The sequence below is a fragment of the Ixodes scapularis genome, unplaced genomic scaffold (assembly GCF_016920785.2).
Source record: "Ixodes scapularis isolate PalLabHiFi unplaced genomic scaffold, ASM1692078v2 PGA_scaffold12__126_contigs__length_90152505, whole genome shotgun sequence".
NCBI lineage: Eukaryota > Metazoa > Arthropoda > Arachnida > Ixodida > Ixodidae > Ixodes > Ixodes scapularis.
In genome coordinates, this window is record NW_024609838.1 from 9,610,183 (window position 1) to 9,682,271 (window position 72,089).

Below are 72,089 nucleotides of genomic sequence, written 5' to 3' on the forward strand. Positions count from 1 at the left end.
TCTCGGTTTGGTCGGAGTGGCTTTAAACTAAAAAAAAAATGGTAGCATATTTAAACTAGGAAAATACTGTATGCCCAAACATGCCATCATATTCGATGCAGAGGTCGTCGCACTCGTGAGGGGTATTGAGTATTTGTGAGGGACAGATGAGCAGCGAGATTATGATGTGTTTACAGATAACCAGTCAGCCTTTCAAGCACTCTCAAGTACAATGAACTTAGATCCATTATATTTAAATTGAAACAAGATATCAACCATTTAAATTAAAAATGTAAAGTCAATTTTCACTTTGTAAATGGACATACTGGAATACTGGGAAATGAATTGGCGGATCAGTTTGCTTCGGACGACCGTCGCCAGGGGGCATACATGACAATGGGAAATTCAAATAATTACGTTAAGGAAGAGCTCATAAAAAGGCAAGAGACATTTGGAATGTAAGTTGGTCCATGGATGGACAAAAATATATAATTATATCAATGGATACCATCATTTTTAAAATAACATCCTTCCTCCCTTCCACTTACTTACTCAACTTCTAACTGGACATGGGAGATTTCCATTTTATTTTCAGTGATTTAAAAAAAAAGTAGCCAATGTTTTTGTAACATGTTATGTCAATCAAAAGATCATTACCTCACAACTTGTCCAGACGCTAATAGCTATCGAAATAGGCTCGGTATAGTATCGAGTACTACTATAGAAAACAAAAGTTAATTTATTCTAAGGGTAAAGTTGATATCTTGAAAGAGATGATTCAATTTATCAATATTACAAGACTGAATGAGAGAGGGAAAATATAAAGGGGGAATAAACATATATGTTTTGTTCAAAACAAATTGGGGTGGCATATTTGGCAGATGGGCTCTTATCACTCATGCGTAAAATATAACACAACTCTCCCTTATTTAATAAAAACAAATCATGAAATAAAAAAACTCATGCAGTCATCAACAATGGTACGTTATTTTATTTAATAACAGCATATCACGAAAACAAAAAGAAATCCATGCGGTCATTAACAATGAGTACGTTGTCAATACAAGGCTAAAAGGATTACTATACACCAACTCATGTTTACAAACAAACCGGAGCGCCCGGAGCGCCCCTAGCGGACGCCACCGGTGCCGCGCATGCGCGATGGGGGTGTGGGCAAAAAGCTCGCCGTCGCCCAGAAACAAACCATTGAAATGCGATGTTGTCGGCGTCAGTGTGAGTCCCCCTGCCCTTTTTCGCGTTCGCATTGTTGGTTCTACGTCTTCCTGGCGATGTCTGACTATCTTGAGCGGCGTTAGCGAAATTACCGAGGCTCGTTACACCGTAAAACTTCGCGTGAATAATGTGACATGCGGCGATTCATTCCGCGTTGACGCCGCAGATTGTACGCTAAAGCCTGGTTCGCATGATGAGATTTCGCTCGGAATTTTCAGTCGCGACGCCGCTCGGGCTGCAAAAGCGTGAACCGTAGCTGAGATGGTCGACGACGATACCGAAAATCGCAAGCAGAATCGGACCAACTGAATTAGGCATAACAACAAGTCGGTGTTGGTCACTGGTAACAATGACCAACATCTCCTTGTATCTACTGTTTACATCGAGCCTGCTTACCAACCTTCAAATTTAAGCCTTTTGAGGCCTGCACTCACTTCTTATCGCAAGTACCGGGCCAACATTTGGTCTACGGACCGGCGTCGTCTAAGAGAGCAGACGACAAGCAGAAACTTTTGAAAGAGCAGACGACAATTTGAACAATCAGGCGGTCGTTTGAACTTGAAGACGCACTGAACGTAGTCCACAGGTGGTCCGCACAACTTGACAGTTTTCTGGCGTTCATGTTGAAACAAAGCAAATAAATCTGATGACCGCAAGTATCCGTGAATTCAACCCAAAGTGCTTCCCGTCCAAGCAATCGTTGTCCGACGGCGTCTGCTTTTCCCTTTTCACGGCACATATCCAGATTCTCGGACGAACCGAGCACGTGAAAACTGACCTTCAAACCTTTCTCGACACTTTTGGTACGGCCGCAGTCGCGGCGTTTTGACGAGAAGGCAGGTTTTCGTCTGGTTCCTTTCAAAACAACGCAGGAATACACGTCTGGCATGGGGACTTCTGCCCACAGCCCCAGACCGGAAGTGCGACCGACGCGCCACCACCGCGCCGTGACGTCACAGAGATGAGTTCGTGTATACCTATTATAAAGTGCCCATGAACAAATTATAAAACAACTATGAAAAAAAAAAAGACATACAAAACGTCATCTCACTTTGACTTGCACGACGTAACCCACAAAATTTCAATAAAAATGCGCATCTGTAAGATCTTAGATTTTTGATAGGAAGGCACGGACCAGTTTTGGGGCCTTAGGCTTTCTATTATTCTCCACAAAAGCATGCAACAGAGAACCCAAAACAACACCTAGGAGGAAAAAGATTAGTTCTGTATACTGGGGCCTCTGACATGGGCGTACCAACCGGGAGGGCAAGGGGGCGCTAGCCCCCTCCCCCCCCCCCCCCCAAGCTGTCAGAGGGGGGGGGGGCAAGGTATGTGTTTTGCCCCCCCCCCCCCCCCTGAAACAGCCGCCACTGCCTTGGGAGGGGGGGGGGTCTCGTTTGCCCCCCCCCCCCCCCCCCCCACACTCAAAAACAAGTTGGTACGCCACTGGCTTCTGAGTAGGTATTAGACAAGGCAAAACCAAAATTTAAGAAAGCCTCTTTTATTTCTGATTGGAAGCTCAATTTAATTGGGCAAGTACCAGGATAAAAAAAAAAGAAAATGGGAGCCCGGAAGCCGATAACAAACTCAGAATAAAGCGAATAGTCAGTAAATTATATAAATATTACTTGTCTTGTTCAAAACAGATAATATCATCATTTCGAAAACACAGTAAAAATAGAATAAGTAATATACAAAAAGTAACAATTGAAGACGAATAAAGAGGTAAACTAAACAATAAACGAGAGGAAGGGACGGGGAAGAGAAGAAACATTTAGTTTTTTAGAAAATAAGAACATATTTTGCTATGTAATATAATTTAAAATAATACATATAAAAAATTTTAACATTGTCAAGCTCTGTATTGCTGAGCTCAACTTTGTTGAATCGGCATTGTTGTGTTCGGCGAGGGGGGCGAGGCGAACTGACTTATTGCAATCCATAACAATGAAAAAAGAAAACACAATCACGATAGCACCGCTTTAAACTCTCTTTATAAAACACCAATAAACGAGCGATTGATAACATTGCTTTAACCTATCTTGTTTAACACCAATATAAGTGTCTTCTAGACTTTACATAACCCTATTTGCTAAATTTTGAAACCTTTATCAGAAGTCAGATCACGAAAACAGTACTCGTATACATACACTACCTGAGATTGGCCAGGCTCACATATTCTGAATCTGAGTTCAAATATCAGTTTTTCTTGTTGTTGTTGTTGTTGTTTTTGCTGATAATATAGCAATACATCCATCCCCAGTTACGGAAAAAACTTAAACATAATAAAATATAATAAATAGAAAATAGAAGCAGTTAAATACACCTGGAATTCGTACGCATCTCGGTGGGTATTGAGGTGCTCGGCCCTCCTAATTTTAATAAGCTACAAAAATTACGCAAATACATAGTTCACATATTAATAATAAGCACGTTAAAATATGATATGCATATAATGATGAGTAATTTCTAGCTCCATATTATTTTTTCCTAAAGAGGACATTTTCAAGAAAAAACATGAATCCTCAAAAAGTAAGGGCGCAAACGAGCTGGTGTACATTGCACATGGTTTTAGAGACTTTTTAGTGTTTTGTCGTTTACCCGCAGTCTCGGGTTTTTTTCAACCATATGAATCCTCGTCGTCGTTCTCTTCCAAGATTACAGAAGGGCACGGACCAAGAAGGACAGAAAATCAATATATAAAGCAATAGACTTCAAAACAGCGACAATTTAAATAATTTATAATACATGGCCAACTGAGCTTTTCGGCCCGTTTCTGATCCCGTGGTTTTGACGCCCACAGTTTTTCATTATAATTGCCTTCCCATAGGGTCCAATGACCTTTCTGGTCATTGGACCCTATTTATTTATTTTTCATTGGTTTAGACCTGTTATGGCCATTTGGCGGTGCAGATTAAAAGACACATTTGTTTTTTATGCTTTCACTTAAAATCTCTAAGTTGGTAGTAGAAACGTTACAGGGCGAGCTAGCGCAGGTACCCATACCGGCTCCGCGGTTCTGTGTTCGCTACGCAATTAGGCTCACGACGTTTCTGACGACCTTCCTGTCGGTCATGCACGGTGTCGAAGGCTTTCAGTGGTTCACGCGACTGCCTTAGTGGGTGCAAAAGCTATAATTTCGGTCGATCAGGGGGGGTGGAGGGGGGGGGGGGTTTCGATGTTCAACGGGCAAAGGCGAACAAGGCAGCTCAGCGACGAGCTTTGGCGCCCCGAATAATAAACGAACACTTACCCGAACCAAAACACCGGAGCGAAGCGCGTTAAGATTGCTAGTCAATTATTTCCATGCATGGCGGATTCATGTGACTGATGTAAGCCTTACCTTTCTTTGTTGATTTGTCTACTGTAACGCCAGGACTACAGTGCCGATGCCTCACCAGCGACAGATGCCATCTTGTTTAGAAGGCCACTGACGTAACGTCGCCGTTGCATTGCGATTGGTTGCCGCTTCGCGGTTTGCAAATGCAGCTGGGGGAAATCGGTTCCAAAGCGGTTGGCGAAAACGCGCCCCAACCGCTCGATCCCAGCCGCTTTGTGGTTGAGAAAGCGCAAATTCGCTTCGCGGTTACGGACCTGCTTCGCGGTTACAGACCCGCTTCGCGGTTGCGGACCCGCTTCCAGTGTGGACGAGCCATTACACATCCAACACAATTTCACGCGCGTTTGACGATGAAAACGAGCTTCGATTCGCTCCGCTGTTGCGATTCGAAAGCTAGTGTGAATGCACCTTAAAACGCTGGTTCTTGTAAAGCAGAAGCGCCGCATGAAAATTACCCGAAATAATAAGAATAATAAAAAATAAAAAATAAACGCAGGAGAAAATGCGGAAGTTATCAGTTTTTAACCTGGATCCTTCGGGTTGGTAATACGATGCTGAACCCACTAAACCAACCGCTTTTTGTTTTCCTTTTATTTATTAAACCATACGAAGAGTGGCACAAAGCAACGAGCGAGATCTCGTGCATGGTGGGACAGTGTGCAGAAGGTGAACAGGTGGGGGTTCAGAGTGGGGAGGCAAGGCATGTGCTTTGCCCCCCCCCCCCCCCCCCCCCCCCCCCCCCTTAACAGCCGCCACCGGGCAGGGCAAACACTGGCCGGCGGCGCCCAAGGGAGACGGGCACTGCCTCCCGGCCTGGGGGTTTGGGGAGGGGTTGGTTTGCTTCCCCCACTCAAAACCAAGTTGATACGCAACTGCATGTCACTATAGTAGATCTGCACAGTGTTGCCTATAACTTGCGTGAGCATCGCCACCAGCACGTCTAACCTGCTTTTATCTGGACGAAAATAGTACTGTCTTCTGGTCCTGTATATACTTCTCCGGAATGCAAAAAGATGAAAAACTAATAAATTAAGTTTCCCTTACTGCAAAGAAAGCAGACGCCATTTGAACAGAGTCTGAACTTTCAGACTTCTTTGTTTTACTGTTGACAGTTTAAAACGTTTGTCGAGTCCTTCGTTTTACGATGCACAATTATACCCGTCTACATTTTTCAGTTTACAGTTGGGGCCCCGACTGCGATTAAACCAATAAAGAACGCAAAAAAAAAAGTCAGTTCTTGGTAGTCTACGTGTGCGGGCATGAACCGAGCGAATGCAAGAATATATTTTACTTTCTACTTGAAGTCAACTAAAATTTATGTATTCTTTATTGCTGCTTATTGCCAATGCCGAATTGCCTATAGAACGAAAGAAAGGTCGTTTCTTATAGATTATAGCCCCCAAAGTACGACCACAACAATCATGAAAAGTACAGCTGCTGCCGCCTTTATCGCCTTGTCTGCTCTTTCAGAAATGTCTTTATACGGAAACTAAAAACTCAAGAACCATCACGAATAAATGCCATAAAGAAAAACGGTTGCTCCGTTGCTCTTTTCACTTCGTTGAAACACGAGCAAACCATTCAATGAACAAAACAAACAACCAATCACAGCTCGGCTCAGGGCAGCTTTTCGACTCCTCTGTTTAGCAGGACTATACTTTGATCTTGGGAGTTTGGACAAGTGACGTCACAATCCATTGAGGAACGCTACCGATCGTAGTGCTCCTGCTAGTAATACGGTGGTGGACATGAACGCGTGGCAGGCGCCAGCTGTGCTGCGGCATAGCACTGCAGCGGCCGGACGAAGAAAATGCTACTGTCTGCTACGCCCGTTCGTCTGCTATGCAGGCGTTTCTGCGACCAGCCGCCAGGATCGCGGAAACCGGCAGCGTTTCCTAGAGGCTCTCTAAAGCGTTTCCTCCAAGCTGTGACGTATGTTGTTGACGTCTTCTTGAATACTCTTATGAAGTAGCGATAAAGGATGCTAAACACACCAGCCATTGACGCGTTCCAGGCACTATACGGTAAAGGCAGTTCTCCTGCTACGCATTAGTAAAGAACTGCTGGACCGGTGATAGTCTCTTCCTATTTTCACGATGAACGGTGCCTCAGTTTGGGCTGTTTCTATCCTGGCCATCTGCGGGGCACAGTTTATAATCCAGCAGGAAACTTGTACTGGTGAGCCATGTTTTCTTTTTATTCGCTCTTCTTTGGTTTACTGTTCGGAGACATTTCTGTGCGAGTTATTTAAATAAATTGCAAAATTGAGTTACGTCGTTAGTTCGCCAAAAAGTAACGCACTCTTGAAATTCGTTACCGTCTTCTACACGTAACGAAATAACGTAAAAATTACAATAAGTAGCCCACGTTACTTTTGTATTACGTTAGATTACAATGTTCGACAGCGGTAAGTCGATGTTATGAACTTCGAGATCGATTACAGAAATAAGGGCTTTGGCGCAGGCTAGCCGCTGAAAGTTCAACGTTGTGTTTGTCCCTTCCTTTTACCGTCTCGATTTTTTTTTTTTTTTTTAGTATGAGATTATTTATATTTTGACTACGTGATTTCCTACTGTTTATTTAGTTGTATCAAAATCGTCGAATGTGTGTATATATATATATATATATTGTTTTTTTTTTATGGAGATCCCTCTATATTAATAATCGACGCCGGATCGGTATGCCTTCCGCCCGTCACCCAGGGAGTTATACACTGCAACGAGAAGACAGCGAATGGGTTTACTGTACCTCTCGGTTGCCCGTCGTCGAGAGCCGGTAGTCCGGGCCCGACGACCCTTGTTGTCGCCCGTCGATCAGAGCTCACAGTCGGGGTCCGTGTCCAGGCCTGCGGATCGCCTTTCCCACGCCAGCGCTGCGTAGGCTGTCCCGGGCTACCAATGCCCGAGTCTCGCTGCGGAACCACCCCGGGATCGTCGTAGCACAGGTCATATGGCCCGGGCTCGCCGTTTCCACCGGTCTTGCTCCAGACTTCGCTGGTGGACCGCTCCGGGGTTCGTTATGGGCCAGGCTAGGGAGCCTGGCTTCAACTAGTGCCACTAAATAAGCTACGCTTCAGAGTAACGGCACTTGGCCATATTGTGGCTTAAAATCATGGCTGCCAGTTATCTGAAGCTTTATCTGAAATCACAGGAAACGCTCTTGCGGCCTCCACAAATGTTTAAACAGTTCGCGACAGAGCAAAGCAAGATTACATGAGCTTCCTAACACCGAATCTAATGCGGAAGAAGTCTCTTTTTTGAATCATGACGATCGGCAGGGTCGTCTGTTCTGCACAAGCCCCAAAATGGCGGCGCCCACAACAATGTCGAGGAACGGAGTGCCGATACTCTAAGCGCAGCTCATTTAGTGGCTCTAGCTTCAACGTTCCTTGTCCAGCTACCAGCCTCACTCAGCACGCACTTCTCGGCCGGCCAACTGTCACGTGCAATCTGCCTCGTAGTTCACCCTCGGCTCCCACAATATATATATATATATAAAACTGAGAAGAAAAGTTTTATACCCACGCCTTCGGCCTCCCGCCACCATGCCCGTTATATATATATATATATATATATATATATATATATATATATATATATATAGATATAGATATATATATATATATATATATATATATATCAAGCTATTATTACTCAAGTGTAAGAAGGAGTGTAATTTGATAAAGCGCTCTGAAGAACAGAACTCGCTTAATTCGCGCTGATTTGGAAAACGTGCTTCTCCGAAGCAAGAGTTCTCGTATACTTTTACCAACTGAAAAAACAGTAAATGGCTAAACATTTTTTATCAACTCGACGTATTTGAAAGGTAAATCATTCCTTCTTGGCCATCTCAAAGTGTGGAATCAATTGGTTTTGATTATTGCCATTGCTGCTACCAGAATGTAATATGAAATTCGTGCGTAACCATTGGCAATAGACAATGGATGGACGAATGGATGAGGTTGAACCCTTTGAACCGGGCGGCGACCTCACCACATCTTTTTTTTTTTTTTTGCGGGGGGAGGGGGTTATTTAGCTTTTATTTAACATAGACATTATATATATATATATATATATATATATATATATATATATATATATATATATATATATATATATATATATATATATATATATATAAATTTATTCATAAGAGCTACGATCCGTACGACAAAAGCGCCTCTATGCAACCAAGTGCACAGACCTTCCGCCGTACGGGTCGCCCAAAGAGGAGAAGAAGATATTCATTCTTCCCTCGACCTATGCAACCAGTCAGATCTTCTTGGTTATCTCCACCTTCCCCATGTCTATTTTCCCTCCCTAAATCCCTGTGCAAATTAGTCGCCTCTTCAGGTGCAACAGGGCTAAGCCCCTGACAGTAAAAAGTGCTCAGCCGTACCAAGAGTTCCCGCTAGAATTCTCAAAGATAGGTTCCTTAGCAATGCCCTCCTTAAACGATCTGTAAATTGCCAAGGCCGATTTAGTCTGCATGCCTGCTTCCCATATTTCCCTCTCAGTTCCTTTAACTCTCTTCTTAACCTTTATTTTCTCATCCGCGTCCCTGCTCTTGCCCATATATCTAGATCTAAGTTTTCTGGTCCGCTTTCTCGATTTTGTACCGACGATTCCCACGTGTAATTAGCTAAGAACTTTTCGTGTCCTTTATCCTGCATCTATTTACCTACTACGTCCGTGTCACTTCTTTGTCTGGTCTTCGTCTTTCCGCGCTGTTTTTAATTCCGATGCATCTATTTCTCTCGGTCTGATCTCAAATTCCATCTTACTGCTAGCTTCCCTGCCCTCGAATGAGAACCGTCCCATGTCAAATCAAATCAAATCAAGATAATTTTCTAGAAATTCTGTAAACCTTAGTTCCCTGTTTTACCGTGTGCTCCCAGATCCCATCTCCCTTCTCCGCGTTACTTTATTTCAAGCCTTGTCTGGACGTCCAGCTTTTATGCGCAAAACTGCATTTGCAAAAGTCAGGCACGAACCATAACTCCTTTTCAGATCTCCCTCACCACTTCATACCTGTCGTAGTTCCACAGGCCTCAGCTGCATCCGTATCGCCCTTACCAGTCACACATTTTGCATGTCCATTGAGGTATTCCGTACCCTATAGTTAATCCATGCTCCCAGATACTTGTATTTATTGACTCGCTCGACCTCTAATCCTTGTGTCTTTAGCTCTGCAGATCCGTCGTCATTGAACACCACGACCGCTGATTTGTCGCTATTGAATTCTAAGCCTAACCTGTGGCTCTCTGCGCCACATATATTCATAAGGGACTGCAGCTCTATTTTGCTGTCGGCCACTAGCACTATCACGTCATCTAGTTGCTGCTGCATAGACTACCCGAGTCTGCCATTGTTTGGGCCTATACTCTCAGCATGTACTGAGATCCAATCACACGATTCGTTCCTTATAAAAAATGGCGACCGCCAATGTTGCTCGGTGTACTTCTGAAGATTATGTCATTATTTCTTGCATTTTTTTTCCAAGTAGAATATAGTATTTTGATTTGAAGCATTTTGTATTGTTGTTTCTTTTTCAGATATTTGTCGGGTTGGAATAACCCCGAACGATTCCACCATGGACTGTCGTAAGGACTCGTTACAATTTTTTTGCGATGTTTGCTCATCTAGTCGATTCAAACCGTGCAGTGGCCGCCTCAAAAGCGTTTTCAGCGTGTCGATTAGCATTTTTCGACGAAATCTCTCTTTCTCTCTCTCAAGTTATGGCATTTCGTGTGTGAAATAAAAATTTATACTGTATCTTGGTGGCGTTGCAAGCGCGAGATGCTTGGGCTCTGGCGTCCCGGCCGAAGAAACGCCATTCCCAAAATCTCTTCCGTATAGCGTGCGCTAATGCAAGCGCTCAATATGGCGTAAGTTATTCTAATACCCCATTCACACGGTCAACATAAAGGTACCAGGTCTCTTTGCTATCGGCGAATCAGCCCGTGCCCTTGGGTCGCGAGCACACGCCACGAGCGGAAGATCGTTGATTGATTGGCCGCAGAGAATAAAGGTCCCTCAGCTAAAGGTAGCTTTACAGTGGTGTGAATGGGGTATAAGGCTCTCTAGTAAAGATGCTTTTGGCGCTTGAAACGTGTACCCCTTTTAGGACTTCCCTCGCTTCTGCCTTCCTCGAAGTAACACACAACACACTCGTTGAACAACACGTAGTCAGTTATTGCCTGTTCACGCCGCGTGCTCCGGCCCAAAAGGGCACCCGCGCAAAACAACAGCAATGTGCTGCTTGTATGTTTAAACATTAGTACGCCTCAACGGGTGTCTTGTCTCTTAAAGGTCGCGGAAGGAATCACGAGATACGATATAGCATACGGGGCAACCTGGATGTACGCTGCGGACCAGCCGGTTGCCCACGGTCTTGTTGATAAAATAATATAAAGTTAATCTAAGAAGCGCAAATATCTTAACTTTCCGCAGGAAGGGGCAAATGCGTACGAGTATGAAGGACAAGGCCTGTGCATGACGTAATGGTTAGTGGACCACCAATCCGGCCCAAGCAGCAAGCATGCTACGAGAGCCGCCTTAGAAGCGGCACATATGCGATATATTGACGGTTTTTATGCGATATATTGACATGGTTTTATTCCCATAAAATAAACAACTTCTCAGTTTTTTTTTGTTTTTTTTACACGTTTTACTACAGCGGGTAGATAAAGGCCTTTTTGTTTCGCCACTATGTCCTAAAATCAGGGCTAGGCGCCGTGGCGTCACTGCACCTCTCAGACAAGCTTCCTCGCAAAGTAAAGAATCTCAAGTTAGCCGATAACCGTACGAAGCAGGCGCAATGGCGCCGGCGCGCGGAGTATCGACTGTCATTATCTTAGTTATCGGATATCAGGGCCGGCTTGCTAGAACAGCGTCTCAGCTGCGACTGGGGGAAAGAAAGCACTCCCTAAGCCTTCTATATACTGACAGAGCCTGGCAGGTCTTCACGTAACGCGGCCGCCAAAAGTGAAAAGGATAGAGCGGCAGGCAAGAGGCGTGTAACGGGCGCCCCGCTGCGGCGAGACGCCGAAACACACATCGCCCGAGCGATGGAATGTCCGCTCCTGCTTTTCGCGTTCCTCGGGCTACCGCTTCGTCTCTCGTCGGGTTTGAAAAGCATGTTTTGGGTCCTCGCCGCTGCAAAAGCTGTGCGCTGACTATAGGCTCCCCGAGAAATGCTCTGTGCTACCAGATCCTCGCGCTCCAAATCTGCGACCGGGCGCTCTGTGGCTCTGTCGTCAAACTGCCAGGCTTTGTGAGTGTAGAGGAAGCTATGACACTGGCAACGCGCGAGCATCTTGACAAGCGGTTTGAGCCCCGCTCAGCTCGTACGCTGGCTCTGGCAGTGCTTTCTTTTACAAAGTTTAGGTTGATCGTGAATACCACTAGCAGATGTTGAGCGCTCCAAAGCGCTTCTTTTGGAAAAAGCATCTTCCGCTGGTAGATCCGGCTCCAATTGGTCATCTTCCACTCGTAGATTTGCCAGCGCCTGCCCCGTGGAGCGCCTTCGAACCCCGCCGAACTTGATCCACGGGATATCAGAGATCTTGGCGGAAGTTGACAGAAACGTGCGATGTCATTTCCTTAACTCAGCGGTCCGCATGTGCGACGAGGACGCCGGACCGGCCGGGTCGTGGAATTGGATCTGTTCGGATTCGTCGGTTGCTTATGCGAGATTGTGACGGCTAGAATTCGCTTCTACCTCGCGTAGATCGGGGAAGCAAAGCCGGGACTGGAGCGTGGCAGTCGTGAGCACTAACATCTGCCACTGATTGTTTACCTCTTTACACTGCATGTTACCGTCGTTTTCTCGTGCAATGAAGCAAGAACAAATTAGGCAACCACCATGCAAGTGATGGTTTGCTACCTCTTTGTGTTTATAAAGTCTTACCAGCAATATGAACTCCACCGATGTCGACTGCTGTGCGTGCTCCGCCGCTTCGGGGCGGCCGAAAGGGGTCCATATCGTTTCGTCGAAACTCGTTTCGTAGAATTACGTTTCGTGGATAACTTTTCATGGACACACGTTTCGTCGACACGAACGTTTCATCGACACTCATTACGCGAATGGGACATGTCGTCACGCTTTTATCACTGGAGTGTGCGTTAGTCACCCCCCTGCCCCTCGCCTGCGTTTACGCCGCTTCACGACGACTGTTTGCGGCGGCTCATTACACAACTTTTAAGCCACCTGGCCGGCCCGTACACGCCGCTTCGCGCCGACAGCCTCATGCAGCTTACTACAGAAAAAAAAAAGAGCTAACCTCAGCTGTCGATGAAACGATTTGTCGATGAAACAATCTGTCGATGAAACGTTGCGTGTCTGTGAAACGTCGTTCGATGAACTCATTGTCACCACCGGGCCAAAAGGCAGACGTGACGGTGGCGAACGCGGGCGTCTCCCTCGTTATACGTGACATGGGCTCCCTGGTACGGAGATTTTCACCCGGTCCGTGTCGCGCGTTATTCCTGCACCTAAACAGTGACAGTTGTGACCGCGGTTGTGAGAAAGCTCAGTCGGCCAAGGCGTTGGTCGGCTTGTCAAGTTCGAGCAGCGGCTATTTTGAACGCTCGACCGTCGCGGGCGGGTCCGTCCGGCGAGTCGCTCCAAAAATGCGAGTCCTTCTTCCGCTCGTCCCACGGAGCGAAATTTTGCCTCCCTCGCGGATTTCGGAAAGCGCTCCGGAACTGCTAGTGGAATTCACCGTGAGATACCGTTTCTATAGCTAAAAACCGGCCCAGAACGATCTACTAAAACTCTGTCCTTGTCCCTGTGTGCGCAACTGTCACTATGTTCAACTACTAAAACTCCTAATGTCACACTAGCGTAGATGCACAAATAGTATACAGCCGCCGTTACGCTCCTGATACATCGTATACAAAAGCCAGTCTGCAGACACTAGGGAGTTTTAGGGAACCGTTCTTGCACATCCGGTATACGGTACGGGCACTCCGGTCTACGAACTGCGCATGCGCGGGTCTTCTGTGGCAGCGCATGCGCAGTTCGTATCGGAGGGCCCATTGTACCGTATCGGATGTGCAAGAACGGTTCCCGAAACCTCCCTATACTGCCTGAGGGGTGTCTCTTCTTTGCACACCTTTACATTCGTCATACAAACACTGTACACACTGTATCGTGTCTGCGGCGAACACCGCGTGTCTTTTGTATGGTGTATTAGCAGAAGGGTTACGTTTGAATGATCGTTTGCAACAACTGAACGAAGAACTCGCATCTTCGGGGTAGCCGCCTCGCAACCGAAACTAAGGCAATACAAAAAAGTATAGAGTTATTTACATGTTTCGCAGGGAATCAACTCTGGGAGCACAGGAAGCTTATCAATCTTACAATCACTCCATGTGACAGCGACCCCTGCATTTACCAGAAGAATGCCACGTACGTGATCTCATTCTACGCGGTTGCTAGTAAGTATTTATCCACGCTCAGTTTTGCCTCACGTGCAATGTATACCCAGACCATGAGTTATTAGATCAACTTGGTTGTGGGACTTCGTCTTCCCTCGTACCCGTCACCCGTAAGGCTTTAACCGCCCGTATGTTTGAAGCGCCATCTAAAGGACGCTTTGCAAAGCTGTATTCTTCGGAGAGGGTATACGGTTAAACACGGGTCCATATCACATGAGCGAATGACATTTTAGCGAACAGCGACATTTGAGCGAATGGACGTTTTAGCGAATAACGGGGGCGCGCGTTAACCCATCCGCCGCGCTGCGCTTTACGCCGCTTCGCGGCGACAGTCTGCGGCGGCTCATTCCAAAAATGTGAACCCATTTGGCCCCCCCCGAAAACGCCGCTTTGCGGCGTCCGACTATTCGCTAAAGTGTCATTCGGTGAAACGTGGGCGTTCGGTAAAACGTCATTCGATCAAGTGAGTGCCTCCCGGTTAAACACCATCTAGACTGTTTGCTTCAAAGCCATACCAGCCGTCCCCCAAGAAAACGATGACGCGTCTAACGACGAGAGGTAGGGAGAAGGGGCGAGGGCCCTCCAAACCAAAAACGGAAAGCGGGAAGCCTGCACTTTTAGCGGAGATTTTTCACGAAGCGTTGCGCTTCCTCTCGTTTTGTAGCGTGATCTACACTGGTCCAGGTTTAGCAGTTTCGCGTGGCTCCTGGAGAGCCGTGCTGCGCATGCGCGAGGAGCAGTGACCTCACACGGCGCACAGCTGGCGCGCCTCGCCGGTCTGCGCATTCTAGAGGAGTGACGTCATAGCCGCGGCGGACGCAGTGGCGCCGCCGCGTGCCCAGCTGTGCGCCTCCGATGCGCAGTAGCCAAGTCTGACGCTGCACCAGAGCCGCTTGATAGCGCCTTTCATTTTGTGCGCATGCGCGGAGGTATCAGTGGGGGTATACATATAACGGGGCGTTTGCCAGTGTGGTATAGCCATGGAGAAGGAGAGCGAAATTGCTGCTCAGCGGCGCAGAAGAGCAGAGAAGCTTAACTCATCGGATACCGAAGTAGTTGCCTGGAAATTAGCGGTTGGGAGTAGGAAGAACGAATAGAAGAAGGCTAAACGGGCTGCGGAGACACCGGAGCAAAGGGAGGAACGTCTAGCAAAGCGGCGTCGCCAGGAGGCTGAGCGACGTGCCCGACCATCTCAGCAGCAGCAACAACAAGACGCCGTCGATGACGTCAAGGCTCGCCGATTGACTGACTATACGGTGAAACTTAGAGAAGGCGCCAGTGCGACTCGAACCTTCGAGACGGACTTCGTAAACAATCCGTTTGGATATGTGTGCGACGTGTGTGAAAGACTGTGGCACATGAATGACTTGCCGCCGGTAAGTAGTGCCATGTGTTAAACGTAGAGTTTAGCGGCGCCGCCCGAGTGGGGTGAAACCGTGGCGCGGGTTGATACAATGCGCAAGAAATTTTTCGTTAAGCAGAAGATTCCAGTCTTTAGCGTTACCAATAGGTATCGTTACCCGCACATGCCACCAAATCTACCGATTCTAAACGATGTGGCCGAACGTTTACTTTCGCCCCGGATTCGCTTCGTTCAGATCCGTCGTCTAATGAACTGAAAAATGGTCAGTTTGGCATTAAGGGACCCGTGATGAACGTGCCGGTAGACACGGACGAGATGCTAAAGCAGTTGCCTCGCAGCTTGGAAGATGATAAGTGCCTAGTGGTCAACATAAAGAGGAGAATGTTTGCCAAGACTACCTATCTATCGAACATGGTTTCTCGCGATGTGCTTGGACCATGGGTTGAGGTACTGAGAGACTCGCTGCTGTTTAAACACTACGGCATAAACATTGACGACGGACGTTTAGAGAGGCTGTATCGGGAAGCCGTCGCGCCAGACGAAGGCGTTAACGTGGAGGCTTGTCACGCCACGTATATCCTGGCATAGCTGAGCTAAACCACTGTAATTTTTTTTTTTTTTTGATGGGGGGCATTTGTGTTGGGGCCAGGGAAGGGAGAGGAACAGGCTAAGCAGGCCCGAAGCAGCGAACCGCAGCTTGGACCCGAAGCAAGGAAGAAAGAGGCCAAGAAAGGTGAGGTACGCGAAGGAGCAGGTGGACAGACACATTCTCATTGGTCGGCCATGAGTGACATCTGTCTGACGACTAGGGTGACCACCTTTCTACAAGCGAAATGCGGGACCACCTTTCTACAAGCGAAATGCGGGACCACCTTTCTACAAGCGAAATGCGGGACACGAGGGGCGGGAGGGGGGGGAGGGGGGTAGAGAAAATGTATTAACACGCACACAACGAACCGAGGCTGTGTTAGCACACTCATTATCTTGTACTGTTTATACACCTGATAATTTCATTGCACCAATTAAGCTCGAATAATTTCCACTCCCAGTGATATATTTTTTTTATGCCAAACACTTTATTAATGTGTCAAAGTTGAAAACAAAAGATTCAACTGTAGCAGAACTCTATGCATCAGATGGAAATAAGAAACAGTAAATCTTTTTCGGGTTATTGTTTCCTGTCAACGCTTATTTCATCAACATGGTCATACACAAATTTTTAACATTATGTTTTTTTTCGACCTTTGCTATCGTAAGTGTCTTCACAAAAAAAAAAACTCACAGCAACCCTTTCCCATTGACACAGCAATTTGAAAATAAGTATAATATGTTATATAAGCCCTTTTGGCGAGCAATTTTTTTTTTTTTTTCACATTTTGCCACCAAAGGGAGAGGCACAACGGCGCATGCGCATCAATTCTTCTGCAAGAACGACGGTCACTTCCCACAACGCTTGGATAAAAAATGGCGTACCATTTCGATTCATACGATTACCAGCAACATCCGCGCTTCCCCGTGCCCCGTTGTTCGGCAACACCATGAGTTGCGGAGGTAGTTTTAGGACAATGTGAAATGCGGGACATTTTTTGAAAATTTTGAAATTTCTCACGGGACGCGGGACACGAGCTCTCAATGCGGAACAGTCCCGCGGGTCGCGGGTCGCGAGGTCACCCTACTGACGACTGGTTCAATATTTCTCCCCGATGAATCCCTCTTGCTCCGACAAAACCCATATCCAAACCAAACAGCGAAACGAAGTGTTCCCGCTTCCCGCTAAAAGTGTCACGCTTCCCGCTTTCCGCTTTTGGTTTGAAGACCTTTTGACTGAGAGTTGATCTAATAACGTTCACCTAGACATTGTCCAATTTTCGGCGCTTTCGTGACTACCTCGTGACCACTGGCAGTTTAAGAAAACGCGGGCGGTGGCGAGCTGCGAGTGTCTTATTGTCGTTTCACCTGCAATCAGAGCAGGGTATTCGCCGAGAAGAACGCCCAAGAACGAATCTTTATGCAAGAAGCTCACTTTCCTGCAAAACACGGACGAGAGAGCCAATCACGGCGAACGGTAGGATCCCACCGAAGAACAAAACTCAGAATACCATCCGAATCGCACAGGCATCAGGATACTTTAGATCATTCATACCTTGTATATTACTGACTGCAATCGTCTACCCCCCGTCCATTGCCACAAATCCAAATCCTCTTAAAAAAAAAAAAAAATCTGCAACCGGACTACTAGGTCATACCGGTTTCTTGATTTTCTTGTTTTATTTTTTTTTTTATACATTAAAAAACCAGCCCCCTCTGTAACGCATTTTTTGCCCTTAATGATTACACAGACATTTGTCCTTAATCTCTGTGTAATTTTGTCAGTGTAGGACAAAACACTCAATAGCAGTATTTAAGTTAAGTTACTAATTACGTGCTTCATAAAGTATTTAAAATACTGCTCAAGTCACTTTCACGGTAAAGTATCTTGAATAGAATACGAATACCTAGAAATGTAATTCAATTACCTTTGGAGCTACTTCCACATTGCGTAATTTGTATCGATGTCAGTGACCAACAGAATTATACAGTTGTGCAAATCTGGTTTACCAGAATGGTTTATTAGCACGCAACAGCACAAAACGAAGAAAACACATAAAAATATGTTAGGGCTATTCTATGCAGTCCAACCATAAAGAGCAGGATATCACTGATGCAACTTATAAAACATTTCCGGGACAGACCTGCGGCGCAACTTGGGCATATCGTTTAAATAGAATCCATATTTCCCGTATGGTGAGTTGAATACAAACGAACTTGAATACAAAAATGAGTGAATAGATGACAATGAGAGCCCATATGATAGCCCCGGCACTTCTCGCCCCTTCTTAAAGTAGTTGCGTTCAGAAAGGCACTCAACGTTATAGGACGGTTTGTTGGCACTTTGAGAGGCCATCCTGCTCGTAGTTCGTTTCCTGCCCTGTTCTATGCTTAACAATACTCCCCTACAGACAGTTATCGCGAGAAAAAAAGGGTGCCGGACTGACGACACAAAAAAAAGAAACAATACAAAAAAAAAATCGAAATTTTTGCAGTAGCGCTGTCAAATAAATATACAAGCAAAAAAAAAAAAAAAAGACTTGTTTTTCTGTTTACTTTTTTTTATTTTTTTTTATTTTTTTTACTCTCAAGTCTGCATTGTTGTCGTGGATCTTTTCCTGTTCTGCGTACCACCTCAGTGTGGCAATCTTTATTTCCGTAAAACCACCCCTTTTGTTTTAGGATTTTTCGGGGGAAACTCTGGGGGGAAAAAAGGCGCCTATGAAAAGGCGAGGAAAAAACCTTCATTGTACGAAATTTGGGCTGAAATATGAGTCCCGATCGGCACAAAAGCGATGTTTTCACAAGCTCACTCAAAGTCACCGTAGCTTATCGGAGCTAGCGACAGGATTTGGTTACTCGAAAGAATGTTTCTGTTTTCTCGTGCCACGCCCACGCCGCCTCATACCAAAAAGCTCGGAAAATGGCGAAATGCCAAAAATGGTATCTGAGATAAAGAGTACAAGATACTCAACAATGTAATTAAAATGAAGTATCGAATCCTCACGATCAAAAGTATTTGCATGATACCGAGATACTTCAAAAAGTATTTGAAAATACAGTATCTTGATTAGAGTATTTAAAAGCACAAGTCTGAATTATGTACATGTTGCTGCGAACACGAACTGACAGTGCACCACACAAAAGGCGTTAGGGTGTTTGTGGGCAGTAAAGAAAAATAAAACATCATCATCATCATCGTCATCATCGAACACAAATAAATGAAATTAAGTTCACGCCTCCTGGTTCGTGATTCGGCATTTGGCGTTGGGCTAATGCCGTAATTCCATTGTTGAGATGCTTGGTACTTTGTCATACGGGAGCATGGACTTTATCGTGAATACCAAATAACATACCACGACTATTGTCCAAAAAAAAAAAAACATTCCGATTTTTTTTTTTTAATGATGTTGAGTGCAAAGTCAATAGTCCCTTTTCAAAAGTGCACGCCATCCGATAACCAGTACGCCAATTATCCGATTGGCTGCTTCAGCGTGTGGTAGGGTTGCCTTGCTGCATGCCCATCCGGGAGGAAGAACACGAAGCCGGGGTTTCACAAAACGAGAAACTACATTTATTAAAGTGACATCAAAGGGTTGCTAGTAATAAAGTATAATAATGCCGGGCATTCGACCTACGCGTCTCCGTGTCGCTGGTCCGTCCCTCCCCTTTCTGTGGGCGTGTGCCCTCTTTGCGCTATTGCGCGCCTCGGCTGTTGTCCAGCTTGGGTGGTCAGTAGCGGCCTCTGGTGGTGGTGGCCGGCCCTCGCTCCCACAAGCGTTAGGGGAGAACTCAGATTCAATCACGTATGCTGCACGCCCAAGGAGTGGCGATCGCTATGCTGCCTGGTGAACCTTAAAAAAAGGCTCTTATGTTGCGATCAACGCATCGACACGTCTGGCTGTCAACACATGCCTGTTCGAATAATTGTCGTAATATTTTTTTTTTTGTATCCCTCTGTTTGCCATAGATTATTCGCAGAAGTTCTGGCCTTGGTGGTCAAAAGGCAGTAAGTATGAACCTCCACCCTTTCGCTGACTAATATAACGTTGCGCTACAAATAAATTACATCCGTCTATGGGGCGGCTTCTGTAAATCTTACGATGCACTCTAACAATTGTCTGCGCGTCTTCTTGCCCGCTAAACACTCAAAGAGTCAATCATTGCGATATAGAGAATCAGCTCAGCGAATGGTGAGGCGGAACATCCGTTTAAATATAAAAATGAAGTCAGCGCTGTGGCATTACGCAATGCAAAGCGTCATGCTTGCGTTGCGTAATGTCACAGCGAAGTCTTCATTTTGATGTCTAAACAGATGTACCGCCTCATCACTCGCTGAGCTGATTTCGTACATTTGAGAGATTGGCTCTTTGAGTGTTTTGCGGATGAGTAGACGCGCAGGAATTTTTTAGAATGTGTAAAACGATAAAGAAAAATCAGCACCTGCACATAGAAAGCTCGAAACTTCACCACACGTCCATTAAGATGGTTAGTTTTTCCTTGTAAAGTTTCAAAACGTAACCCTTTTCGTATTAAAAAAAAACAAAAAACAAGAAAACATAGGCCAAGAACTTTGCAAAATCCAACGTTTTACGTGCTCGCAGATGATCAAGTTGGTAGTAGTAAATACTTCTATTGAAAAGAAAAGGTGATTATGTCGTTGCCTCTCGGTTGATACCATCTGCTGCAGGAAGGGATGAAGTAGGAATGTGGGGGGGGGGGGGGGGGGGAATGGGAATCAAATTGGGGGGGGGGGGGGGGGGTAGGGGATAAAGGCCTGAAGAGCGAATAAAACTGAGCAGCGATGAGAGCATTTGTTCTCTGTAAGCGTTCTTGATGCTTGGGAGGGTTCACTCTGTGTAGCTCGAGGGCCTTGCTTCTGGCGGTAATTCTGCGATGGATTCTAGTCTTCGCATCTTTCTGTCCTTACAGTTCCAGACCAAATTCGTACACGTGGCTTGTTGGCCACACACTTTGCAAGATGGGTTAGGACCGACGTGTTCGGGCGACTTTGGTTTGTGAAATATTCCTTGCCACACCGGAGTGATGGCCGTTGTAGTTTCAAGCCTTCGTACACACACCCTCTCCTCCCTCGAGAAACTAGATAGAATAGGGAAATCGTCCGGAGATAAGAGCGAGGCTAGCCTTAGTTTTATGGCTCTTCCCTCCTGCTCTTGAACTTCACCGAGGTCTGGTGCCAAGTGTTGACCTCTTTCGAAGGAACTGAGGTAGCCTTGTGAAGGTAAAAATATATGTAGTTTTACGCTCGCGGCATCGTCAGCTCTCTCATTCCCGGGTATTCCACAGTAACCCAAAATTTTCGCCGTTTTTTTTTTTTTTTTTTTTTGGGGGGGGGGAGGTATTTGTTTTCAAGGGAGCATTACCACATCAGATACACCAATCTCTTGTTGAAAAAGACACAAAAAGGAATTTCAGAACGAATTAAACGATTAGCAAAAAGCACCTGACGGATGTCGCTAACGCCACGTTTGTAATGCCCGTCTAGGAACCTTGACAGGTAGTGACGGAGGTTGTCTCGCCTCCGACCACGGGGAAAGAGGAGCTGAAGGATGAATTCCCCTCTCCGCGAGACTTTCTTTTTTGTGTGTCCCAGAAGTCGCTATTGTCTCTCTACAAGATTATAAAAGATTAACCTGTCACGCAAAATTCGTACGAAGATAGCTTTGGATTTACTTGCAGTGGCCCGATCGCAGGTGTGCTTCGGCTGCTTTAAGCGGATGCTACCAGCCATCGGGGCCTATCCAAGACCTTGCGACTGTCACGTGACCTTAGAGAGGGCGCACAGCGACGCCCGGAAAGCGTATCACGGACTACTTCCACAGAGCGGGATTGGCTGGGATAGCTTGCAGGCGTCCGCTGCGTTTGGACGTCAGGTCCCGAAACAATCTGCGTCACGATTGCGGCGGCTCTGACGTGTTTTCCGTACGCTGGCTGATCTCCGAGCGTTTGCCAGAGTGGGCCGTTTAGAACGAAAAATACAGCCATCAGGGTCAAAAACAAACGTCCGCATTCGCCACCGTCACGTATGCCTTTCGGCCCGGTGACAGTCAGTTCATCGAACAACGTTTAATCGACACGCGACGTTTCATCGACAGATTGTTTCATCGACAAATTGTTTCATCGACAACTCAAAATTTCTTATTTTCTCTTTTCTTTTTCTTTTTTAATAAGCTGCATGGTATTTTCGGCACGAAGCAGCGTGTGTCATTTACGCATATTGTGGATCATATTCAGCCTATTTCTGAACACGACGGGTATATTTCAACTTTTGTTGAAGTATCCCTTTAAAGGAGCGGTGCAACGATATTCAATTGGAATGTTTTTCTCTCTACACGAGCTTACTGGCACACCTGGGATTCAAGGATATTCACCCGCAACGCCATTGGCCAAGAAACTCCTTTGTTGCGGTGTAATTTCAAGGACAAAAGCGATCATTTTCATTCAATCTCTCCTTTGCAAAATTTGATGACGTAACTCGGGGATCGCAGTACACCCAAGTGACGATATTTGAATGCGGTTCATAGATTGGACCCGAGCATTGCGTGGGCACTCGACTTGGGCTCGTGACAATTGCTAGCTCGAGAAGCATTCGGGTTGTGACCCGTGTCCAATCGCTGCAACGACGACAACAGCCGAGCCATAACAATGTCTGGAACTCAGCGCGTGTTCTGCGCCTTGCCAACCCCAGCGCGTGGCTATGATCTACATTGGCGGCATATAATCGGCTCCAGATCACGTGGCCGCTTGTTCTGGCTGCGAGTTGAGGGGGTGAACGCTGCTCGTTTTTCTTAAATTTTTTTCTGGGACTTCTATTGCGTGGGGTGAAAAACGAACGCGTGTTTCATAGGTCATTAACGTTAGGGATCCGTTTTAAGCGGTATTTGTGCACAGTACAAAAATTGTTGCATCGCTCCTTTAAGTCTCCGCCTTGAAGTCGAAACTCCTTGGCTCGAGACTTCACTTGCTGCACCGTTCGATTCTTACTGTTGCCTCGAGGTACGCGTTCACTGCTGGTTTTAAATCGGGGAAAATGTGCGCGTGGTCTTCGGAGTTCCTGGGTGTTTTATTCTACAGCCTAGCCCTAAAGGATTGCTGAAGTTCTGCCGTCCACTGAGGGTGTACTGTACGTTCTTGCTTCAGGGCCCTCGGGAGTTTTTGGTGCGCACGGCGATGGCGGTTTTTCCTTCCTTGTCTCTAGCGGCGTCGGTGTAGATTATCATTGCATTTTCTTGCTTCTTGAGGTGCTCAATGAGCTCCAAATGTTTCTTGATCACAAGTCCCCTACGGCCGGCTAGTTCAGTCCCTCGATTCTTTGGAACTGGCTTGAAATCCACCACTGCTTCATTTTCCCATGGGGGTGGCGGGGGTTCCTTGCCGGTCGCTTGCAATGTTCTTTCTCCTAGCTCTCGTGGACTAGGGGGCTATGTTGCGCTTTTTTCACTCCCAGGAGACTATGGAGACGGAAGTGACTTCAACAACGCAGCAAATGCAAATTGGATGTTGATTTTGTTTTCTTCTGTCAACATCCAATCTGCGTTTGCTCTAGTCGTTGACGTCATTTCCTTCTTCCAAGTCTTCTGGGAGTGCAAAAAGCGCAACATAGCACCCCTGTCCATGCCATGTCAGGTTTTCTCTAGCCTGGTTCTTTGGTTCATTTGCACATCCGCTGTTATTTCTGATATCAGGTTGATCTGCGCTGCCTGGCGAAGGTCTTCTATCGGCGTTATTTTTCGGAAGGCCAGTGATTGTTCTCATGACTGGGCGCTTGGTTTTTTGTTTTTCTTTTCTTTCCGCCCCTTTGTCAATCTCAGATAACTTCACCCGTAGACGGCTTTGGACATTGGTAGAGCTCTGACTATCCTCTATAGAAATTCTTCTTGCGCTCCTCATGACTTGTTCGAGATGCATTTTAGAAGTTTCATTCCGTCTTTCCAACGCGTCCTTAGCTACATGAGCCAACTCGTGGCTACCCCGCCCTGTTCGAATGTGAGTCCCGGTACCCTGATGCTCGGCTGGTGCCGAATTCGCATTCCTTTCATGGTGAGTCTTATATTAAGCTTCGCCCTCGCGCACTTGTGAATGATGTTCAGGAATGCCGTCTTCCTGCGAAGCGTCTGGGTGCTTTCCATGTTTCGGCATTGGCTGAAACGTTGAGGTCTTCTATTCCTTGGGTATAGAACTTTCTTCCGAGTTTTTATTCAGTAATTCTTGCAGAGCTTTCTCTGGGAGGTTTCTGAGAGCCGAGATCGTGAATTGATCTTGGCCTGGCGCCGTATCACATTTGGCTGATCGTAGCGCTGCCTGCAGCTCACCCATAGGGAAAGGTTGGTTCTCGTCCAGGTCGTCAGCCTCCTTCTCTAGCTCGTAGATAGATTCGACGGATAGTGCCGCAGACCGCGGAAAGAAAGAGTACGCCGCCACGTCGCTGAGTGTTTCTTCCGACACCCCAGTCGAAGAACTACATTGCTTCCGGTACACGGCGCTCTTGCCTTACCGGTTATGCTTCTATAGGTTCTTCCTACCTTCTTGAGGCTTGTTTTGACGTTGATGAACTCACAATGGCTTTTACAACGCTGCCTGCTTAGTTCAAGAGTGTATTTTTTAGCCCTTGCCGTTGCCAGATTTAGCTTTACCTTCAGTCTCTTTATCTTGTCTGGTTTCGTCTCGCGGTATCTGTGCAGGGCCGGGGTCTCTCTCTGCAAGGGCTGGGTCTTCGCATTGCACTTTGTAGATTTCTCTTGCTCTTCTAAAGCGTCTTAGATCCGTCTGGTGAGACTCAAAATTTAATTTTCTATCATGGCTTTCTTGAACTTTGTCCCAACTTATGAACGGGGCGTTTTTCTTCACCGTAGATTTTAGCCCTAGCCTCACATGGATTAGCGATGAATGAATGTCACTTGTGTTGCCATCTCTCGAAAGACACAGCGAGCAGACGACGGACTCCATTGTCTGCTGGCTGCGATTGCGGGGGTGGCGCTACAAGTTGCATTCATCGCTAAACCAACTCGATCGTTTCGAACAAGCACAAGTTTGGCAAGATTGTTGGTCTCATTTTATTACAAAAAATAAAACAAATAAGAACTACGTTTTGAAGTTTCACAAGGCAAAACTGATCACCTCGCACATTCGGTGAGAGAGTTTTAGTTTTGTTTATCTGCAGCCGCCCATTTCTCCCACTTGTCTTCCAGTGTAAAGCATGGAACACATGAGCGGTGAAACTGGGTGCCCGCGCCGTTCGCCGCTCGCCGCTAGGCGCTCCCCAGGCGCACCGCGCGACTTTATCTGTCTCGACTAGGGGTGTCGCGAACCGGCCGCGGTTCGAGTTCGACCAGGTTCGACTTTTTCGAACTTTTAGCGGGAAGTTCGTCGAACCTTGTATTGAGGTTCGACTCGTGTGCGCATGCGCGAAAGGCTGGCCAGTTGGCTTCGGATTGGATGGTAATGGCTAAGAGATGAATTAAGTGCAGCGCTGATCGGCTATTTCAGTCAATACAGTACTAAAAATTAAGTTATCAACTTCTTCAGTGAATAAAATTAGTTTCTTTTAATTGCAGCTGTTCACACAATAAAATAACCCTTTGCATAAAAAAAAAATTCTCCAAACCTAGGCATGCTTGTATCAAGGTCTGGCCACACTGTCCACAAAGTCGAACCGGTCGAACCCCGAAAGTTCGACCAAAAAATCTGGTTCGACAAAAGTTCGCGACACCCCTAGTCTCGACCAGATCCGAGCGCAGCGAGGAAGTGACGTAGGGACGCCAGGACCGGTTGCTATGATTCTGCCGCTCGGCAGCCGTTTTCTTCGCTCATGTTTCCCCTGCTTTAGTTCCACTGGAACCTCTCTGTTTATATAATTACTTTGCTGTTGTTGTTGTTCTTTTCTTGTTGCATTACCGCAATATTCAGCCGAACCTTCCATTTAGAGGCATTGCATAACATTAACGACAATTTCTTCGGTAGTGGACGGTATAGAAAGATACATATGAAGTCACATTGCTACTATACATCATACAAAAGACAGTGTCTACAGTCACTGTCTAAGGTGGGTTTATCCTTTGTCCCGCCGCATTGGTAAAGCAAACACTCTCTGCAGACACGTTCTGTAGGCGTACAAATGTACGAAGCCAACATTTGCCTCGATCATGCTTAACAAGTGGCCGGAAATGCTTCTGCCATCGTGTCTCCAGTGAACACCCTGTCCTTTAGACGACGTACGCGAGTGGTTTGACTGCGATTTCAAGCATCCTTTACACGACGCCTTTTGGGTAAAGGCCTCCTAAGTTATAACCCTGTAATTTATTGGCCCCTGTCAAAAGCTCGCGTCACCAAGTGGCGGCTGCGCCAACACTGCCCAAATCCGCCAATGTTGGGGCGCGTTCTCCGAACGCTGCGTCGGCGTTCGGCGCTAACTCAGCTCGGCTGGCAACGAGAACGAGTGCTGCTCGTTAGCGTTCGCCGAGGATTCGGATCCGATCGCGAGCTTCGTGCTCAAAAAATGGCCCACCGCCAGAGTTCCTTCATGGGCTTTTGAACATGGTATTTCTCGTTTTCTTTCTGTCAGTTCCACACGTGAACCAAGGAAAGTTGTTGGGAGGTCTGTGGCTCGAGCAGCACACCGAGGATTTACGTGCTTTCGGAGAGGAGGTGTCCTTCAACTTCACCAACCCCGACGTTGACATGCCACTCAGAGTCACGCCAAACGAAACTTTCAAAATTACCGTCCGACTGTGCCGCAAGTTCCTCCCCGTGAGTTCAAGTCGCCGGCTTCTCTCTGCGCCGTTTTCGTCGCGGAATAGATGAGACCAAGGATTGCCGGTGTCTCAAAATAAGGCCCACCTACAGAATCGTTTTCTGCAGGGCAGAAAATCGGTTCCCAGTTTCCTCCTCTCCATTCCATCTCGCACACTTCTCTCCTCCTCTCCCCAGAGGGGCGGGTCTCTGAGCTGCTCCCTGCAGAGAAGAGGAAAGTCTCCCTCTTTCCCTAATATAAAAAAGGAATTGAGGGAGAGTTTCCTTCATTTTCGCTGCTTGTAAGCATTTAAAGGGGCGATAAATTGCTTTTCGAGATCCTCGTTTTACGGTATAATTCCTTCTCGAGCCTTAAAAGCATCTAAAAAAAAGAAAGGCTCGAGGTACACCTAAGCACTTCTTATGAGTTGTGAATGCAAAAGCATGCATGTCGTTCTTCCGCTTTCTTCTTTCGACTGCGGCGTACTTCCATCGACGGCCGAGTCCGCACTCCCGCTCTCCTCGCCGCTCTGGCCTTGGGCGTGGAGCCGCTGCTACAGTGACTTTAACCTTGCTCGGCGTGGAGACACGTCGCAACGTGTTATCGGCGCGCTGACGGACAGGCAGCGCCATGGGGTGGCTGTCGTTGAAACTGACGCCCAGCGGCCAATGGGAGCCTCGTCGACGCACGCCAGCCGATGGGACCGAAGCCGAAATATATCGGCTTCACTCCGCTCTTTTGGGATCAGGGAAACTAGGTGCCACTTCGCTAGGCTTTTCGCGTGGTCTCAAAGCTGGGAGCCGGCTTCACTTGGAGAAAAGAATTAAGGTGCCTCTTGACGCGGCTTCAAAGCTGATGACGTCGGCTTGCTGCGTGGGACAGTTAATGTTTTCACATTAAAAGTGATCAAAGATTGCGACAGTTACCATTGTCGCAGAACGACAGATGGTGCTACCGAACCTCGCTGGATATGGTGGAACGACGAACAGTGCGCTTCTCAGCCACATTGCGAGCGATGGGTTCCCTCGCGGACGAGAGGGATTGGTCGACGCAGCTCGTCCGCGAGGGAACCACTTGCTCGCGATGTGGCTGACAAGCGCCGCCCGTCGTTCGATCATATCCAGCAAGGTTAGGTAGCGCCATCTGTCGTTCTGCGACGATGGTGCGTTTCGTAATCTTTTATCACTTTTTTTTAAATATGCAACTCGGCCGCAAATCAATGTAATTTCGTTTTTGTTTTAGGATGCTTGGAGCTCGTAGATTGAATTGTGACCACAAAACGAGGATCTCAAAAAGCGCTTCATAGTGCCCTTAAATGATTTGTATATCGTATTTAACTACATATTAGGAAAGGTACGAGTTGATTGTATTTAGGTACTGCCCAGGCAGCACGCCAGTGAAAAAAATGAAAGCCGTTTACAACTCCCTGTAACGCCGAATTAGAGCGCAGCTCTTGGGGAGGAGGAGGGAAGGGTACTGGGGGGGTGGGCCAAGTGACCTCGGGGGGCGGGAAGTCACGTGACCTCGGGGGTCACGTGACCTTGTGGGAGTCACGTGACCTTGGGGCGTCACGTGACGTCGGGGGGTCACGTGACCTGGGGCCACGTGACGATGCCGATGACGTCATCAGTGACGTCACTGATGACGCCATCAGTGAATATGACGATGCGGATGCCGGTGACGTCATCAGTGGCGTCACTAATGACGTCATCAGTGACGATGACGATGCGGATGCCGGTGACGTCATCAGTGACGTCACTGATGACGTCATCAGTGGCTATGACGTCAACGGGGGGTCACGTGACCTCTGGGGGTATCCCCAGGTCACGTGACCCCCCCCCCCCGGGGTCACGTGACCTGGGTAACAATCGTGACCCTCGTGAGGGTAACCCTAGTAACCCTTGTGAGGGCAACTCTCGTGACCCTCGTGAGGGTAACTCTCGTGACCCTCGTGAGGGTAACTCTCGTGACCCTCGTGAGGGTAACTCTCGTGACCCTCGTGAGGGTAACTCTCGTGACCCTCGTGAGGGTGACTCTCATAACCCTCGTGACCCTCGTGAGGGTAACCCTCGTGAAGGTGACCCTTTTGAGCGTAACTAACCCTCGTAACCCTCGTGAGGGTTACGAGGGTAAGTAACCCTCGTGGAGGGTAACCCTCGTGAAGGTAACCCTTTTGAGGGTAACTAACCCTCGTAACCCTCGTGAGGGTTACGAGGGTAAGTAACCCTCGTGAGGGTAACCCTCGTGAAGGTAACCCTTTTGAGGGTAACTAACCCTCGTAACCCTCGTGAGGGTTACGAGGGTAAGTAACCCTCGTGGCTCTCGTGATCCTCGTGAGGGTAACCCTCATGAGATTAACCCTCGTAACCCTCGTAACCCTCACGAGGGTTACGAGAGTTGCGGTTACGCCGACGCCGACGCCGACGCCGACGCCCACGCCGACGCCCACGCCGACGCCCACGCCGACGCCCACGCCGACGCCGCTCAAGCCGGGAACGGGCCCCTAAGAGCTGCGCTCTAAAACCTAGAGCCACACTCACACTGCTCATACACGATACAAAAGACGTTCGTTGCAGAAACGATGACAGAATTATAAGCACCAAGCCTATTCGAAGTAAGTTTGCATCACACGCGTATGCTGTCGTATGACGAATGTGACCGCCATACAAAGAAGAAACACGCCTCAAACGGCATTGCAGAGTGTCTTTTGTATCATGTCTTACCAGTGTGTCCGCGTTTGGCAGTGCGGGGAGTTAATTTCCTAAAGTATTTGAAGACGATCGGATATAACATTCCGTATATTTGTATTTCTATTCATATTTTTTTCTCGAAAGACTATAGTTCCGTTTTTTTATTAAATACATTTATTGTCAAGTAATTCGCAGTTGTGTTTCGACTACAGTCTTTGCGAGTATTTTGCCTATCCCTCGAACAAATAAATATATGGACAGCAGTTTCAACGTAACTTGGCGAACAGCGAAATCTCCGGGGAGCTAATCTGAGCGTTGCAGTAAGGCACGTGACAAACATGACGCCGGAAGGCGCTACTTCTGTATAGGTTCATCACGCGTTTATTTTTTTCTTTCTGGAGTTCACCACGAAATCAGTTACGAGGGTGCAGATCACAGCAGTGGCCGGCATATGCGCCTTTGCGTGCACACAGCCAGAACAGCTTTGTGTTCCTATTTCGAACTATTCCAAGCAGTGTCGCCATCTCACCCAGAGTGCACAGTAGTTGGATACAAACGCTATCATCATCATCCCACGGGGGTACAATTTCGGCTTCGCCCGCAAATCAAAAATTTCCTATGGTAGCATAAATATTCGCGAACTTTTTTTTTTTTTTTTTCAACGGTCATTGATTTTGAGACATATACCTGTCGAACATTAAGGTAATCGAAAAAGGTAGAAAAAGCAAAATATTTTTTTTTTAATTCAGTGGTTTTTGTGTGTCTCTGTGTGTGTTTTTTTAATGGTCGCGTCTATTAGACGCTACACCATTAAAATTAGAATAACCGAATGTGCGATTCAAACAAGAGAAAATTGTCATGGAGTCGTCGAGATTGAACGGTTCTATTTAATGCTTTGAATGTCGTTTTCATTATTGTGACGTCGCGATCTGCTGATTGGTCGACGCTGTGTGGTACTTTTAGTTTACGCTTTAACCGCCGGGGGAGTATTCGGCGCTGGTGGTGGCCTTTGCTCCGCCCAATGGCCAAACTCTCCCAAACTACGGCTCTGGTTTTGTTGACGCTACAGCGTCACCAGGTCGAGAGAAATAGGCCCCCGCAGTCGCGCGGCGTAAAAATAACGCCCAAAACCTTTTTTTTTTTTTTTTTTTTTTTAATGCGAAAGCATTAACTGGTCCCATGGATTGAGCCGACGTCATCAGCTTTGAAGCCAAACTTCAGCTAAACTCTCCTCTCCCAACGGAGCGAAGTGAATAAGCCGGGATCTGAAGGCTCCGAGCTTTGAAGCCGCGCAATAAGCCGAGCCAAACGGCACATGAATTCTCCTCTCCAAGTGAAGCCGAAATCTGATGGATAGGGCTCCCATTGGCCGAGGCGCGTCAGTTTCTAGCAGAGCCACCCGATGGCGCTACGTGCCCGCGCCAGAGAGCGCCGGGAAAAGGAAGCGTTTGGCTGGCGGGGCCTCCCGGAGAGAGCCCGCTCGAGCATCCCCCGGAGCGCGCGCAAGAACGACAGTCATGCTTTTGCATTCACAACTCATAAGAAGTGCGTAGGTATACCTCGAGCCTTTTCTCTCTCTCTCTCTCTCTCTCTATCTTCAGTTGAAGACAGGTGTAATATTTTTTTTTATTTTAAATAATTTGAATGTTTTGGTGCGATAAATGTTCTGCTTCTACGTGTAGCGATAATCCCTGAAGAAGAGGAGCGGGGATTATTATCGTTATTCTTGACCAGCTCGCTCGCACCTTTGCATAGATTGCATCATCGTCATGATCATCCCTGCGTATGCGTCCTCTGTGCACGTTTATTATTTTCGTCGCGCAATGTTCTCATTTCAGGACGACTTCAAGCTTAAGATTTTCCTGGGTACCTGGCAGCATTCGTTCGGGTGTTGCAACGCGCGCGTGAACTTCACGAGGGAATGGAAGAAATGCCTCAACTACGACGAGTCCGAGCAGAAGACCAGCGCCAAGCAACCACGCAGTCGCGCCGAATTATGAGCTACAGAGGCGCATTCTTTGCCTTTGGCTTATAATAAAAAACAAAAAAGGTCATATATGCCAACTCGAAACAAGCTCTGTCGTTTTGCCAATTGCGTCATTATTACACGTAGAACTGTGACAGTTGCTCCGGTTCGTATACATCATACAAAAGACCCAGTGTTTGCTCCAGTCATGATGACTGAATTAACGGCGGGCGCACTTTAAGCGTGCTCGAATCATGTTACAGTCGAATCTCGTGAATGCAAACTCTCTTAATTCAAACTCGCGGATAATTCAAACTAACATTCAGTTCCCATCCTATGCGTCTATAGGGGAGGCCACTCCCGGTTATTCCAGCTTCGCTTTATTCAAACGAATGTTCGGTCCCCCTCGAGTCTTAATTAACGAGATTCGACTGTAGGTTGATACATATCTATAATTCTAACATGAATGCAGACTGTTCTTGAATGTCTAAGGCGACAGGATTGTCGTACGATGAAGAAACGGGCCTCAGACAACGCCCGCAGAGTGTCGTTTGTACGGTGTATTGAGAGTGCGACATGGCTCAAAAGGTCAATTTTTTGACATAGAGATATCAACTGATGTGTGCTTGGTGCGGGGCAAAGGTAGAAGAGGCGTTGCATGGGGAGATCTCTGATTTCTATCGAACCTGATGTACTCAGTGACACCCCATTATGAGACTGCTGCATTTGCGGATAAGGACGTCTAGGCCTTTGTCTTCTCTGCGGACTGCACACGTGAGTATTTCCATTCCGGCTAATGCGAGTGAAACCAGGACTCGTGAGGGGCGCGTTTGAATGTGTTGGAAAGAACGAACTGCGAATCAAGAAGCCTGAGATTTTTATAAGCCAGGCAGCTGCGACCTCAAACCAACATCCACTTTTTTTTTTTTACCGGTTATTTTGTATCACCAAACTGGAGCTTTTGTTGTTGGTTGCCAGTATTTCTTGAAACTCGAATCATCCGCTAAGCCACCCTTACAGTGATAAACCCAAAAACTGGGAACACATTAAAAAAAAAAAAAGACAAACGCATCGCTTAAAAAAATTAATTGTTCCCAATTTCGGGTTTATCATTATGAGGTTTGCTAACCAGCTCGCGTGCGTTTCTTTTTTTCTTTTTTTCTTTTACAGCGAAGCTTTTTATGGCTAGGGTTCCGTGGATTTTTTGTGTGCGTCAACAAAAACTCATTTTTCCCCGCTAAATTTAGTGGACAGTTTTCCCCGCCAAATTTAGCGAAAAAATTTAACCGCTAAGATTAGCGGAAAAATTCCCCCGCTAAATTTAGTGGAGAAATTTTCCCGCTAAATTTGGTGGGAAAATTAGCGGGAAGGAGGAGGAGGAGGGAAGCGCACTGCCCTCTCTTTGTCGTCGTTTCAAGCGCTTGCGTGCCTAGTTTCCTTTTCTTCCACTGGGTGTCGGCCCCGTCGCGCGTGTCTAGCCTCGGGGCGGCGATAGTCCTTGACATGTGCACATGTGTCCGTACCTTTCGTCACGATGACCACCGATCAAGACAATAAATATGTTCGTATTTTTCTTCAGAATTCTGTCACTTCTGTTTCGTGCTAAACAGCTTCGCTGGTCATCCTCAATTTTTTTTCACTTTTAAGTTTTTTGTGTTTTTTTTTATCTGTAAAACATTGAAGTGTCGGCAAATCTGAAACTTTAAAATGGAATTGCATTTTCATGAAACGTAATTCGTAAACGTTTTTATAAAAATTGCAATTGCCTGCTGGAAGTTGTTTTTGGAGGGAAACGGGGAGGGGAGAGAGGGGGGAAGGCAGAGGGGGAGGGAGGCTGTGCGAGAACATGAGGGATGGCAGAGAGCAAAGAACAACTATATCTTTGATTAATGACTACTTTGTGTGTGTACGGGTCTCGATGAATTAGGCAAAAAAGAGCTGAAAGCACAGAGCCGATCTTTTTTTTTTTTTAAACGAACGCGTGTAACAAAAACTGTTAAAAAAAATCTGACACAAATATTATGTGTCTCAGAGGCCATTCTTAGGCAGATAGGAAATAAATATTGAAAATAAAATAAACACAACACTCGAATTAAGTCTACATTTCTTAGCGGCGCAAATGCGGAACTGAACGTAACTATAATAATCCATGGAGAAGGAGAACAAAGGACAACACAAATCTCCAAGAGAGCTAGGGGACCGGTGCGCGACTGAAAACATTCGCCTGGTTTTAGTATCGAACCAGGGACCTCTCTATTTCCAGTGGAGCACTCTACTTATTGAGCTAATCTTGAGTTAGACGTCAGTAGAGCAAAGGGGTAAGTCCCATACATTGTTACACATTGGCTGACTGAGCTTTTTCTTTTTTTTTTCTTTCTGTGTGATGCAGAATAGAGCCACTAAATGAGGTGTGCTTAGAGTATCGGCACTCTGTTCCCCGACACTGTTGCGGACGCCACCATTTTGGTGCTTGTGCAGAGCAGACGCAACTGCCGATCGTCATGATATAAAAGTGCGATTTCCTCAGCATTAGATTCAGTGTTAGGAAGCTCATGTAATATTTCTTGGCGCCTTAACTTTGACCCGTGCTTCGACAGCGTTTAATTTTTTGTCGTTTCTTAGTATTTTCCTCGTGATCTCGCGTTCCGCACCTGAGCAGTCACGCTTCTACATGTGTGACAGTTTGAGACGCTCAAGTTTGTACTATACCCAAAACAAGTCCTAACAAGTATCTTTTCGCAGCGCCCCCTTGGGCAACGCAGGAGGCCTATATGCCAGCCACATATCGGATGAGTTCCCACGTGCGAACTGTTTTTGCACATTTTTGAGTAAGAATAAGTGGAAGTGTAGATACGAAATGTGTCTGGTAAAAGTTTCGTAATTTTCGATTTGACAGACATGAGACAACGAGCGACTTTGATAGTCAACAAACGGTCGATACGACAAGCGTTGGTCCGGGCCTTTTCCTGCCATCTCGCCAGATGGATGCACACCCGATAAAAACCGCTGATTACTGTTTCTGTACCCTTTGTCGTCATAGCCGTACGCCCAAAGGCGAACTGCTCAGCTCTAAGTGCTGTGGGGAATTCCCATCTTACACCGAGTAGTCCGGGTCAAATTTAAGTTGCACGAAAGTATGCACGATGAGGCGGGACGTGTGCAACGCTTTTCTGCCTCGCGGAGGCCTAAACCAGAGGCCTAAACTATCTTAGAGTTGTCCAGCTCGGTGCCGCATTCAAGGGGGAGGGGCTTCTGGGGCTGCAGCTTCTGTATACGTCGCAGCAATAACACATCATAAGAGACAGCCTGTTAACACTGGCCGAGGAGCTTTTCTTCCTCGCATAGGACGCTGGTGTCACCCTGGTCGTACAAAAAACTGTTTGCACAATCTTTCGGCATGCTATGTATGAAGCAAACATGCCTTATACCCTAGTTACGCGAGCGTTCTTTACTGTCATGGAGACCCCGACAGTCGGCTCAATCGGCCAAAGTTAACATACCTGAGGCGCAGTTGATTCTGTCACCATGCCTGCAGAGGACACCGTGTCTTGTGTACGATGTAGGAGCAGTCTGCCTGCGGCTTTAGGGCACATTATCCGACCCTTAGTGTGACGTCACCAGGTAAAGTAGGCAGGCCTTGACAGTAGCTAGGAGGCCTTCATGAAATACGCTACCCGCACCCGCGTTGCAACATCATTTATTTCTGCGTAAAGTGTTAATTTGCTTCTGAAAACGTAAAACAAAAAAGCTTAAGCTTCACCTTCAGGATTGGAACGGGATAGCGAAACGTAAACATATAAACTCACACTTGTTCCCCATGCAGCCGTGCAGGTGTGCTTTGCGTGGCGTAGTGTCTGGCTCGCAATCAAAGGGTCGTGGGAGCGAATTCTGCCTAAAATTCTTCAAATTCTTTTTTTAAGGCAAACTAATTATTTTATGAAGTAAAACAAAGGGAAATAAAATGATAACGACCTTCAATTCGCATTGCATGTCACGCTTTTTAATCACATTCATTCCACGCGTAAAGTCACGTTTCACGTGAGCGTTGTGGGTTGTTTGAAATTCCCGCGCGACGTCATGTGGCTGTGACGTTATTACCTCATCGACCAATCCTGGATATTAGCGCACGCCACCGACACCAGCTGTTCTGCGACACAAACTCCATAACGCTACCGCGTTAAAAAAAAAAACAAAAAAAAAAACAATTCGAGTGAAGCGTTTCAAGTGACAGAGATTACGACGCACTCGCTTCTTACCAGCCACAAATGACGTTTGTTGATAGGCGGAACTTTTGAACGCGATATCAACCAGACAACGACCGGCTAGTCGGACGCAAATAGCACGACCAAAGATTGTTTATCTTCCCCGCCTGTGCAAGAGCAAGAAAATGGTTTTAATACGCCAATAGGAATAAACTGTGTTTAAGCAAACGTATGATCAAATACATGATTCTACGCGAACCACATTAACAGACGGGCATTCCAACGTGCGGTAGGTAAGTCACCGAGGTCTGAAATGAAGAGTGTATTTGCGTATGGACACAGCTTCAGGGATTGTAAGAAATGGACGAAACCACCTTATAATAAAAGCCACGACCCAACTATTCTCAATGACAGCTCAACAGGGAGTGGCTGAATGTGTTCGCGATTCGTGCTTCGTAATACCACCAGGTAGCACTGAAGGAGGTAGGAAGGGTGGCAGGCGAGGGGGTTATTTTGAAGGCAGCGCCACTCAGGAGTCCTAGCGGCCGTACGAAGAACAACCTGACGGAGACCGTATGCTTTTTGCGTTCTGAGGAATAATCTAGAGGAAAAAAAAAAACGGTTTTCTGCGTAGTTCCTTGTTTCTCTTTACCAGAGTTGGAAGTAATCCGTTGCAAGCAACGGAATTACTTGTAATATTTACTTTTCTTGTAATTTAGTAATAATTGCGTTACTTTTTTGAAAATGTAATTTGTAATGTAATTCCACTAATTTTTCAGTAATGAATCGTTACATATCTTCCAATACTCTTCCAATACAATACTCGTTACCATTCTTCCATCCCGTCAAAGCGAGAGATGGAGTGGAAGAAGGGCGATGCAACCAATGCAGCGACCTGGAGAGGGAAAGGAAAGGAATTCAACGGAAAGCCCGACAGCCCAGACAGAGCCCGGTCTCGTTCGTACGGTCAGCCAGGCTCAGAGGATTCGACTGCCTACATAGGGGCAAAAGGCTTCGACTTCCTGGAGTACGAGCGGACTCCTTCGGGCTCACAAAAGAGCAAAAAACTAATGGGTCATAAAACCGACGCGTGAGGTTCGTGAGGAGTAGGACCGTGGCACCGTGACCGTGGTGCATGTGTACCCCTCCCTGCGCCCCTCTACCCTCATCCTTTCCTTCCCCCCCCCCCTCTCCGTCTTGTCTCCCAAAAACCAATCGCCATTGGGATTTTTGTTTGTTTGCTTTTGTCGTTGTGACACGCAACCGCCCTTTGCTTGTCGGTGTTTCTACACACTCAAACACACACACACACACACACACACACACACACACACACACACACACCGCAAACACAGAAAAAGCACGAATGAGACCTCGCCCCTGCTCATCCTTGACAGCTCCATGAAAGCTAAAGACCAACCAGCTATGTAGCTTCTGTTACTTGACTTCGCACTTGCGGATGCGTAAGATTTGTTTTGTTTGTTTGGCAATGTATTTTAATTACTGCGTAAGGCAGAAATATGAGAGGTGCTATGGAATCAGTTCATGGGAACAGAAAAAGTACAACATCAACCCTGCTGTCAATTTAAACAGTAACTTTCGATAGGAGGCATTAAGCTGGTCGGGAAGCACAACCAAAACGGCTTGGGTCTTCGAAGCTCAACACATAATCTTGGAAACAAGGATTCTGCGGTTCTCGTCAGCGGATTGTGCCTGCGGGAACTTATACCGATATTTTAGGAGAAGGGAACACAACCCGAGTTTTTTTTAGAATTAACAGTGGCTGACTTGGACACTGGAGTAGTGAGTTGAGGCAGCGCAAGGTGGCTGTAAACACGTGAGAGACATGGAAGCCTGCTGCTCACTGACAATTCTGTTTATATATATATATATATATATATTGTAACGATATATATAGAATTGTAACGATATATATATATATATATATATATATATATATATATATATATATATATATATATATATATATATATATATATATATATATATATATATATATATATAATTTCTAAACGGCAAAATCACTTCAACTGGAAGATTGTGCATTCCTATTTCGTGTGAAGTTTTGGTTTTCATAACTTTGGTGATCGAGAAAGAAAGTCAAGTGGGTCGTTCGGTCGGATAACAAACTTCATCAAGCAGGAGTCTTTGCAATGTATCCAAACGCAAGTACCGCATCTTAGTCTCACAGTCACTCAGTTTTTAGGGGGAAAACCTAAAGTCCCTCGATACTTTTTTTACAAGTAACGACAACCAATACAAATTACAAAGCACATTCCGCTGGAACAAAATCGCGTCATCCAGTTCAGACCTCTGCTGTGGGCCACCATTCACTTCCTAAAACATGCACCGTCACGCAGTCAGGCCGGCGCTTCAAAGAATGTCACCTCTAGCAGGAAGCTCTTATCTATATGGACTTTAGGTAAACCTGCAGCCCCTATTTAGGCAACGTGCAGCAAACATACAAAAACCCCATCTACTAGGGAATCGTGTTTTGAAGTTCGCCGATGTCAAACACGAATTCATCCGAATGGTGCGCGTGCCTCCACCGCCCAAGTGCATTCGTCGCATGTTCGTGGGATTTATTTCTGTTCCGGTTGGAGAGCGCAATAATCGGTTTTTCGAACACCCGTTTATGCACTTTAATATTGTAAAGATTCGTCTTCCTAAAATTATTAACATAAAAGTAGGGTAGATGGTACGAAATAGCTTTTATTTCTGATGGGACCCTAAATTTCACCCCTGAAACGCGCAGTAGATATTACGCGTATTTTGAGTGTTGTTTTGGCGTAACGCGAAAGTAATCGAGTAATGTAACGAAGTAATTAATCAGTTACTTCTTACGGGGAGTAAGTTGTAACGGTAATCCATTACCTTTGAGGCGAAGTAATTGTAAAGGTCCTTAGTTACTTTTTTGGAGTGAAGGGCTCAAGTCTGCACTCCACGGCTTGCCCTCCTCTCTTAACGGGAGCTGGAGCAAGTAGCAGCCCAAGGACTGGGAAAGGAGGCTTTTAAGCCATAGTGGTAAAAAAAAAATAGCAGAGAAGCCTTTTTTTTTTTTTTTTTTTGCAATTTAAGAAAGATGAAAGTTTTGAAAAGGGCTTACGGAATTATGAGTGCGCCTCCGCCTTTATGTCTTTTTTTTCGTCGTGTCCTGACGTTTTCTCACTCCCAGTTTGACCAAGACGCGGAAGCAGGAACCAGGCATTTATATCTTTTGCCATGTCCCCCTGAGACATCTCTTTACAGGTATGTCTTAAATAAAGTCATAAACAAACAAACGAATCAAAAGGCGTGAACCTCCTAAGCCATGCGTTTTTGAAACTGTCGGCGACTGGTGCCTACCGGAAGGGCAGAGTAAAAGTCACAGACAGCTCAAGAGAGGTAGGGCGCGGACACAGGCACGCACTCATAAATACACACACAGACACGCACGCACAGCAGATACAGCTGTCTGCGTCTTGCAGAGACGAGGGGCTATATCTGTCTGGGAAACGAACTCGGACCTTGGACTGCCAGGACGCATTTCCTAATCTGATGTACGAAGCGAAGGGGCGACTGCACGACTCAGTCCATCTCCTGCCCCGTCGCTCCAAGATGGGCTGAAGGCAGCCACGACCGCCCTCCGCTGACCCGTCTATTCGCGGGCCAAACACTCGAAGGCAACTGCCGCAGTTTACGCCTCCCTATCGACGAGTGGATAACAAACTTGGTGAGTTGTCCTTATTACGAATACACTTCTCGCTTCCTTTAAAGACGCCTCACAATGTCACTGCCGGGTATAGTCGGAAGTAGAGTAAAGGCCGGTTCTCACATGCAGCGAAGCGCTGATGTAGCGCTCCTCACGTGCCGTCAGTTACTTATCGTCTGCAATGAGCAACAGTTTTGACGGTGTGATACAAAGCTGGTGAACGCTCCCATCAGCACGCGCTTAGCGCGAGGTAAGCGCTATGCTTGTAGCGCTCCGCTGCATGTGGGAACAGGCCTTAACTGTACATGCTCTGCTGCTTGGTTATAGTCGCAAGTGGAGTTCCCAGATAGACAAGAACATATTCAAGAACTCTAGCCGGAAGAGTATTTCCATAAAAGCCCTTCTAAAGTGTTTTTTTTTTTTTTATCGTAAATTTTTGACAGGTTTCTTTTTTCTTTTCTTTGAATTTTAGGGTCATGTTGATTTGTATTTGTTGAACATTTCTTGCTTCGGCGGTCGCTTCGTCTCATTTAGGTGACATCGCGTTTTCGCGCCTTTTATGCATGATGTCGTTTTCACCGCTGCTCTCTGGTGGCAAGCTCAGCTGGCTGGACATTGCAACGTTAGCGAGTAATACCATTAACGCATAGGCGTAGACTTCGGAGGGACATCGGGGCTCGTGCCCCCCCCCCCCCCCCCCTGGTAAAATCCGGGAAGGGGGGGGGGGGGGGGGAGGCAGAGCTTCCCCCCACACCCCGGGCCCGGGCCATAATCCTTACCGAGACGCTGTTTACGTACCATGTAACGAGCTTCTAGTAATGGCATGTAAACAAAATAACGCCCACGTTGCCTTTATTGACGAAATACATGAAAAATGGAATCCCAGCGTGCCTTCGTTAGCTTTAATCTCGAGTTCTGGCAAAAAGGTAACGCGCAGCACCCCTTCCCCCGGGAAAATGGCAAGTCTACGCCGCTGCATTAACGTATTAATGAAGCCTTTGTCCCAAACCCGAAAAAAGTAGCTCGTGCAAAGTGCGCACATGCCTCGTTAATATGAACCCCATTAATATAGATCCCCGCTAATATAAACAACTTCGGGGACAAAATAAAAAAAAAAATACATGCATTTTTGTCTCGTTATTATAAAAAACTCACATTATTGACGTCTTTTTACGGGAACGGAGGAGTTCATGTTAACGATACATGACTGCATAGTTAATACGTCCTTTGTCCTTGTTTATTCGCCTTTATTTTTCTCCTTCTTGCCAGTAAACAAACAAGCTGAACAACATCTCCGAGCACCCCAGTCAAGTGTTATTTTTAATCACTTTGAGAAACGCTTGGATGGTCTTTCTTATCTGTCAACGCCGCCGTCTCATTGGCACGGAGCGATACCACCGTGTGTTCCTTGAAAACACTATCGTTAATTACCGTGCGCCCTTTCCGTTGCTGCTAGCTACCCTGAGACGATAAAGTTGCGGCAGCAAAGATTCAAGGTCGTTGCTCGCGCAGTGCTCCCGCAAGACGGTATCTCTTTCCTCTGTATGAGGCTGTCTGGCGCGCCCTTGTTCAGACTGAAGCATATAACACCGCGCTTATATCATGGCAACCTGCAATGCTGTTTGGTTTAGTGCTATCTAGCGACTGAAGCACGAAACATTGGGTATGCCTGGGAGTGGCGGCTGCATGGTTCAAACGTGAGCTGCTACTCTGGTGGCGCAGCCTAGCGTCTGAAGCAAGAAATACTGGGTAGGCCAGGAAGCCGTGATCGTATAACATGCCAGTCGGCGGGCCAGTCGGAGCGTGACTACGTATATCACCGGAGTGCGCTTTTACTGCGAAGGAGTGTAGAGTTTTTCGCTGCGTCATGCTCTATAATTATTATAGAGCATGACGCAGCGAGCGCAACGCCACACATATTATAGAGTCTATAATATGAGTGGCGTTGCGCTCGTATGCGTAGCGCGTATCAAAGCCGTCGGCACGCAATGTGCACATGGGGCTTATCGTTCACCCTTTGCCAAGGTACAACGAGATAACCGTGAGCTTTCACTCTGCTAGCGCCGCCTGGAGCTGTTACCGGCTGGTTATTGCCAAGGAGCTACGTCTACTCTATACCTTCTTTTCGCATCTCGATAATGCTTTATTTATCTTAATTACCCGTCACGCAATAGTGGCCGACCATATATGTTCGCTTCGTGGAGTCAACGCGCCTTCTTGAGCCTCTTTCACAATATGCATTCGCGTTTTCTTTGAAACGCGTCGAGCAAAATATTATATCCGGTGTTGCGACAGCCTACCAGTCACTCAGGCAGCGCGAAAAGTGCATACCGTCACTGCACTCGTCGTCTTTGCGTCTTTAATACCGCCGGCTAAAGCAATCGAGCGCAAGAGAAAAAGCGCAGCTGGTCAGGCCGAATTCACCGTGCGTCATTTGTTTAGGCCAGTGCTATCGCGCAAAGACGACGATAGGTGGCGCAAGCTACCCCCTGTTACAGAGGGTATAGCCATTAACATTCATCCACCGTGACGGTGCGCTTTTGGCCAGTGATGCTGCTTTTGGCGCTGCTTGACTGGCTCCGTCAGATCGTGGGATCGGCTGCCAACCATCCCTTTCGTCACCTGACTCCGTTCTTATGTGGGCAGGTATTGGAGCTTGATGACGTTGCAAAGGAAAGACGTACGATTGGTCCTAAGGAGCACGTATACAGCCTCCACCGCAGTCTCGGCGTAGGGGTGACCGGAGGAGTGTGAAACGAAGTGACCACGTTTGGTCACGGTGCACCATCACTAAAATCAGGCCGATGTTTTTGCCAGACTGCATCGATGGGCTTTTGGTATACAATGAGACCGCATGGCGTTTCTATGCCTCTGGTGACTTAAAGGGCAACTCCGCTTCATTTTTGGTTTTGAAAAAACAATGCAGTTCTCTTCAGTATCGCCTAGGAAGACCACACGTCAAATATTACGACGCAGTTCTGTCTAAATGTTTCTTAAACGGTCCGGCAAACTTTGCAACTCACCAAGTTGCCGAAATCGGCTGACTCCAGCGGGCAAATTCAGGCGCAACTAACAGCGCAGTCAAGGCTACGGCATGGGCGGAGCCAACATTGAGCTAAACGCCATCTACATGGCCCCCTTTTGCTTGTTTTCACTTCTCCGATCGAGCGTAGCGCGTGACGTCAGCAACGTTGCCTCTCGGCGCTCAGCGGTGTCCACGTGATTGATGTACGCGCCTGCGCAGCGCGCTTCTTGGGAGCAGACCAACCGCCCGTCGTAGTCCCGCCGTTACCGCCGTCTTTCGCGTCACAACCGCCGTCGTCGTCTCACCGTTTGTGATTATTGCCTCTCGGAGTTTCGTCCACACTATGGCCACCACGTGCGCAGAGTCCCAGACTTATGCCGCAGTTGTGCTGACGTCGTCAAATGCCGTAGACACCAAAACGTGGCGAAGAGTGCGGTGCAGACGACACTCGCGCCTGCCGCACGCCCGCCCGCCCCCATCCCGCCCGTCGTTGGACCGAGGATCACGTGACCTCTCGAACCACGTGATGGCCATGTACTTGGCGGCCCGAGGCCAATGTTGCCGGACGGAGCCGAAGTTTCGGTTTCGATTTCCGCTCGTGTTTAAAATTAGATTTAAAAATATATATCCCATTTTTCGCGAAGCAAAAGACGTAGTGTCTTTTACTAGGGCTTTTTAATTAGAAATCACTCATTATCCCGAAATCTTCGGAATTGAGCTGAGTTGCCCTTTAAGATAACATTTTGTTTATAATGCGATTAAATGCAAAATTGCAAGCGAGCTGGACAAGAATGACGAAAATAATCCATGGAGAAGGGGGAAAAGAGGGACAAAGGACAAACACAAATCTCCAAACACAGCTAGGTGACTGGTGCGCGACTGCGTGTCCTTTGTTCCTCTTGCTCCCCTTCTCCAGAGATTATTTTCGTACCATTTTGAGGGGTTTCCAATAAAATTCACGGATTGGAATCTTAGATAGCCTAGCTATAGTGACTCTAATTGGAGCCACTCGAAAGGTCATTTGTAAATAACCTATCCGTCAGCGACTCAAGTTTGATCCACTCAGCTTCGGTAAACGAAAACATACCCGGACGGGAGTAAATCGCTCGTCCTCTCGGAATCCCATGTGGGAGTTTTATATACTCCGCCGCGGAAGGGAGTTCGGTTTACTCCCGTGCAGGCCGCAGTATTTGTGGAGTGCGAGGGAGTCAACGCAAGCTCCCTTCAATACCGGAGTTTTTACGTGGCCTTTCTATATCAAAACGCCACGTACTCAGTAAACCTAGTTTCGCGCTTTTTTTTTTTTTCTTTCTTAAAGCTCCGGGGAAATTTTGATAGTCACTGATTCCACTGACAATTGCTTCTACACATCAGTAGACACATCTGAACTAGTCACCCAAATCGCTAGTCACAATAACTTTTTCTCGCAAAGTTCCTGAATTTTCAAGTTTGATCCCCTTTAACGCCCAGCCAATACTAGAGGCATACTTACTTTTTCGCGGAAATGGCTCATGCGTCTTCGGAAAAGCTTGATATGTGCTGCACTCCTTAAGAGACATCAAAAGGTTCTTCAATGGTTCGCAGGCTTCTGTCCAGGCACTCAATATTATACACAATAAGTCGCGTGGTTCATATCAATCTGCTGTTTACAACCTACTTCGTAACCTAACGCTTGGTTCTGTATAAACTTCCAATACTTTTTTTTTTAATGCGAAAGCATTAACTCTCTCATGGAGCGAGCTGACGTCATCAGTTTGAAGCGCAAAAACGGCTTCTAGTTTCTGCGATCGCCTTCGGTTCCATTGGTTGGCGCGCGTCGATCGGGCTCCGATTGGCCGCTGCGCCATGGCCTCCTATAGATCCCGAATTGCGCTGGTACACAGCAGACGACAAAGGGAGCGGACGAGCGGCTGGCATGCTTTCGCATTCACAACTCATATGAAGTGCTTTGGTATACCTCAGCTTTTCTTTTCTTTTTTTGTTTTCCTTTTTTTTTAATCGTGAACACTTAATTATGTACACAGCACGGCGCTGTTAGCGCGAACCAGTGATCGTTAATTTCTAACTGAACGGCTATACCGGAAGTACTACGAAGCCCCAGTCACATGCTCTTACATCATGCGAAAGGCAAGGGGGACACGGCATACATGATGACGGCAACATTTGAGGACACGGCTCAAGCATGCTTCAAGCGGTTTTTTTTTTAATGATTAATGTGACAGGATTGTTATACAAGGAAGAAACACACCTCAGACAGTGTCTGCAGGCTGTGTTTTGCGTGCTGTATCAGCGCGCAGCTGTGCGACGGCGGCTTTAGTGTGGCGGAAAGCACAGGGAGTTTTCGAGAAACGAGAACCGTGTTTATCGGTCATGGGTCAATAAAGTAAGCATCGCCAGAAAGCTAAGACCTCGTCAGATTTTCACGCTAGCGGTTGGAACAGAACGCGAATTTCGGGAACATGACATCACCTGCATCAAAAGATAATTGAGAAAAAAGATTTTTTTTTTTATGAGCTGACGTCCTGCTAAGCCTAACATCGTCAAAACAATGAATGACACTGTGCGCGTATGTAATACATATTTCAATCGCCAAAAATAATAACAATCAAAATAAAACTTGTAAGCAGCGAGAAAACAGCCTCGTCTTTCTTGCTAAGCTTTTTTTTTTCTTTTTTTTTTTATTGAAATGGATGACGGATGCTCCCACAGTGGCATTTCTTGTTTTAACGATATTAGGCTTAGGTGGACGTCGGCTCATTGAGAAATTTCGTTTCTTCTCGATTAACTTTTGATCAATGTACGTTATGTTCTCAAACTTTCGCGTTCTATCCCAATCACCAGCAACAAATTCTCAAGGAGTTTGCGGTTTCGGCGGTGCATAGTATATTTACCCGGGCCGAAAAAAAAAAATTACAGGAGGACACTCAAGACTGCTTACGGTGTAGGAAGGCGAAAGCATTATAGACCCGCGGGGGAAATGTTTTCGAGTAATGTTTCTACACGCATTAAAGTTTAGGACGACGTATATGGCGACGTCCTTGAGATCGACGCCAAGTACAGCATCTATAGGATGACCTCTAAAGGGGTGTCCAAACAGGACACTACAAAACGCATGATGTCGAGGACGACGTCAAGAAAGACGTCTAGGACGACTGCTAGGACGACACCTAGAGAAGGACATTTAAGGAGGCTGTGGCATATTTGGGTGGGCGACCATTTTTGCCTGCGAAAGCCGCCGTAGATGTAGACGCTGCTGCCGATGTCGAGGCCGTAGATGCAGACGCGGTTGCCGCACAGTTCATCGCACGAAGCACACAACGAGAACGGTTGACGTCCGAAGCGCTCCTTTTGCAAACGGCGCTCCGGCAGTGACATCACGCTTCCCGTACTTGAGCGTGAGGGGCACGTGCTTGATGTCGTATTTTTAAGGCCATCTTTTGGGCACAACGACGCCGCTTTTTCGCGTAATGGGACAAGTAAGGTCATCCTAGAAGCCTAGCGGACGACCTCTATTTACCTCAAGGACGACGCTGTCCTTGGCGTCGTGCTTGAACATACGATTGAGCGGCGCGTGCCGTTCAATCGTGCACGTTCTCGTTTCTCGCGAGCTCCCATTAATTTAGGACAGCAACCTAAGCCGATAATTGCCCATCAATGCTGTGTGTAAGTAAATGCAGACGGGTGCCGATGTCGCGTTCGCGCTAACAGTGTCGCGCAGGGTATACACCGTTGCTTGACCGTGACGTTAAACTCGTGCACGCTATTGTGCAGAAGATGACTGCTGACGCTGAAATGTCTGCCGGGAACCGGGATGCCGAAGTCACCCCAGCTACTCGGTTCAACTTCATGGGACGCCTGAGCTCCCTTCCCGCTGTGGTCACTCTCTGGGACGAGGCCGCCCGGTTCTACGCTCGACTGAAAGACAGCGACGTTGTCGTGGCAAAGACGTTGCGGCTTGTCGAGAGCGGTGCTGGACTCGTCGCTGAAGGCGGCAGGTCCGTTGTGAACAAGTTCAATCGCCAGCTCGGCTACGTGGATGACCTCGCCTGCCGGGGTCTCGATAAGCTCGAAGACGTCTACCCGGACGTGGCGAAGAAGCAGCCCGGCGAAATCCTCAAGGACATTTGCATCTACGGCTGCAAGAAGTGCATCGATGCTAAAGATTATGGCGTCCGAAAGGTGATCGCTGTACTTGATAAAGGTTGTCTGCAGCTAACAATCCCGTTTATATGAACAGACAGCTTAACTTCAAACGATGCCTCTATAGCAGTGGCATTGTATGCTTATATACACTTTACACACGCGCCAGATTAAGGCCAGCATTGCCGACCTTCTTTTGTCTTACTGAGATGCCGAGGCACTGAAACGGCCGTTGACGAGCCTCCACAAAGGTGCTGGAGAGAAGGACGCAGTAGAATCGAAATGGCAATAACCTGTCCTACTGGGCTGATGATGAAATGATCGAAGTGAACGGAATACGGAAACAAAAACGGAAGGCCGGTTATGGCAACGCCCATGCACAGCTGCTGCAAATCGTCTATACTCATCCTCACAAACATCATTCCGTCATTTTTGTTTTGATTTGTTTTAGTTACCGAGTTTTTTTTCCGAGGGCCTTAACTTATTTATACATTCCTTTTAAACACGGAGCAGATTAGCGACATCAAGGCCATATCTGCCGATGTCCTTCACTATGCTGCCCATCCACTTCAGACAGTCTCCGCTTGCACAACGGCGACACTGGCCTATTCTCAAGAGCTCCTGGAATTCGTCAACGCTGCTTTGGATAAGGTGTGTCTTTCAACTTCCTTTCATTTACCGCCTCAAGATTGCTTTCTGTTTCATAGTACACACCAATTTGTTTACACCCTCGATGGTGTAAATCAGCTTGTCTTGGGGCCAACACTTTAAGGGTGTTAAGGAACACCCTTAGGATGCTGGTGAGCATCCTAAAAGGAGGATGCTGACGATCTTAGCCTAGGGATACTTTTTTTCGAGCATCAAGTTCACAAGCAAAGGGCGCCACATTACAGTGAACTAACCACGTGTAGTTCTCACGTGCAGAGAGACAGCAACCCACTGAGAGAGGAATCACGACTGCTCCACCCCCTCAGGTACTTGACAATTCAGACACCCATTCGTCTCCGAAAATACGAAGGTGAAAAGTATGCTGCTTTACTCGCATCAAATATTTCACGTAAAGCATAATCTATTTAAGCCCAGTAAATGTATCTCCAAGCAAAGGAAGAAAAAAAAACACATTGACACAGGCATAATTGTTCATGTAGCCGTAAACAGATCCTCCCTGTTTGAAGCGGGTAAAATATTCAAGCAACAGGCGAACTGGTGACAAATAACTGGCGACGATGTTTAAAAAACATCAAGACTAAAAGGACAGAAAAAAAAAACTTAAAAAAAGTTGTTTGCCTAACTTTACCGTAGCACGCGCTTGCATTCGTACTTATTGTTACTCCTTTCAAGGCTGAGAACGTTTCATGTACAGCTCCCCATTGTTTTACAATTAAAATGAAAGCATTATTCGAAATAAGGATACTGAAAGGGTGTAGACCACAGGTATAAACCAACACATTATTTACAAACATGTCCACGTTTGCTCATACCTGATTTGCATGAAGTGAAGCGTGTGCGCATGTCGAAAGCAGCGCCACCGTATAACGGAGTGACATAAGAGACAGATACTGGTGTATACACCTTTTCTACGTGGGCGCCGCCATCTTCAATTTTGGAACTTCCGGTATGCGTGAAAAACATCGCTTTCCTCTCGCTTCGCCAGTAGAGTGTGTTAACATTTTAATTGCAACCGTCATTCCTTCTTGTTATGTCCTTTCTATATATTTTTTTCCTTTCCCGGGTTGAAACCTTTCGCTTTTTTTCGGAACGCATACCGGAGATGGGAACAACGTGGCTGGGTACGAGGCTAAACAAAAGAGGTGTATACACGTTTGCAAGTCGGGCTTCAGGGCGCTGCCATCTTGCTCGCTAGGGTGCGCTTGGACGCGTCCTAGTCTAAAGCCCCTTGATAAAAGCGTTTTTTACAAGTACCGCCAACCATTGTTGTGGAGGCGCGCGAGACACGTGCCATGAGCGGGTGCTCCGCCGCCATTCGCTTCCAAGGCCCGCTCATTCCAGTGCTGCGCCGCCATTTGCTTCCAAGGGCCGCTCGAGACATGGGCCTCGTGCACTCCCGCATTTGACGCTACTTGCAAGACAAGCGCAAACACATCGAGGGGCTTTATCCTAGTCCGATTACGAAGCCTTGCTAAGGCGTCATAATCGCACTGTGGCCTCGCCCAAGCGCACCCCACTGGGCAAGATGGCGGCGCCCTGAGACCGCACTTGCAAACGTGTATAGGAACACCAATTTGACACCCTTAGAGGTGTAAACGTTTCTAGAACGAACGCGTGTCTCCGACCTTCTTTCTGCCAGCGTATGAATGAGCGGGGCCTCGAGGCTGTCGAAGGTCCCTCATCCAGCGTTTCGGACGTGATCGCCCTCCTGACCCTCCTGGACACCGTCGCGCTGAAGGCCCAAGTCTGTGTCAAGGCCTCCATCACCGCTCGAGCCGCAGCTCTCTGCCAGCTTGCCGATGACGCCGTCTCCCACGTCCGGGACTTCTTCACCAGCCCACAAGAATCTGCCGACGCCGTGGTAAGCTCCTCCTCTTCAACGCTTCCTTTATTCACATATGTGGCATCAAGAAAAAAAAAAAAAATACACAAAGTTTTATGCATTATTTATGCGCTGCGCGAAGTTGTTCTTACAAGCGTTGGTTTTCAAAGGAAGAAACAACGCATTTTTTAGTTTGAAACGTGCACGTCTCGACAAAAATTAGTAAAGAAGAGGAACGTTTCTAAATGTGCACGGTTCTTGAGGTGAATATACGATTCTGGTCTGTCGCAGCATAAAGCCGCGTTCTCATCGCTAACGCATCATACAAAAGACAAAGTCCGCAGACGCTATCTCCGGTGTGTTTCATATGGCGGTCCCTTCACATCGGTCATACAAAAGCTGTCTGCGGACATGTTTACCTTATGACGCAAGCGTGCTTCGAACATGCTCGAGACGTGTCCGCATATAAACTCTCGGTGTTTAAAAACAAACCGGCGTTCGTCCACGCCAGGTGTGGGTGCTGCACGTGCGCAAAACCCGATTCGCGCGGGGTGAAGCGTCTGCGCATGCGCCGGCAGCAGCGCCACCGCAGCGGTGTGGCGTCAGGGCCGCGTGTTGGTCTTGTCGCTCCGGTTTACCTTGTCTTCTCTTGTGTGCATTTCTCCCTTCAGAACCTCCGGCATGTCTACCTGTCCCTGAGGATCACCTACGTGGCGGTCTTCGTGGATCGCCCCTTCTTTCTGCTTCGAGACCTCTTCGTCTATGTCCGGTTATCGGACTTTCTCGCTCTGCTTCAAGACTTCCTCGGCGATCTAGTGCGTCTGTTTCTCTTTGCTTTTTCGGTGATAAAAAAAAATAGCATAAGTACCATTTTCTTCTAAATAATAATTGTTCCACTCGTTATTTATTCCTCCAGCTCCGCCCTTCGGAAGAGCCGCGACCCATTCGCAAGAAGCCCATCGTGGATTCCGAACATCGTATGTCGTCATCCGGCAGCTCGTCCATACATTCGGATTGTTCGGACAGTGCTAGTGATGTCTGATCTCCAACTATGCCCTTGTTCGTCGCATTCTGACCATGGTTCAATATGATATAGCTTGAACTCTGTCTCTATTGGTCATTTAGCGTGTGCTTTTAGAGTATGTTGCAACGTTAGATCAACAGTTCTCGAGCGCAGGGGTTACCCCAAGAACTGGAATTAGGGGGGGGGCATTGAGATTAGAGGAGTGGTTGCGAATTAAGAAAAAGCCTTCAGAAAAAAAAGAGGAAAGAAAGTCGTTTACAACTCCCTGTAACGCCGAATTAGAGCGCAGCTCTTGAGGGGGAGGAGGGGAAGGTAGGGTGAGGAGGCTATGTTCTTCCTCCTCTCCTGCTCGCCTCCCATTTAGAGGAAATTTTTCCCGCTAGATTTAGCGGGGAAATTTTTCCGCTAAATTTAGCGGGGAAATTTTCCCGCTAAATTTAACGGGGAAACTTTTACCGCTAAATTGGCGGGGAAATTTTCTGTTAAGTTTAGCGGGGAAATTTACCCATAATACACCACGCGGTTACGCGCCGACGCCGCTCAAGCCGGAAACGGGCGCCTAAGAGCTGCGTCCTAAAAGAGGCGGGGGGGGGGGGGGAGGGGGGGTACTCCTCCCCTGTCGATGTGTGGGATGTGTCGCGAAACCACTGCTCCAGAGCGCGCTTGTCTTGTGACTTGGGCGCCAAGGTGTTATCGAGGGCAGAAAGCTCGCGCTGGAGGCGGATGCGCATCTACTGCTGATATTGTTTCAACAGACTATAGATGAATAAAGTTGCACCGCTGGCTTCGTTATGCCTGCTGCGTGCAATTAAAGTTGTTGCAGCAATAATTTTGGTTTGGTTTGCTTGTATATGTCATCTCACACGGTGGCAATCCGTTTGTCGAACGATGTTTTATTGACACTGCAACGTCTCACCGACAGTGCGTTTCATCGAAAAGGGATCCCGCGTTTGTTTCATCACTTCCGACACTTTCGTCGAAGCACCTTTCCTCACACATCGTCTCGGCCGCCGGCATCCAGATGATAGCCTAGCTTGCCGAACCCGTGGCAGTTCCGATGAGGCTTGGTTCAAGCTGGGCCTGAGATTATATCCCTTTTCTTTTTTTTGAACCGGAGCGGAGTGAAGCGAGAGTGACCACGCGTAACGCGGTCTGTTTGAAAGCCGAGATTAGGGCTCGCAAATTTGTTTTTGCTCTGTCGGAACAGCCCGGGTGGTTCCGCTATATATACTTCCGGTTTGCAGCGAACGAAATGAAGTCAGTTATTCAATCCAATCCACTTAGTAAAAAAATAAATATATATTGCCGACGAAAAGTTGCAGGAGGATGTACGTCCACGAAACGAATTTTCACGAAACATCAGTGTCGACGAAACTTGCGTGTGTCCATGGAACGTGTTACGAAGTGATGTTACCCGCGAAACATGTTTCGATGAAACAGTACGGAAGCCGTATCTGTTAGTCGGTCATTGTTTCACCCACCGTCGGTCGATGGAGGGTCTATGTGTTTCAATTAACCGATACCGTTTCGTCGCCGGTCCTTGTTCGTCGTCCTCCAGGACAACTAACTATAGGCCGCTTGTACCACTCTGCAAGATCGTCCCCGCCGACAAACTCTCAAATTCCCAGGAGGACGAAGTCGTGCGCGACATCATCTTCGTGGCCACAAAGAGAGCCGTGCACGCTAAAATCTTTTTATACCCGTAAGGGCGTAAATCAGCACCTCTCAGGGTTAATCCCAAAGCTGCGGTCCCACTGCATCGTACGAAAGAGTCTACAGTCACTGTCCGAGGCGTTCCTTGTACGATGGCCGTCATATACATCAACCGTCTCCAGACATGTTTGAAGCATGTGTGAAACCAAACATGCTTCAAACATGCTCGAGGAATGCCCGCAGACAATTCTGTCATCATGTCTGCAGCAAACAACGTCTTTTGTACGATGTGCGAGGACCAGTGTGACTGCAGTGTTACAACGATTGTGAGCACTGTGCACCCTACAAATGGAATCCTTGGGAGGCCTTTTACGAGCAGCAAGTGTACGAGCACACTTACACAAATATAAGGCACGTGTAGCATTTGACGGCATTCCGAAAAATAAAAATAAAAAAATCCATTAATTTGGGATGAGTCTTTTTTGGTTTGGGTTTGCTATCGGAGCATAACACAAGTGGTCCTGCTCCCCGTGGCCAAAGCGCGCGCAACTACAGCTTCATTTTCATCGTCAAAACTCTTTACGAGGCTTCTGGGGTTCACCTGCATCGTGTAAAAAAGAGCGTGGCTGAGCACGTTAGTTGCACGCTTTGGTCACGTGGAGCGCAGGGCCGCTGGTGTGGAAAAACGTGAGAGCGCTAGTGGTCAAAACTACCGATAGTACTATCGATAGTATCGATAGTCGCCAGAAATGTGGCTGTCGACAGTAAAAAAACTATCGATAGTAATATCGATAGTCAACTATCGAAAAACTATCGATAGTGGACTATAGAAAAACTATCCAAAGTACTATCAATAGTCGACTGTCGAAAAACTATTGATAAAACTATCGATAGTCGGACTGTCGAAAAGCTATGCATAGCACTATCGATCAATAGTACTATCAATAGTCAACTATCGAAAAACTATCGATAGTACTATCGATAGTGGACTATACAAGAACTATCCATGGGACTATCAATAATCGACTGTCAAAAAACTATCGATAGAACTATCGATAGTCGAATGTCGAAAAGCTATGCATAGCACTATCGATCAATCGTACTATCAATAGTCAACTATCGAAAAACTATCGATAGTACTATTGATAGTGGACTATACAAGAACTATCCATAGGACTATCAATAATCGACTGTCAAAAAACTATCGATAGAACTATCGATAGTCGAATGTCGAAAAGCTATGCATAGCACTATCGATCAATAGTACTTTCAGTAGTCAACTATCAAAAAACTATCGATAGTACTGTCAATAGTCAACTATCGAAAAACTATCGGTAGTATTACCAATAGGGGACTAAAAACTATCCATAGTACTATCAATAGTCGACTGTGTAAAAACTATCGATAGTACTATGGATAACTGACTATCGAAAAGCTATAAAAAACTATCGATGAAACTATCAATAATCGACTATCGAAAAACTATCGATAGAACTATCGATAGTCGACTGTCGAAAAGCTATGCATAGTACTATCGTTCGATACTACTATCGATAGTCAACTATCGAAAAACTATCAATAGTACTATCGATAGTGGACTATACAAGAACTATCCATAGGACTATCAATAATCGACTGTCAAAAAACTATCGATAGAACTATCGATAGTCGAATGTCGAAAAGCTATGCATAGCACTATCGATCAATAGTACTATCAATAGTCAACTATCAAAAAACTATCGATAGTACTGTCAATAGTCAACTATCGAAAAACTATCGATAGCACTATCAATAGTGGACTAAACAAGAACTATCCACAGTACTATCAATAATCGACTGTCGAAAAACTATCGATAGAACTATCGATAGTCGAATGTCGAAAAGCTATGCATAGCACTATCGATCAATCGTACTATCAATAGTCAGCTATCGAAAAACTATCTATAGTACTATCGATAGTGGACTATACAAGAACTATCCATAGGACTATCAATAATCGACTGTCAAAAAACTATCGATAGAACTATCGATAGTCGAATGTCGAAAAGCTATGCATAGCACTATCGGTCAATAGTACTATCAATAGTCAACTATCAAAAAACTATCGATAGTACTGTCAATAGTCAACTATCGAAAAACTATCGATAGTACTATCAATAGTGGACTAAAAACTATCCATAGTACTATCAATAGTCGACTGTGGAAAAACTATCGATAGTACTATGGATAATTGACTATCGAAAAGCTATAAAAAAACTATCGATGAAACTATCAATAATCGACTATCGAAAAACTATCGATAGAACTATCGATAGTCGATTGTCGAAAAGCTATGCATAGTACTATCGTTCGATACTACTATCGATAGTCAACTATCGAAAAACTATTGATAGTACTATCGATAATCGACTATCGAAAGACTCAAAAAACTATCGATAGCACTATCAATAATCGACTATCGAACAACTATCGACAGTACTATCAATAATCGACTATCGATAGAACTATCGATAGTCGACCGTCGAAAAGCTATGCATAGTACTTTCGATCAATAGTACTACCAATAGTCGATTATCGAAAAACTATAGAAAAACTATCGATAGCAGTATCGATAGTCGACTATCGAAACACTATCGATCGTAATATCAATAGTCGACTCTCGAAAAACTATGAATAGTACTATCGATAGTCGACTATCGGAAAATTATCGTTAATCGACTATCGAAAAGCTATCAATAGTCGACTATCGTAAACCTCTCGATGGCACTGTCGACGATTTACTATCGATAGTTTTGCGACACTAGTAGTTTGCGTCGCTCCCTCTTCTTTTTTTTTATCGCTTTAACTTTTTTTCCAAATGGGACACCAACTAGCCCAAGCACTAACCATCCCAACTTTAGTTCAGCTTTCAGTGATGACGAAGTCGGGAGTCGGGAGTTAGTCCGTTGCAACTCCAGAAGGTAGAGCGAGGGTAAGGAAGGCCGGGTAGGAGGAAGCAGATGGAACGCTGAAAAAGAGAGGGGAAACATCCTTCTCTCTTTAGCGTTCCGCCTGCTTCCTCCTCCCCGGCCCGTCTTACCCTCGCCCAATATTCAACTGTGGCGTGAGCATGATAAAACGCTAGAACGCCGCTTTGACGGTCGCGTCTTTTGAGGAGAAATTTTTAGATGGGGCATGAATGCTGCTCTGCAAAGGTTGTGATGATGTCAAAACGTCGGGCTGATTAAAAAAAAAAAAAATAGTGCGTTAATGTAAAAGCTTGGTCTGCTGGGCAAGTTGGTAGTGGACATTCATATTAAAATAGCGCAAAAGAGACGGGACAAAAAGACGAAGAAGCACACAGGACAAACGCTAACTGGCAACTAAACTTTATTGAAAGCTTCCAACTTTGCTATCGCCATGCACGCGCTTAGTCTCGTTCAACAGAGACAGGGCGTACCGCCAAATCCGCACAATCATACCGCCCACCGCCTGTTCCAAAAAGTCAGCAAAACAGTTACATCACCCCGCCGCACAATCCGAACGAGAAAAGAATAGAAAAAACGCCGCGTTAATATTGTCAAGTTAGATAGTGTTAATGAAATGGTACTCTCTCTGCTGCATATACACCGATGCGACGCTTGTGACAAAGACGTTTGCATAAGCGTCGCATCGGTGTATATGCAGCAGAAAGAGTACCATTTCATTAACACTATCTAACTTGACAATATTAACGCGGCGTTTTTTCTATTCTTTTCTCGTTCGGATTGTGCGGCGGGGTGATGTAACTGTTTTGCTGACTTTTTGGAACAGGCGGTGGGCGGTATGATTGTGCGGATTTGGCGGTACGCCCTGTCTCTGTTGAACGAGACTAAGCGCGTGCATGGCGATAGCAAAGTTGGAAGCTTTCAATAAAGTTTAGTTGCCAGTTAGCGTTTGTCCTGTGTGCTTCTTCGTCTTTTTGTCCCGTCTCTTTTGCGCTATTTTAATATGAATAGTGCGTTAAGTTTTGAAAAATCCATAAACATTCTGCAATCCTATTCTTTCAATCAAGGCCAGTCACAGCTCGGCGTCGATTTGATGACCCCGAAACTCCTGTGATAGAGGCAGACGAATTTCTCTCTGCATATCAAACAGACGGAAGCCAAAACGGACGCCGACGGGCAGCGTTCATGTCCGCGTCGTATGGGCATGTCAAACGACGATAAACAGTGGTGAAATAGCAGAGGATGCTCGCAGGCTGCCGCGCGTCTTCTCACACAACTAGCAGGCGCTGTCAGACGCCAGAGTAGACGCTGCGGATGTCGGGAAAGGGAGACACCAGGCTTGTTAGCGTCTTCGGCCGAGCAGCCTATAGCCAGTCCAGTAATAATGGGCGGGGCAACTGATTTGTGGGCGGGGCTTAGAGCGGGCCGTGACCTCCCCCTAAATTGCGTCTAACGGCGTGCGCGAAAAGGTTCCTCTTCACGTGTAAAACGGACGAGAAAAAAAAAAAAAAAGATGCGTGCCCCATCTACGCTTTTAAAACAATTTTAGAGCGCAGCTCTTGGGCGCCCGTTTCCGGTTTGAGCGGTGACGCCGTCGCCATCGGCGTAACCGTGCGTTGAATTTTGAAACGTTTACCATATTGATGTCACGAGGGCAAAAATTCCCGCTAAATTTGTCGGAAAACTTTTCCGCTAAATTTCGCGGGAAAATTTTATCCTCGTGACGTCATACGTGACCCTCCCCTCCGTACCTTCCCCTTCTCCTCCTCCTCAAGAGATGCGCTCTAATTAGGCATTAAAGAGAATTGTAAAGGTCTTTCGATAATATATATATATATATATATATATATATATATATATATATATATATATATATATATATATATATATATATATATATATATATATTATCGCAGTGTCTTTCTAAGGGGGCTCGCTTTCTCGACAATGGGAAAGTTTCGCTGCACAAACCCGAGTTTTAGGCATGCACCAGAGTATTGATTCTTTTTTACGCTCACAATGAAGATGTAATGACGGTAGTACAGTCCTTGATTTCCCCTTAGAGCGCTAGAGAATTTTAATAGAATCAAGAAATTTGACCATTTTGACTGTTAAAAAAAGGGAAGATGGGGCACTTCTACATTTGAGAAAAAACGCATGCATTGCGTTCATTTGGCCTTTAGAATAGCAGATATCAAAATTATATTTCAATGCGACGCGCCGGAGAGCCACAAGAGCAATTTCAAAATAGGGCTGAAGCCCCGCACCCCTAGCCTTGGGAAGCCAAAAGAGCCGTCGATGACGTCACGGACAGCGACTGTCTTTCGAGTTTTTCTCGCGTTTAACAATACTTACGCAGCAAATGGTTTGGGTATTCGGGTTCACGGGGTAAAAATACACTAGAATTCACTTCTAACTCATTTTTTTCAAGAAGCTCCGTAGCTTCCCTTTAAGCGCATTTTGAGGCAATTTTCAAATTAAAATTACTCGATGATAAAGGCGACAGAACGAATGGTTATACGTACTAAAGATGTTTACTATCGTTATTTTAAGACCCTTAACGAAAGGCTAGATGTCTTAGTATTTGCATATTTGTGTAAAAAAAATTTGACAGGGTGGTTTTCGCTAGATTTATTTTCCGTAGGTTCAACGAGATGGCGACACCAGCACCAAATGCCCCAAGCCACAGTAACCTTGAGACCCTTATTACGCCTATTTTCGCGGTATCTCTGGGGTACCTGTAACCTCCTGGTTCATAAGTTGAGCAGGTGCAGGTCGGGCGTGGAGGAGTCTTCTCTCACCTCACCTGGTAGGCCTTTTTTTGCCACTTTTACTGCATTTTCGAATCGTGCGGTGATATTTCCAGAAGTTTGCACGGAAATCATCCCATTTGATGAACTGCGTTTTTTTTTTTTTTTGCCTGGTGTGTTTATACGTATTATTCTGATAACGGGCAGGTGATCGCGGTTCATTAGGTCTGGTTTTGATTGCTCTGATGCCTTCGAGCTCTTGGTGGGTCATGTCAGGTCGGGAGCGGTATCGCCTTGTCCTGGATTGAAGCTGATCCTGGTAGAAGTGTCTGGTTCGATGAGTAAGAACAGTCGGAGCATGCAACTTAGTCCTTCTCGACGCTAGTTTCTTTCTCCTTTAGTTGTGTTTCTAGTACCCCCCCCCCCCCCCCCCCCTGACATGTAGGGAGTCATCCTGTCGACGTCATCCCTTTCCTTGTTGTTTGGTCGGATGTGAGCATTACAGACACTGAGCTGGTCAGTTCCGTTGGTGAGTTTGACACCTTCTCCACTTGTTTCGAGTTACACATCTCGCCCCCTACGGTTTACTTTAGGTCAAATGTTCACCTACAGTTTGCCTTCATAGAGGCGTTCTCGTACACGTGGGCGTGAAAAAAGGGTTCACTTTTTACTTTTTTTTTTGTTTGTCAAAATTTAACAACTTAACTGGTTAACACTATAACCACGGTTAAAGCATTAATTAATTCATCGGTAGGCTATTCGATCAAGTATCCAGACCTAGTTCTAACGTAACGTAGGAAAACAAGCAAACGCCCCTGTGTGAATGGACCTTTAGGATCATGTGCTCTTTTAGACACCACCTGTAATAAACGCGAGGTCTCCGTAGAGGTGATCTAAACCGTGGTTTCAATTAATAAAGCGTGAAGCACAAGTGAGCAAGAATCGCATCGCGTCGTGCCGACGCTATGACGTAGCTATGGTTACGCTGATTGGCGGCGCCATACGACGCGGATTTGTTCTCACATGTGTTTCAAACTTTAGTTTGTTAATGACGCTATAATCGGTAGAAAAAGGAAAAGAAGAAACCTCATCACAAAAGATGCTCTTTCTCAAACCGACACTGTAAAATTTTACTGTCCGATAATGATGTTATTTAAATTAAATGAACAAAAAGTTAATCAAAAGGAAAACGGCATAATGAGCGTTTTGCCTATTTTTAGCGCACGTCGCGAGAAGGCGGTTTATTTTACCCTTTTCCTGAGTGCCACACATGAGCCACGATGACTGGCTTTTTTTTTTTTCCTCAGCGTGACGCCCAGTCAGTGCGTTTTAGACATAACACTCTCCGCGAGTTGTCTGCGAGTAGAGTGAGGTTGAAAGCTGGAAACTACACGATGGCGGACAGAACAGAACCCGGCAGGGTTGGAAAACTGAAGCCTTAAAAAGGAGAAGAAAAAAAAAAAAAAAAAGCCTGTTGATTTATCTTGGAGTGAAGGGAAATAAATTCCCCTTCGTCGTCGCTATCATATGTAGTTCAAGGTTTGCACCTTGCGTAGTTTCGGAACATGGCGGCAGCATGTTCCGAAACATGGCGGCGGCGCGTATAAAGGAAGATGGCGTCGAAAGATGCGTTTGATTAGTTTGTTGTTGTTTGTGAAAAGCAAGGCGGAGTGCTTGGAGTCGCTGCATTCTCAACAAACAACGCTCAAGTTGACAGTCTGACAATGCCTCTTTTTAGGTCGATGAAAGAAAAATGAATCCCAATATCAGACTGTCAACCTTGTCGATATTGATGCGAGAAGGCGACGACTTCAATCTTCCACCATTCTTTTTACATACAACATTGAATTTTCGCTCGACGCCATATTATTTTCTCGCCGGAACGGTGGCACAATTCCCAGCTCTCGGCAAAGTGGCGTAGTACGGGCATTAGCAAGCATTCGACACTAAGCACACGTGACTTCGAAACGCGGTAACGTCTGCTTATTTTTGTGTAGAAAACCTTCGTGCAAATACAGCACAAGTAATTTGTTGTCAGATGTTTAGGCAGTGGAAAGTTAAAGTACCCTACTCACCACTCCAGCAAAACGAACAGCACCTAGTGGGAAAAGCCGGAACCAGCTGGAAAAGGTCGCTTTGCGCCTCTTCGCGTCTCCGGTGGCTTTCGCGGACACGTGTTGTCGGAGCGGTGGCGAGCGATGTAAATTGACAATAGTCCGAATGCCCGAGTGTTCCTTAGTGTGGCGAATCCTCAGTAGATTGTTTCGATCCATCACGTTTTTGAAAGCCAGCTCACTCCACAACACACGGTCGCGCGCTTTCGATCTCTTTGGCAGGAAGGAAACTCGAAAATAGGTTTTCTGTGCTTGTTCGTCTAGAATCACATATAAAGTGACGACTACTTGCTAGCTCATAAGTGGCTTGTTTATAGGGATGTAGAACAGCAGATCGAGAGTCCGCGTTTGACTGTAGGGACAACAAGTGCTGCAGGCAAGTGAAAGGCAAGGTTCGATAGCTACTGTATCCTAGTTTGGTTGTGATTGATTAGCCGGGCAGATTGAGCCCCACACGCCGATCGGTGCGTTAGCTATTCCTCTTGGCCGCTTCTCGTCACAAAAAAGCCCCTCGAGCACACCGAAAGATTTGGGCCGATCTTTCGATTACCTGATTTCGAAAAACCTTCCATCTGCATACAATTAATAAAAACAAGTGTCTACACTCTAAAAAGAAAAAAAAAAGGGGGGTAGCCTTGCACCTTTTGTCAGATATAATATATACCTCTAAACTTCAGATCGACGTACAGCGCACTACGTCACAATGACGACTGCATAACGATCTGATATAACATATTATATAGCTGAAGTGCGTATCAAAGACTACAAAGAGCACACACAACCACACTGAGGTTTTGCAGCAGGGCTAAGAAAACCTCGATTGTTTTTATGGCAGTCAGTCACACGCACATTAGCTATTTTAATAAGTTGTACAACTGGGCTATCAAGCCTCTCATGAAAGTTGGTCCGTCCGTTCAACGTATGTGCGCTGTATGCCGAGCTCAAGTTTTGGGGTATATGGGACAAGGGGTGTAAGAATGTACGAACCCTTTCTTTCTTAAAGTGTACTTTAAAAAATGCCATAGGCACGCGTCTCGCAAGGTTGGGCATCTTGCACCACATTGCGATTTCTCGCGCCTCCAAAATGTATTTATTTTGCCCCCGTTGCTTTCAGCAGCAATATACGTCTACGTACTTTTTTTTTTTTTTTTTTAGGTTGTCCGGCCACAAAATAATATTTGTTCACAATTTGCTTAATGTCCCCATTCAGGGTTCGGAGTGAAGTTCGATGCAGACGGGGGTCTGCGTGAATCTCCAATGGAGACTGTCTCTCCAGTTTGTCCGCGTTCGTCTCCGTGCCGCCGGCCCTAACCATTTGATCGAGTTGATGTAGTATCTCGATTTGGGTGAAATATGTTTATACTGCAATACACCTAATAGTTAGGCAACTAAGTTTGAATTGTAATCTGAAGAACATACTAAGATCGCTTTAATTGGCATAATACATAGAATCATAAATAACCAGCATATTCGTCAAAATGAGTCCGCGATTTAGACTAAAGTCTGAATTGAAATGCGATAACCAGCTGCTTAGTGGGGCGCCAGGGGGTTAACATGCTCCTTGGTTCAAGAATCACTTGCTTAATTTTCGCACTTTTCGTGCAGCCTGTGTTTTTGCCTAAACTGACGACTGAAGCTTTTTTTTTTTTTTTTTAAATGTTGACGCGCAGGATTGCTCGATTTCGCGGACAGATAAGTAGCATAGTCGAGGCGAGCGAGCTAGCTAAAAATTACGCTCGGAGGCACAATTCAGTAGCCGTCGCCACCGTTGTTATCTGTTCAAAACTGATTAGAGCTAAATACCGCCACACCGGAGCCCATAGTTACGGTTTCCACTGAAATCTCCGAAACAAAAGTTTGATATGAAAAGAATAGACCGCACCGGGGAACAAAAAATATATATCGCGTCTATATTGAGCTTCTTTTTTTATATAGTCTCTACAAAAGTTGGATTATAAGAGCATTGAAAGAGTAGCACCTTATTAAAAGATGAGTGTCTAAAAATCACTTGGGACCATTCTCTCCGGGATTGCACTTGGGACCATTTTGTCCGGGGCCGTTTCGTCCGATGCAATTTTGTTCTGCATCTTACCATGCCATATTGCTCGCAAAAACTACGAGAACAGCAACGACCACGTTTCTGTGTTGTTTTTTTTTTTCCTCGTGCCATCCCATTCTCCTAACTTTTGGTGGGCGACCTCAAAGTAGCGAGCGGGGTTCACCGGCGGACGGAGCACTCATTTTTTACACTGCGTCATTACACATAAATCTGAACGCACAACATATCGAAGTTTAGTTTTGCTTCACTCAAAACGCACTTATAGAATATGCCTATAGGATTACTTCGGGGTATCCTTCTAGACATAACTGCTCCTTGAAATCGAAAAACCACCCTTTGCAGTCTGATTTATTTTTGAAGATAAAGATGACTGCAACACATCACTTGAACCTACCGCGATGCAGGATTTTGATGCCCCTCGCGGATGGGTCCCAACCCTATTTTTGCGGCTTGACGCGTGCCGCGAAACAATCAGATGCGCCGTATTGGAAGACGGGTGGTGTCATGACTCATGACCACAAGCTAGGACAACTGCATTCTATGCTAAAAAAAAAAAAAAAAAAAAACGCTCTTCTGTTTTATTTATTTTTCAGTCATACGCGCAGTTATACGTATATTGTTTAAACAGGAAAGCAAGTTAAAAAATGGCTCTTCTTACTAAAAAAACACGACGCCGCTTAATCACCGTATCACTCATTCAACGCAACACGCACTTTCTTGTGTGTGTGTTGCTCATTCATCGAAGTTTTGCGCCTTTGAAAATTTGTATGAATTTTTTTTGGGGGTGGGGGGAAATAAATTACACAATCGATTTCCGCAGATACAGATTTCTTCAAATAAACTTTAATTCAATGACCCATTTGTTTTATTCAAATGAGTACCAAAGAGTAGCTTTATATTAACATTTCTTACTAAATAAAACACGGCGAGCAGTTACGCTTGCAAACGAACGCCAGTGTTCAAACCGCTGAAGCGGGTGGCCCGGGACTCAAAGGCATCGAAGCCTGTTTCATCTGTGGTCCGAAGCGAAGATTATCTCGGTTCGGTAAATAACACAACGCGACTTGGTAAATAACTACGACATTCCACCTCTCTAAGCTTTCAAGGACTTGACAGCTCGCATGGGCAGCTTTGTTTCCACAGAATGGCGCACCCAATTTCTCGCGTGGAAAGCCTTTCGAGCCTGGTCATTGTGTCCCTCAATCCGGTAGAAGAATTAAGTGACCTTCTTTTTCCAAAGAACGCTTTATCTCTTTCCTGGCTGCAACAAGCACCCTTTTCGCTCTTTCCAGGCCAAAAACTAGCTCTACATTTTTTTTTTTTTATTTTGCAAGGGGTGCTTTTGGTTGAGAAAGCACGTTTCTAAGGGATCTTCCCCGAAATCGGTTCTTTTTTAGCGAAAAGAACCCTTTTTTGCTCATTTGGCTCCTTTTTTTCTGAGAGTGTAGATGGGGTTTTTGTATGTTTGCTGCACGCTGCCTAAATAGGGGCTGGTTTACCTAAAGTCCCCGGATAAGAGCTTCCTACTAGAGGCGACATTCTTTGAAGCGCCAACCTGGTGCGTGACGGTGCATGTTTTAGAAAGCGAATGGTGGCGCACAGCAGAGGTCTGAACTGGATGACGCCATTTTGTTTCAGCGGAATGTGCTTTGTCGTTTGTATTGAGTGTCGATACTTGTAAAAAGGTATCGAGGTACTTTAGGTTTACCCACTATAAATGAGTGACTGGGAGACTAAGATGCGGTACTTGCGTCTGGGTACATTGCAAAGACTCCTGCTTGCTGAAGTTTGTTATCCGACCGAATGACCCGTTTGACCTTCTTTCTCGATCACCAAACTTATGAGAGCCAAAAGTTCACAAGAAATTTTAATGCACAATCTTTCAGCTGAACTGATTTTGCCGTTTAGAAATTATATATATAAATATATAAAACAATTGCCAGTGAGCAGCAGGCTTCCATGTCTCTCACGTGTTTACAGCCGCCTTAAGCAGTCTCAACTCACTACTCCAGTGTCCAAGTCAGCCACTGTTAATTCTCAGAAAACTCGGGCTGTGTTTCCTTTCCCTAATAATTTCGGTCTAAGTTCTCGCAGGCACAATCCGCTGACGAGAACCACAGCATTCACGTTTCTAAGAATATGGGCTCAGCTTCAAAGACCCAAGCCGTGTTGGTTGTGCTTCCCGGCCAGCTTCTTGCCTCCTATATCGAAAGTTACTGTTTAAACTGACAACAGGGTTGATGTTATGTTTTTTTCTGTTTCAATAAACTACTGCCATCAAACCTTTCAAATTTTTGCCTTACGCATCCGCTAGTGCGAAGTCAAGTGACAGAAGCCACATACCTGGCTGGACTAGCCAGTATTTAGCTTTCACGGAGCAGTCAACACTCTCAAGAAAAAAGGTGTTAAAAAGGTGTATTCTTACACCCTTTGTCCCATATAATACACCCCAGAATTTAAATTCGACGTACAATGCCCTACAGTCGAACATTGGGCCCGAAACTTTCCGAGGGGCTTGATAGCCGTGTGGTACAACATTTTAAATAGCTAAAGTACGTATCAAAGACCACATAAAGAAAACACCGAGTTTTTACAGTAGGACCGAGAAAACCCGGATCATTTTTTTGTGTTCAGTAAAACGTACATTAGCTATTTGAATAAGTTGTACCACACGGCTATCAAGCCCCTTGTAAAGTTTCGGGCCTTCTGTTCGACTGTAGGGCGCTGTATGTCGAATTGAAGTTTGGGGGTGTATTATATGGGACAAAGGGTGTAAGAATACACCTTTTGACACCCTTTTTTCTTGAGAGTGAAGGATGAGCAGAAGCGAAGACTCATTCGAGCTTTTTCTGTGTTTGCGGGGTGGTTGTGTGTGTGTAGAAACACCGACAAGCAAAGGACGGTTGCGTGTGACACGAGACAAAAAACAAACAAACAAACAAAAATCCCCACGGCGATTGGTTTTTGGGAGACAAGACGCAGAGAGGTGGGAAAGGAAAAGATGAGGGTAGAGGGGGGAGGGAGGGGTGCATACGCACCACGGTCACGGTGCCCACGGTCCTACTCCTCACGAACCTCACGCGTCGGTTTTATGACCCATTAGTTTTCTGCTCTTTTGTGAGCTCGAAAAAGTCCGTTCGCTCTCCAAGAAGACGAGACCTGTTGCCTCAAATCCTCTCAGCCTGGCTGACCGTACGAACGAGACCAGAAACGGGCTCTGGCTGGGCTGTCGGCATTTCTGTGAGTTCCTTTGCTTTCTCTATCCAGGCCGTTGCAATGGTTGCATCGCCCTATTCCACTCTATCTCCCCTTGGAAGGGACGGAAGGATTCTAACGAGCAATTTCAGTAATTCATTACTGAAAAAGTAATGAGATTACATAACAAATTACATTTTCAAAAAAGTAACATAATAATTACTAAATTTCAAGAAAAGTAATTAATTACAAGTAAACCCGTTGCTTGCTACGAATTACTTCCAACTCTGGTAGAGAGGAACGAGGAACTACGCAAAAAAACAAAAAAAAAACATTTTTTATTTATTATTTTACAAAACGCAAAAAAGCGTATGGTCTCCGGCAGGTGGTTCTGCGTACGGCAGCTAGGACCCCTGAGTGGCGCTGCTTTCGAAATAACCCCCTTCGCTTGCCTCTGTTCCTTCCTGTTTTAGCGAAACCTGGCGGTATTACGGAGCATGAATCGCGAAGACATTCAGCCACTCCCTGTTGAGCTGTCATTGAAAATAATTGGATCGTGGCTTTCATTTTAAAGTATTTTCATCCATTTCTTACATTCGCGTGTAGGTTTAAATCGGTCAAACTGTACAGATTAGCAAATACACCACTCCTTATTCCAGAACTTGGTGACTTACGCATCGCACGACGAACGAGGTGTTTCGTGGGTAATTTTTTTTCGGTATTTTTAAAACTTTTGTTTTGTTTTCGCATAGGCGGGGAAAAGTAAACTTGGCTCGTGCTATTTGCGTCCGACTAGCCGGTCGTTATCTGGTTGATAGCGCGCTGAAAAGTTCCGCCTATCAACAAACTTCCTGTGAGGCTGGTAAAAGCGAGTCCGTCGTAATCTCTAATGTCACTCAAAACATTTCGCTCGGATTGCTTTTTTTTTTTTCTTCTTTTTTTTTTTTTTTGTAACTCCGTTAAGGAGAACGTGTCGCTGAAAAGCGGGCGACGGTAGCGCGCGCTAATATCCAGGATTGGTCGATAGCATCATGACGTCACAGCCACATAACCTCGCGCGGGAATTTCAAACAAGCCACAACGCTCACGTGAAACGTGAGTTCACGCGTGGAATGAAAGTGATTAAACAGCACGACATGCAAGGAGAATTAATAGTCGTTTGCTTTAAAGAAATATTTGAAGAATTTTAGGCGGGATTCGAACTAACGACTCTTTGATTGCGAACAAGACATGCTACTAACTCAATCACGCAAGGCACAACTGCACTGCTGGGGAGCAAGAGGGAGTTTATACGTTTATATGTTTTGCTATCACGTTCCACCCCTAAAGGCGAAACTTATGAGTCCTCCAAGTTTTCAGGAGCAAATCAGCACTTTACGCAGAAATAAATAATAATGCAACGTGGGTGGGGGCAGTGTATTTCATGAACACCACCTAGATACTGTCAAGGCCTGCTTACTCTACCTGGTGACGTCACACAAAGGGTCGGGTAATGTACCCGCAGGCAGACTGCTCATGCATCGTGCACAAGAAACAGTGTCCACTGCAGACATGGTGACAGAATCAACTGCGCCTCAAGTATGACAACTTTGGCCGATTCAACTGTTGTTGTCTTCCTGACAGCTAAGAGCGCTCATGTAACTATAGGGTATAAGGCATGTTTGCTTCATACAGAGTATGTCGAACATGTGTGCAAACAGTTTTTCGTACGACCAGTGTGACAACAGCATCACGCAAGGAAGAGAAACACTTCGGACAGTGTGTGCAGACTGTATTTTTTATAATGTGTATTCGTTCTTCGAATGCCGCATGGCAACGATCGAGTTCAATAAGGAGAAACTTGGCACGCGCGGCATTCTAACCACACGGATATCGCAGTGACTGATGTTTGCAGACTGTCTTTTGTTCGCTGTATATAGGCAGTGTGAGCCCGACTTTAGTGGCTGTCGATTCGCTCCCCTTCCCACTTGGTCTACATAATCACTTATGCTTGTCGGCCCGCGGCCAATGAACAGCGGTGTGCTTAGATGCCGTGGAGAGGGAACCAAGGCCTCGCGTTTCTCGTCCCTGCTTCGGAAGCACAGAGCGAGGCGGCCCGTCTAATTATCCCTTCCTAGCCAATGAGAATCCGCAATCAGCCGAAGAAGGGAGACGAAGAGCCAATCACGGAGCTGAACACGGTCACGCCTTTCTTCACTTGCCAGCGGCATGTACACAGCTTATCCACAAGTGCGCAACCATCTTGAATGTCGTCACTTTTGGTATGCGGTAACATCGTTTTGGTCTCTCCACGCAACCGGAAGGTGTTTACGAAATGAAATGAAGGACGTTTACTATTCTCTGTAATCCGAATTAGAGCGCAGCTCTTGAGGAGGAGGGGGGGGGGGGCTACGGAGGAAAGCTTTGGTATGCTCCCCCTCCTCCTCCTCCCCTCCTCCTCTGCTGCTCTGCTCCCATTTAGCGGGAAATCTACCAACATTTTCCTGTTAAATTTAGCACAAAATTTACCAAAAATTTTCCCGCTAAATTTAGCGGGGTAACTGAATTGGTGTTGACGTCACGTGACGTTGATTTCCCCGCTAAATTTAGCGGAAACGTTTTTCCGCTAAATTTGACGCGACGTCACATTCATTCACGTGACGTCATTATGGGAAACGTCCCATAATGCAACGCGCGGTTACGGCGACGGCGACGCCGCTCATCCCGTAAACGGGCGCCCAAGGGCTGCGCTCTAAAAGGCGTGGTTGTCGTACATTCTTGTTTTGCATCACCTATATTTTCTCGCCTACTCCAGTTTGAAATGTTTTATTATTTTTTCGTCCCGCATACCAGATACGACACCCACGTGATTGAGAACGGCAGGAAACAGAAAACCTCTCTACAGCGCATTTCATTCGCTCTAGCATCGGGCAAAGATATGGCACGCCGGGTTCACACTGCTCGTACACATGGTGCAAAAGACACGTTATTCGATGCAGACGTTGTGACCGAATTATCTGCACGAACACGCGTAAGTTAATGTTTCGGGAAAGGTTAGCTTCATACATACATGTGCGCTTCGAGCATGTGTGTGCAAACAGTTTTTCGTATGACCAATGTGACAGCAGCGTCCTATATGTGAGGAAGAGGAACTCCTCGGAATGTGTCGGCAGACTCTGTCTTGTATGATGTGTTATTGCTGCAATCTATTCAGAGGCTGCGGCCCTAGAGGCCCTGCCCCTTGGATCCGGCACCGAGCTGGACAACTCTGGGATGGTTTAGGCCTCCGCGAGGCAGAAAAGCGTGAGACGTCCCGCCTCACCGTGCAGACGTTCGTACAACTTAAATGTGACCTCCTGGACTATACGGTGTAAGATGGGAAATCCCTGCAGCACGTAGAGCTGAGCAGCTCGCTTTTGGACGTACGGCTATGACGACAAAGGCTATAGAAACAGTAATCGGCGGTTTTTATCGGGTATGCATCCATCTGACGAGATGACGGGAAAAGCCTCGGACCGCGCGCTAACGCTTGTCTTATCGACCGTTTGGTGACTATCAAAGTTACTCGTTGTCTCATTTTGTCTTGCTGTCTTGGAGATTTGTATTGTCCTTTGTCCCCCCCCCCCCCCCCTTGTTCCCCTTCTTCAGGGATTATTATCGTTGCGTCCAGTTCTGCGTTCGCGCCGCTAACGAACGTAGGCTTAATTCGATTGTCGTGTTAATTTTATTTTATACATTTATTTCCTATCTGCCTAAGAATGGTCCCTGAAACATACAATATGTCTCAGCTTTTTTTTTTTTTTCAAACTTCTGTTACACGCGTCTGTTTTAAAAAGAAGATCGGCTCTGTGCTGTCAGCTCATTTTGTCCAATCCAATGACACACACACACAAACACACACGCACGCACGCACGCACACACACACACACACAAAGTAGTGATTAATCAAAAAATGTATAGTTGTTCTTCGCTTTCAGCCAACCCTCATACTCTCGCAGTCTCTCCCTCTCTCTTCCCTTTCCCTCAAACAAATTTAAGCCGGCAAAATTTTTAGAACGACGTTTACGGATCACGTTCCCCGAAAATGTAATTAAATTTTAAAGTTTCCAATTTGCCAACACTTTAACGTTTTACAGAAAAAAAACTTTAAATGTGAAAGGCAAATATGGAAGCCGTTTACAAGTGCCTGTAACGCCGGATTAGAGCGCAGCCCTTGAGGAGGAGGAGGGGAAGGGTACTGAGGGGAAGGTATATCCTTCCTCCCTCCTCCTCACCTCCTCATCCTGCCTATGACGTCATCGGGGATAATGACGATGCGGATGCCGATGACGTCATCAGTGACGTCACTGATGACGTCATCAGTGACGGTGCGGATGCCGATGAAGTCATCAGTGACAATGACGATGTCATCAGTTACGTCACGCGTCCCATAATGCACCACGCGGTTACGCCGACGGCGACGCCGACGCCGCTCAAGCCGGAGAAGGGCGCCTAAGAGCTGAGCTCTAAAAGGAACACATGCGAGCTGGTGAACAAACTTCATAATAATGAAAGCCGTTTACAACTCCCTGTAAAGGCCTGACCACACTAGCGTGAACGGCGCCGCCGGGCGGCACCGCCGTCCGCCGTCCCAACGCGGGGAGTCCATATTGGCCTCCGTTTTGCGGGCGTCACGTGACAGCACTGGCTCTCGCGATCGCGCGCGCGCCACCCGTCGGATTTTTCGCTCTTTCGTCGTCGGCTCTTCGTTAGATACTTCCGTTTCGGCTCTCATCTTGCGCATATATCAGCACCGAAACCGCACTCGCTGCCTACATGGTAGGCGTCCATGATGACCTATGATCAGCGTGAATGTGATTATCCTAGCCTGCTCGTTGATCTTGCGACGTCGCCGCGCTCTGAAGGGAAGGAGGTACAGGTGTTGGATCCGGCCGAGTTGTTTCTACCGAAACACCGAAGGGGTCAGTGCTTTGCTGCCCCGGCGGCGCGCCAGAGATGAAGGCTACTTTCGAAGGTGTCACCAAATCAACACGACATCCGTCACAACACAGACGACATGCAACAAGTGCCACAGAGAAACTCACTTGTAATTCCGAATTCCTCTCCGATAATTTCACAGCGGTTGTTCTTAGCGTCATTATCAAGGTAGTCTGGCAGCGTCTTGTTATTGTCACGGGTGGTGACTAATAAACAAGAAATAAACAGGAATAAATAAATGTTTAATGTGGCGAACTTGTGCCAAAAATAAAAGGGTACAAAAGATAATAACAGAGCGTCGCGGGCGTCGAAGTCGGCGTAGCAGCAGAATCGAACGCTAGGGCGAAACTTACTGCGGCTCGCCACGCGGAGCCCCTTATGTACTATCGTGGACACTGTTAGCTATAGCACGGCAGCGGCGGCCGTCCCGTACCCCCAGCGCCTCATAGCAGGCGCCGTCCGAAACCCCGCGCATGCGCCGTGTGGCGGACTCGCTCTTCCCGCCTGCGAGCACACCCTCGCTTTGTCGTCTGCTAGGCACAGAGCAGACGACACCACAGTGCTTGCCAATTTTCCCTGAACACGGTTCAGCAAACCACCGCGTCCACGGTTGATTCCCTGACTCCGCTGGCTAAGGATAATCGTCGCCCCAAATTGTAATATCACGGTAGACTTTTTTTTTTTTTTTTTATGAGACAAATTTGCAGTTATACTCCGTTTCACTTTAGGTCTAAGCGCAGCGGACGTTGCGAGACGATAGGGCCAACCAAAAGCGACAAAAACTCACTTTTTGCACTTTACTGCGTCCCCCGGTGATGCACTCCGTGATATTGCACCTTTGCGCTATTTGATTGGCTATGTCGTTTTGCAGCATACGCTGCATTCGGACTTTAGGTGAAACGGAGTATAAGTGTATTTCTGTATCACACCTGCTGCGCTCATACTGGTTTGCGAGCGCATATTGTGAAAGATGCATTGCGAAATCCTGTTTCTGAAAAAGCAAAAAAAAAAAAAAATACGTAGACAGGGTTAATGCCCCAATGACTTTGCAATCTCCCCCAATCGAAATCGCTGGTTTTCAATAAGTTTGAGACCAGTTCGCTAGGGCCAGGGTACCAGACGAGCAGCACTGTGGCATCGCCCGCTCTGCGCCTAGCAGACGACAAAGCGAGGGTGTGCTCGCAAACGGGAAGAGCGAGTCCGCCACACGGCGCATGCGCGGAGTTTCGGACGGCGCCTGCTATGAGGCGCTGGGGGTACGGGACGGCCGCCGCTGCGGCGTTATAGCTAACAGTGTCCACGATAGTACATGCGTGGTCTTCTGGAATAATCGGCGTAGGAACTTCGACGCGTGGAACATTCGGGTCTGGAACAAGCAACATGATTCTCGAATTCTCCAGAACACTAAATTAGAGGAATAAACAAAAGACACGTCGCTCCCAGGATTCGAACCCTAGCTTTTCGCGTGGGAGGCAGGCGCGATAACCATTAGGCCACGCGCGCGCTGCCTACTTGGCCAGCGCGCGCGGCATTATATAAAAATGGAAACAGTCGTAGAGTTTCAAGAAACCACTTCGTTGGGGAAGGCATCGGGGGGAAATAGGGATAGCAGACGACACGAAACAACGCTACGTTTTTCGGAACGTGAAAGACGCGCGGAGGACCGGCTTGTGCGTTGCCATGGCATCGCAACGTCACTATCTACGCCACCTCCCATTGGCTCCTCTCTTCTGCGGCAAGCAGCGGCGAGCTCTGAACCGCGCAAGGAGCGGTTGGCTCTGCGGTGCCATACGTCGCACCGCTGAAGCCGAAAACTGGTTTTGGTCGGCAGCTGGCCCCGCCGACCGTCACGCCGCAGGCCTCCGCGACGCCAATGTGGTCGTGCCTTAACGCGGAATCAGAGCGCAGCTCCTGAGGAAGAGGATGAAAGGGTACTGAGGAGAGCGCATAGCCCTTCTCCCTCCTTCTCACCTCCTCTTCCTGCCTGCTACTCCTCCCTCCGAGCGGTGTCGCCGTCGCCTCACGAGGGTCACGTCACCTGACGAGTGTCACGTTACCCCGTGGCGTCACGTGACCCCTGTGAGGTCACATGACGATGACGTCATCAGCGAAGCCATCAGTGACGTCACGTGACTCATAACGATGACGTAATCGTCACTGATGACGTCATCGGTGACGTCACTGACGCCACGCGTCCCATAATGCACCGCACAGTTACGCCGACGGCGACGGCGACGCCGCTCAAGCCGGAAACGGGCGCCTAAGAGCTGCGCTCTAATAATAAACCTGAATTGGGAACATTTGTTTTTAGACGATGCGCTTGTCCTTTTGTTCTATTTAGTCCCAGTTTTTGGGTTTGTCACTGTAAAGGTAGCTCTAGCGGATTGCTTCGAGTTTCAAGAAATATTCTCCATAAACACACAAAACCTTCTGTTTGGTTGTACGGAATA

At 46.5% G+C, this 72,089-nt stretch overlaps 2 protein-coding genes across 2 annotated transcripts; both read left to right on the forward strand.

Moving 5' to 3' along the window:
• The first annotated feature begins 6,648 nt into the window (after positions 1-6,648).
• Positions 6,649-31,386, forward strand: LOC115315635. Its single transcript, XM_029974862.2, has 6 exons — positions 6,649-6,730; positions 10,107-10,154; positions 13,879-13,995; positions 19,917-19,955; positions 26,529-26,713; positions 31,225-31,386. The coding sequence occupies exons 1-6, from the start codon at positions 6,649-6,651 to the stop codon at positions 31,384-31,386; spliced, it is 633 nt and encodes a 210-aa protein (XP_029830722.1).
• Positions 31,387-39,014: 7,628 nt separating this feature from the next.
• Positions 39,015-50,024, forward strand: LOC8025149. Its single transcript, XM_029974834.4, has 6 exons — positions 39,015-39,287; positions 46,063-46,470; positions 46,945-47,082; positions 48,740-48,961; positions 49,594-49,737; positions 49,839-50,024. Exons 2-6 carry the CDS (start codon positions 46,066-46,068, stop codon positions 49,962-49,964), a joined length of 1,035 nt encoding a protein of 344 aa, XP_029830694.2. The 5' UTR covers positions 39,015-39,287; positions 46,063-46,065; the 3' UTR covers positions 49,965-50,024.
• Positions 50,025-72,089: the final 22,065 nt, after the last annotated feature.

Excerpts from the sequence above, each read along its gene's own strand:
- LOC115315635 (XM_029974862.2), top strand. The coding sequence starts at position 6,649 with ATGAACGGTGCCTCAGTTTGGGCTGTTTCTATCCTGGCCATCTGCGGG. Across the intron at positions 6,731-10,106 it reads CCAGCAGGAAACTTGTACTG|ATATTTGTCGGGTTGGAATA; the intron begins GTGAGCCATGTT and ends TTTCTTTTTCAG. Across the intron at positions 19,956-26,528 it reads GCCTTGGTGGTCAAAAGGCA|TTCCACACGTGAACCAAGGA; the intron begins GTAAGTATGAAC and ends TCTTTCTGTCAG.
- LOC8025149 (XM_029974834.4), top strand. The coding sequence starts at position 46,066 with ATGACTGCTGACGCTGAAATGTCTGCCGGGAACCGGGATGCCGAAGTC. Across the intron at positions 46,471-46,944 it reads AAGATTATGGCGTCCGAAAG|ATTAGCGACATCAAGGCCAT; the intron begins GTGATCGCTGTA and ends AACACGGAGCAG. Across the intron at positions 47,083-48,739 it reads TCAACGCTGCTTTGGATAAG|CGTATGAATGAGCGGGGCCT; the intron begins GTGTGTCTTTCA and ends TCTTTCTGCCAG.